The sequence below is a fragment of the Labrus bergylta genome, chromosome 22, assembly GCF_963930695.1.
Source record: "Labrus bergylta chromosome 22, fLabBer1.1, whole genome shotgun sequence".
NCBI lineage: Eukaryota > Metazoa > Chordata > Actinopteri > Labriformes > Labridae > Labrus > Labrus bergylta.
In genome coordinates this window covers 17,378,883-17,450,971 of record NC_089216.1, presented here as the reverse complement: position 1 = coordinate 17,450,971, position 72,089 = coordinate 17,378,883, and the positions used below count along the sequence as shown (strand labels likewise).

Below are 72,089 nucleotides of genomic sequence, written 5' to 3'. Positions count from 1 at the left end.
TCTCCCTCAGCTCAGTGTGGAGGAGAGGTCTCTTCTGGAAGGGGAGCTGTCTCTGGAGGAGCTCACTGCTGCTGTCACTCAGATGGCAACAGGAAGAGCACCTGGAATAGATGGGTTGTCCACAGACTTTTTTAAGAGGTTCTGGAATATCCTTGGGTCTGACCTGCATAGTGTTTTAATGGAGTGTTGCAGGACCGGGTCTCTTCCTGGTTCTTGTAAGAGAGCAGTTCTTTCCTTGCTCCCCAAGAAAGGTGACCTGGCATTGTTAAAAAACTGGAGGCCGGTTGCTTTGCTTTGTGCGGACTACAAGATCCTCTCCAGAGCTTTATCGAACAGACTAAAGGACGTTCTGGGAAGTGTGGTCCATAAAGACCAGAGTTACTGTGTTCCAGACCGGACAATCATGGATAATGTTTTTCTTATCAGAGATGTCATTGATGTGTGTAAAATCTATAATCTAAATGTTGGCATTGTGTCTCTGGATCAAGAGAAGGCGTTTGACAGGGTGGATCACTCGTATTTGTTTTCTGCACTGAGGTCTTTTGGTTTTGGGGATGGTTTTGTGTCATTAGTTGGTTTGTTGTATCAGGATGCACAGTGTTTGGTGAAGATGGGGGCGGGGTTGAGTCGGCCAATCCCTGTACGGCGAGGGATCAGACAAGGTTGTCCCATCTCCGGCCAGCTGTACAGCTTGGCTATTGAGCCCTTGCTGTGCAGGTTGAGGGGCCGGCTCAGCGGGCTTTCTTTGCCCGCGGCCTGTAGCATTGAATGTCCCCCTACAATTTCTGCCTATGCTGATGATGTAAACATCTTCATCTCCAATCAGGGGGACGTTCGGTGTCTGCGGGACACCCTGTCCCTGTATGAAAGGGCAACAGCTGCACGGGTGAACTGGGAAAAAAGTGGTGCCTTATTGGTGGGAGAGTGGAGGGACCAGGCAGTGCCCAGTCTGCCGGGTGGACTTGAGTGGGGGAGGGAGGGGTTGAAGGTGTTGGGGGTTTATTTGGGTACCGAGGGCTTTAAAAGTAAAAACTGGGAGGGAGTTAGGGAGAAAGTGTGCGCTCGGTTGTCTAAATGGAAATGGTTGCTACCCCAGTTGTCGTATAGGGGAAGAGTTCTGGTGGTCAATAACTTGGTTGCCTCGACTCTCTGGCACAGACTTGTGGCTTTGACACCTCCAAGAGGGCTGGTGGAGGACATTCAAAGGGCCATCCTGGACTTCTTCTGGTCAGGCAAACACTGGGTCCAGGCGGCAGTCCTCTACCTGCCGGTGGCTGAAGGGGGACATGGACTTATAGACATTCAGTCAAAAATTGCCTCATTCAGACTCCAGACTGCACAGAGACTCCTTTTCACTTGTGGTCCCAGCTGGATGGACATCGCTTGACTGCTGCTGAGGAGAGCTGGACGGCTGGGGTACACTAAGCAGCTCTTTCTGTTAAAGCTTGAGGAGGTGGATCTCACTGGATTAACATCCTTTTATATGTCTGTAATGCAGGCATGGAAAATGTACACATTCAAAAGGAAAAAAACTGAGAGTCCGGGAATGTGGATCTTTGAGGAACCGTTATTTTTTAATGATTTTATAAGGACTCCAACTTTGCAGTCAGCCAGTCTCCGGGCCAGTTTCAGAGAGGCAGGCTGCACAAAACTGGGTCACCTGGTAAGACTGACCCTGGATGCCCTCAAAGAAAGGACCAATATCACCTCCAGCCGGGTGGTTGAAAGAGTGGTGGAGGAAGTCTTTGCTGCACTTCCAGTAAAACTTGTGACATTTCTAAACATTGAGAATCTGTGTGAGCAGTGGAGTGAAGAGGGCGAATACAGCTTCCCATCTTTGTCTGTTACCCCAGATGTCGGGGAGTGGCAGGAAAGAGGAGGTGGACTGCTGTCCTTTAGTACTCCTGTTCTGGGAAAGTTCCAGGATGCAAGGAAAAAGGCACTCTATCAGTCCTGTGTTAAGGTCCTACATCTTCGTGGTCTGTCGGGAGTGAAAGAGTCGAGGTGGATCGAGTTTTTTGGCCCGGAGGTTTCCCCGAAAGGCAGCTGGCGGTCCCTGTACAAGCTGCCTGTTGAGAAGAGAACAGCAGATCTCCAGTGGAGAGTTGTGCATGGGGTTATAGCCACGAACAGATACAGAGCGCACATTGATCCAGGGGTGGGAGAGGAGTGTTTGTTTTGTTCACTAACTGAAACTTTGTCTCATCTGTTTGTTGAGTGTCCCAGGCTCTCACTCTTGTTTGTCCTGCTCTCGGGGAGGATTTCTCTTATGCAGTGTTTGTTTTTGGGCCAAAGTATTCTGCAAAGAAAAAGACTGTACATACACTGATGAACTTTTTATCTGGCTCGGCTAAGTTGGCCATTTGGCTTACACGCAAGAACCGAGCTCAGGGTACTGGCTGTGTGGAACCGGTGCTGGTTCTGGAGGGACTTTTGAAGGCCAGACTAAAGGTAGAATTTGCCTATTATCAAATGATGGACAATGTGCAAGACTTTAATAGTGTATGGGCTGTGGAAGAAGCTTTGTGCTCTGTGGGTGGGGATGGAGAGCTGATTATTCATTTTTGATGCAGTAAATGTTGTTTTTGTTGATGTTGTGATTTTTGTTGCACTTGTTTTGTTTTATTTTTTTATTTTTTTATTTATTTCCTTCTCTTGATCTGAGTGATGATGTGACAGTGTTATAATTTTCTCCTGCTAGTGGTAAAATAAAAGGTATTTTGAAAACCAAAACCTCTCTCTCTCTCTCCCCGCCTCTCTCTTGCCTTCTCTCTCCCCTCTCTCTCCCTCTCTCCATCTCTCTCTCTCTCTCCCTGTCTGTCCCCCCCCTCTCTCGCCCTCTCTCTCTCCCCCCTCTCTCTCTCCCCACTCTCTCTCTCTCTCCATCTCTCCCTCTATTCTCTCTCTCCATCTCTCCTCTCTCTCTCCCCCCTCTCTCTCACCCTCTCTCTATCCCACCTCTCACTCTCTCCCTCTTTCCTCTCTCTCTCTCTCCCCCTTCTCTCTCCCCCCTCTCTCTCTCCATCTCCCCCCTCTCTCAACCTCTCTCCTCTCTCTCTCTCTCCCCGCCTCTCTCTTGCCTTCTCTCTCCCCTCTCTCTCCCTCTCTCCCTCTCTCTCTCTCTCTCCCTGTCTGTCCCCCCCTCTCTCTCGCTCTCTCCCCCTCTCCTCTCTCTCCCCCCTCTCTATCTACCTCTCTCCTCTCTCCCCTCCCTCTCTCCACCTCTCTCTCCCCTCTCTCTCTCTATTCTCTCTCCCACTCTCCCCCCTCTCTCTCTCTCCCCCCCTCTTACTCTCTCCCTCTTTCCTCTTTCTCTCTCTCCCCTCCCTGTCCCTCTCTCCTCTCTCTCTCTCCTCTCTCTCCCTCTCTCCCCTCTCTCTCTCCCCCCTCTCTCTCTCTCCATCTCTCCTCTCTCCCCCCTCTCTCTCTCTCTCCCTCTCTCCCCTCCCTCTCCTTCTCTCCCCCCCTCTCTCTCTCCATCTCTCTCCCTCTCTCCCCTCCCTCTCCTTCTCTCCCCCTCTCTCTCCATCGCTCTCTCTCGCCATCTCTCCCCCCCTCTCTCTCTCTCTCTCCCCTCTATCCCTCTCTTTCTCCATCTCACCCCTCTCTCCCCATTCTCTCCTCTCTCTCTCCCCTTCTCTCTCTCTCTCCCTACCTCTCTCCTCTCTCCCCTCTCCCTCGCTCTCTCCCTCTCGGATTTGAATCAAATGGAGCAATCAATTCTGCGAGCTAAGATGCAGAAGGGATTGCCCCTACCAATGCGGAGCAAGCTGGCGGAGGTGGTTGGTCTTGGAAGCATGGCAAAAGGTGTGTATACAGATCACATAGCACATCAAGTTGATCTGTATCGGAAAAAAGAACATGACCAGAAGGAACAGGACCAGGAAACTCTTAGAAAGCTTAACCAACTACAGCTGGTGGATAATAAGAAGAAGGAGAAGAAACAAGCTGTGGTTATGCAGAGTCAGCCTCAATCAACTCAATTACCACCACAACCGCAGCATGACCAGATCCAGTATCAGCCACCCCAGCCGTTATCCATGATCCCCAATGCTCCTTTTCCGCAGCCAGGGTTTAGCCAACCACAGATATGGAGAGGAAGAGGTCAAGGAAGTTTAGGAAGAGGAAGAGGAGGAAATTTTCAACAATCTTGGGGAGCATGTCATAATTGTGGTCAGATAGGCCACTTTGCTCAAAACTGTGATAAAACAGGAGGAGGTTTCAGAAGAGGCTTCAGAGGAGGCTTCAGAGGAGGTTTCAGAGGGAAACCAACGGAACTCATGGGACCGGTGAACCCTTACAGGGGCCCGGAGCCAGGTTCTAGGGGTGCCCAGAAGACTCGAAAGGGGGGTGTCAGCTGGTAGTGTCAGGGCCGGAGCAAGATCCAACAATAGTGGTGAAAGTCAATGATCAACCATTGGAAGTAATGGCGGATTGCGGAGCAGCTTTTACCTGTGTTCGGCCTGAAGATGCTATACATCTCCCCATGTCTGACCAATTGGTACGGACGATCGGGTTTGAGGGTGTGAAACAGCTGATTCCTCTCACAAAACCAATTGAGCTCTGCTATAAACATCGGAAAATCACAATACCTATAGTGGTGTCAAAACATACGCCCATTGCACTCTTGGGAAGAGATGCTTTATGCAAACTGAATTGTACGGTGTACACCGGACGGCTGTCGGGTGGATGTGCCGAGTGATGTTTATCACCAACTATTTATGACACCGGAGACTGACACTTCTTCAGTGTACTGGATTGGAAATCTTAGTCCAGAGCTATTGGAGCCGGCCAAGCTGTGGGAGAAGTTCATTGTGGCAAATATGCCTAATGCTAAGCTCCCTGAGTATCCACACCACTGCACACTTAAATATTTTAAGAACGCTGGTCAAATAAATCCGGAGGAGTGGTTGAGTAGTCAACCTAAACAGGTTCACCTTAACTCATGTTGCATGATTTTGGGGCCACAAGGAGCAGCGATGAAGATAAACAGTGATGATTATCTTAACAAGGAGCACGACATCAAGGAAAGTGTTCCACATGTGACTTTGCTGGTTGCTGAAGGATTTGAACAGAAGCATATAGGAGCAATGATGGCAGGAGCTGAGAAAATACAGTTTGCACCAACAAAGGAGAATCCTGCTATCTGGATGAGTAAAGATCAGCAGTTCATGAAAATCATGATCTCAGCTCAAGGACAAGGACGACCACAAGTGGTGATAATGATTCATGAGTCAATTTTCAGTGCTAAATTAGACTCAGTTAGTATGACAGAGGGGATGCTGCAACAAGTTCCAGAATGTTTGTGGTCACGGCATAGTACTGATATTGGCCTTGTGAAGTCAGCCCAACTGGTGAGAGTTGAACTTCGACCAGGAAGCAAACCTCCTTGGAAGAACCAATACCCACTAAAAGAGGAGGCAATCCAAGGGATTGAACCACAAATCGAAGGTCTGTTGCAAGCAGGTGTGTTGGAGAAATGTTCAGATCCACAGAGTAACACACCTATATTGCAGGTTTGAATTGGGTGGAAGCACTTCCACTGGAGTTAATGGTGTGTCGTTCAAGTGGGCTCCGTGATTTGCGCATGACACCCCATGAGTTGGCAATGGGCAGACGGATGCCGACACCTTGTTTGCGTACAAGTGGCAAGGGTCCAAGTTTAGCCCTTTTAGAAGATGAAATGCGAGTGTATGTTAATTACATGGCTGCTTTACATAAGAGAATATACACATATGTCTCTGACAGGCAAAAACGAGAGGAGGTGCAAGAGAGACTCGATGAGCAAAAGACGAATGCAGTGCAACCTGGAGACAAGGTATTCGTGAAGGTGTTTAGGAGGAAGTGGTTTAATGAACGCCGCGAAGGACCATTTGAAGTAGTCCGCAGTACGGGAACTGCAGTCCAGGTTAAAGGGTCTCCTACCTGGTATCATTTATCACATTGTGTTAAAGCGCCAACAGAAGAGGTTCCACGATCACAGAACCGAGATGTTGAAAGCGCAAGAGAGCCAACAGAAGCTGCAGAAGCAGCAGAGGTTCGTGCAGACCCCCAAGGTCAAGATCCGGAAGAAGGGATTGACCATGTTGGGGCTATACATGATGATTTTGATTACACTTTTGATGATGTCAGGGATGACTTGTCAGTCCATGAGCAAGAAAGACGATTTGGTGACATTGATTTACAACATGTCCCAGAAACAACAGAGTCTATTTCTCAAGAGCATGAGTCGTCAAAGACTCTAGAGGGCTGTGATGCCTCTACAGGAAAATTCACAGACCCAGTTGGACCAAGGAGTCCAAGGCCAACCCGAAGAAAGGTTAGACCAAAACGTTACGAGGACTAGAGTAGAAGTGACTTTGGGAAAGTCAGTTCAGCTCCCATGTCAGTGTACAAAGGAAAATAATGGGAAAGGGAAATTCCGAGTCAAGTGGGAAGATAGCCATGGTAAGGTTATTGATTTATTGGGGACATCACCACTAGAAAAGTATGTGTTGCTTAATGATCGAAGAAGGTCAGAGATTGAGGGAGACTGTAGTCTTTATTTACGTAGATCTCAGATTGAAGATCAAGGTGACTATAAGTGTACATATTATGACCCAAAATGAGTAAATATGGGAGAGCATAGTGCCCAATCGGGGTTAGGTTACAGAAACAGTATTGTGACTTTCGTGGTACTAAATGAAACTAGAATTGCAAAACCCCTGGTTGTTGAAGTAGGAAAACTGTCAACTACCATATCAACTCTCCCGCTGATTGAGAAAATAAAGCAGACATCCACCTTTTCAAAACTGAAGGTTACTGACGTCACAGAGATATTGCGTCTAAATACAGCTGAGCCTCAGATGATTTCTACAACTCAAATTCCTGTAAACATTGTGATTAAAGCTACGTTAGGGAATTCAGCACGCCTTCCATGTAAATGTGGAAAATGGAATAATGATGGTAATAATCCCCCTAATTGGAAAAATGCTCGTGGTGAAGAAATAGTGCTAACAGGACCTGAAATTAATAGTGTGCCTCGTGATCAAAGAAAGTATATTTTGTATAATCACATAAGGTTGTTTAGGGTTGTAGACGACTGTACACTTGTCCTAATCAATGTAACAGGGGAAGATCAGGGAGAATATACATGCACTTATTTGGATCCAGAGTTTAAATTTGTACCATATCACAATTATTGGGTAAAAGGGTATAGAACTCGTAAGATAATGCTTGTGGTAGAAGGCCTAGATCCTATTGAAGTAGTTACGGTGGCTAAAGAGGTTCAAAAGCAACTAGTCACTCCAAGGGTGACTGATGAACAGATGACGTTACTACTCTAGCTGCGACTTTGGTAAAAAAGGATGTTACAACAGCGATGATGACAATTTCTACTTCTGTTACTCCTAGTAATTTTACAAGTGAGGTTGTAAAGATGGGATCTACTATCAACGAAACAATGATGAGTTCTTCGGTGTCTACAAAGTCTGTAGGTATGATGTTGACATCTGTTGCTACATCTACATTAGTTAAGGCAGCTGAAACAATTCAGATGACTATGTCGAATCTGATTGATGATTTTGTAAATGCTGACGGAACATCAGAAGGCATGACTAAACATCTTCATGCATTAGAGAAGCGTGAAACCCAATGGAAAGCTTATGGGTTTGATTCCTCGGTGTTGCAAATTGCAGACCCGTGGGCAAGTAGAAATATGTGGTATCAACAGTTGACTCACTCTGTTAGATTGGCTAGTAATTTGAGTGGTCCATGTGTCGTGAGAGTTCCAGCACCAGGCACATGGCCTTCAATTCTAGAGATGGTACCAGAACCTTTAACTTCTAAATGTCAAAATTATGCGCTATCGTGGTTGGTATTTAAGCAACAAGCACCATATGATTATTGGATGGCCTTGTCGGTGCATCTATTTACACCTCAACGGAATTGTGCTTGGTTGAAGAACTTATCATATATAAATCTCCTTGATCAGTATGAAGATATTACGACAGCAGTCCCTGATCCTATGGAAGTGACACCTGTGAAGGTTAAATCTTGTTTTTGTTCAAATGGTACTCATGGTGGAGATGGTATGTTTATGGGAATATCAGAATGTGATAACTATATGATGCAATTTGGACGACGTGATCAAAGGGCTATTGATGACATGTATACAGTGACCTTTCATGCACCACATCGCCGACTGAGTAAAACTCTAAGTGTAAAGAGTCAAACTTTACCGGGTAATTTTACCATAGGAACATTTAAAGATATCTGGTGGATTTGTGGTGATAAGGCATACTTATTTTTACCTTATGGTTGGATTGGATGTTGTTATATGGCACAGTTGAAACTTCCGTATGATGTTTTTGTTATTCAGAAGGGACAAGGGTCTGATGAGGATAACTCTACGACAATCTCTAGCAGTAGAAAGAAAAGAGATTTGGCACAATTTCACAACTTGGAGTCTTATCATTGGAGGATAAGTTTGGGAGAGAAATGGGGAATAGGATTGTTTCCATGGTATGGTGTTACATACTTAGCTGATCATATTGATAATATTACATATACCCTGCAAGGTTTTGCAAACGAGACCATAAAAGGGTTTGAATATTTGTCAAATACTCAGAGGAGTCATCGATTGACGTTGCTGAAACATGACATGGCTCTTGATTACATTTTGGCCAAACAAGGTGGCCTCTGTGTAGCTTTGAATCTAACTGGAGAAGCCTGTTACACTTTGATTCCTGATGCCACTGACAATATGACTAGTGTCATAGATGCTTTGAAACTAATTAGGGATTCATTTGGTCCATCAGAAAGAGCGGGATGGTCTGCGAATACCTGGTTACAAGACCAATTAGGACCAGTAGGAGCTATAGTGGTTCAGATTTTGGTGGCTACCCTTCTATCACTGTGTGTGATGTTTTGTTTTTGTACGCTGTTGTTGACCTTTGCTAAGGCTATGATATTGAGATGGGTAGGAGTTGTGATGCCAGGAGAAAACATTCAGATGCCGCTACTGAGTGGTAATGACCTAAGTGAAGGTGAGGAGGTCATAGAGATTGGAGAGAAATATCCATTTTTGAATATCTGAATTCAACATTGACTCACTATTATTTTGAACTGGAAGTGAATTGATAAAAGGGGGGAATTGAATATTTTAATCATGTATATTAATCATGTATATGTTAATCATGTAGTGGAATAATGCGAAAGTATGATGCAAAAATTAATATTTTTGATGTTTTGTATGTACAAAGATACTGGCTGTTGATTTTTCTTCCCAGGATGATATTTGGGAGACCAATGTGAGGGTGGCTGATTGTCCAGAGATCCTTCCAGATTAATGGAGTTGAAACAACCAAACTTAAGAAAATGGAGGATGGAAATGGACAACGGAAACCTGAATGAAGACATCATGATGAGGGGTTTCGATTGAAAAATCATTGAAGGTTTATTACAATGTAACTTGTATTGTTGATAAATATTTTTGTATGTTTTACTTTATAGTAGATATTTTTAGCAAGACATATTTTTCTGGAACTGTATAAGATGCATATATTGGGACCTCAGGTGTTTTCTTTCTTTATCGATCCTTAGGGAAAGTGGTGTTAGGTAGGGAGAGGTCCATTGGAAGGTGCGATGGGTCGACCAGCCTGACTTTGGACAATTTTTAGATTTTATTTCTGAGGTTTTAAATGTGTGCATTTATATATCATCCTAAAAAGTTTTCATAACCCTTTTCTTTTTAATTGGTTTGGAGTACTATAGGTGGTTGCCTGGGGCAGAGGGACCGTGAGAGAGTTTTCCTGTCTAGATTGTTTGATGGATAATAAAGAAAGATAGCTGCCTGATGGGTTTTTTGCTCTCACACTCCACAAAAAAAAATTTTACTATATTACTAAGGTTAAGCATGGACAGAAGTGATTCGTATGAGGCTAATTAACATCATAATTGTATAATTTATCTCGTTTGCGAGACTATAGTCTCGCTAGGGGGGACTATGAAGTGTCTGATGTAACCAGGACAGAGATAATATAGGTTTACAACGGGCGCGTCTGGAGATAGTATCTGAAGGAGATTTAGGAGTCCCCTCAGGTGGAATGTTTACATTGAGGTGTTGTATAGGAGTATTGCCATATATGGTTGTGTAACTTGATGTTTTTATGACCCATGACGAAAAGCAGATGTTTAGGTGCATATAAGCAATTGTCTCTGTGTGTTCGACAGAGATCATTATTGGCTTCTTGATCCTCCTGGTCAGACGTGACCAGTGACTCTGTTTCTTGCTTAAATAAAATTATACTCTTTGAAAGCAAGTCAGTCTCAACGGCGAATTTCTTCATCATCAAACATATCAACAACAAGGAAATCCACATCACTATACTATGGGGCGGGCCCAAGGTCATACATAGAACATCAAATAAATGAGTGACGATAAGGGGAATTTGCATTAACTTGTTATTATCGCGTTAAATTCGGCAGCCCTAATGCTAACACATTTTACTCTTGCTCAGACAGACTAAAAGTGCAAGTTATGTATGTTTCAGCTTCATGTGCATTTGAATTAATACAAGATACTTGATTTAATTCTTTAAAAACTTTATTCATCCTGAGGGAAGTTGCAGCATCCGATAGCTGCTTATCAGATCTAACACCTGTAACAGCTCTCACACTCATGGTTTAACAATGAAACTGATTTCATATTCTCTATCACAGTGGAACATTAAACATGCACAATTACCAATGATTACAACCTTGTTACTGAACACTGACTTTAACGTCATTAACACACTTTTCTTAACTGGACACTGAACTTCCCATGAGCCTTTGCTCCACAATCAGATCTCAGAGCGACTGTCCATTTGGGGTCTCTACAGTATAAAACCTTTACACAGATTCAAATGACACCTGTCCAATGTCAGACCTCTGTTACAGCTGCACAGCATCAAGGTACAGCAGTGTGTGAATGGAGGTGGTGCACATTGAGTCTGTGCATAGCCTGCTTTAAGGTAACTGTTGTAATATATTATTATTTAGTATGCACAAGAGACTGTCTCTTTAAAACAGATGTGCAGCTGAAAAAATAAGTCCTTACCTACATAGGCGTAGATTTCGGGGGGGACGCAGGGGATGTCCCCCCCCCACCCCCCAATATTTAGAAAAGGTAGATTTGTCCCCCTCAAAAAATATATAGTTTTTTTAAAAAGTCGAAAAAAGAGTTAATGAAAAACATTTTGGGGGGCTCAAAACATTTATATATCCTTCTGACCTGTAAATACGTTTCCAAATCATTTCAGACACCCCTATAGTGGACTATACCATCTTAACCTTGCCGCACAGTCACACGCCCGTGCGCAGGCACGTTACTCTCGCTCACGCTTGGTCAATGGATCAGGTCCGGTCAGGTTAGGAGTCGTGGTCTTTATACAGTCTATGGTCGCGGGCGCAGACAGTGACAAGACAAAGCAAGAGCAACAGGTTGGTGTTTGCATTAGTGTCCCATTAACTGTATAGAGGTGACACCACTTTTCAGAAGTACACACATACAGTCACAACAATCTACTTTCAAAGGCATATTATGGGACCTATAAGAGCAGCGTAATCAGTTATGTGGAAAATAAAGATGTGATTTCTTGTGATTTTTGAATTTCATGGCTGTAAGAGCCAATTTTAACTTATGTCCCTAATATTTTCATTAATATGTATTATTTATAGTTTGTCATTAGTCAGTTAACGCAAATGTATTCTTGTTACTTTTGGACATTAACTCGGTATTGGACTGGAGATTTAAGTTTGGACCACCTGTTGTTTTTGCCTTTTTTGGTTAATAAATCCTGCCTCCTCCTAATTACATTGGGTTTTTATAAAATAATGGATCTTCAGTGAGTGAAAGATTAGTCAGCCATAACAACGGCTTTCATGTAGTTTTACATTTTGGATACTAAGGCTATAACAAGGTGTCATTCTCTAATAGATTTGATTTGAGATGTACATGATTCCTAAAAAAACATCCTAAAACTAGTTCATGCATTTGTTACCTCCAGGTTGGATTATTGTAACTCTCTTTTGTCAGGGTGCTCTGGCAAGTCTCTAAAGACTCTTCAACTGGTCCCGGAGTGCAGGCCTGCTGGTGGTACCTACAGTCTCTAAGTGTACTATGGGGGGTAAAGCCTTCAGTTATCAGGCTCCTCTCCTCTGGAATCGCCTTCCAGCCGGGGTCCGGGAGGCAGACACAGTCTGTATTTTTAAGAATAGACTTAAAACTTTCCTTTTTGATAAATCTTATAGTTAGTGCTGGTGTAGACCAGCTCTTAGTTATGCTGCTATAGGCTTAGACTACGGGGGGAACTGGCACCTTGAGCTCCTCTCTCCCTCTCTCCCTCTCTCTCTCTCTCTCTCTCTCTCTCTATCTCTCTCTCTCTCTCTCTCTCTCTCTCTCTCTCTCTCTCTCTCTCTCTCTCTGTGCATATACAGTACATCATATTACTGCATGTATCTATCTGTAAATCTCAGTCACTAACCACCTACTTTCCTGAGAGCTCTTGAGCTCTCTTAGGCTCCTCAAGATCGTTGGTTGACGGCCTGCCAGAATAATAATTAACAATTAATTAAAAATGATTAATAATTTCCTATACATAGTAAAGAAATTTCCGCCATATATTTTATGCAAATATATAAAAAGAAGACATGAAAGGGTAATAAATCCTCCTAAATAAAGACATGTCATTATCTCCACAAGGTTCAGTCCAGTATATCTATGTATTGAGGTTTCTATCAGAGAAAACTCATTCCTCCTCTTCATCATCTGACAGATCAAAACTTTTCACAAAGGCAGTAAAGGGTCCCCATATCTTTTCAAACATGTCACCTTTTCCTTTTTAATATATATGTCACTCTTTCCAAAGGAAGTGTTATAAGTATTTGTTTAACCCAGTGTGTTGTACTTGGTTTTCCCAAACATTTAAATTGATTTTTTGGCATGTAAAAGACACATATCTATCATTATCTGATCATTTTTGGTAAACTTGTGATTGTTTGGGTAAAGTCCTAGGATAAAAAGCTTGGGATCCATTGGAACATCTTTTAAAACAATTTCTTCTATCACCTTTTTAACCTCTTCCCAGAGTTTCTTAATGCTAATACACTGCCAAACACAATGAAACAGTGTTCCCTTCTCCTCAGTGCATTTTGTTAATCTGGAATATTCTTATTATATAGAATATATATAGGTTTAATTTATCTGCTGTGATGTATGTTCTCATTGTCCATTTGTACTGCAGTAGTCTTAACCGAGTATTAATTGATTGAGAGTGGACCTTAGTACAGACTGACTCCCAGTCCTCAGATGTTACAAACACGATACCTGGGCCCATGTATATATCCCACCTGTTTTCATTTAATTTTTCATTTATTCATAAAATTGCTGCGTGCCTGAGAGAGTGAGAGGGAGCGGGGGGAGAGAGAGAGAGCGGGTGGAGAAAGAGAGAGCGGGGGGAGAGAGCGCACGAGAGCGTGCAGGCGCGCGCTCTGCAGGCTCCGTGCAACCAGAGCCGCTGTGTTATAAGTCTCTGCGTTCAACATAGCAAAACTGCCTTTTAAAAAAAAAATCCCTCTCGACTCCTGAGGAGTGTTAACACTAGAACCGCCAAGACCGTGTGACGGACGGTTTGGGTTTTTATAATACAAATAACTCTTTTGAAATAAAAACGTACAAGCCTCTCAGCCAATGACTTTTCTTAAATATGTGTCCTGTATGTTTTCTGAAGCCTATGTGTAACTAAAATAAAACACACAAGATTTCTGAGCATTTATACCTCTAACCGCCGGCGCCTTCATATTGACGGCAGTTGAAAATGATACATTTCCCTGGATTGTTTTCGCACGTCGTTTTAATTTTTATTAGTTATTGTTTCTATTTATAGACTTCATATATATGCGCAGGAATTTAACAAAGAGCGACAGGGAGATAGGATATACAAATAGATAGATAGAGACCATAAACAGATAGATACATGCTCATTCTTGAGCCGGCAAAGGAACAGAGAGAGGAACACCTGCGCGTCAAGGCCAGTCTGACGTCGGTGCCCACTGACCCACAGCATCCACAAGAGCTGAGAAGAAGGCAGTGCAAGGAAAATATGACCATTGTCTCCTGCAAGGGGTTCAAGCGCCCTGTGAGTGGGAAGTGCACCGTAAAGGTTGAACACTTTTGCCGCAGGTATGTGCATCACGTGCCGCGGCGCTGTCCAAGGTGCTGATCGTTCATTTGTTCATCTGTTTGTTTGTTCGCTGCTGCATCTGTTATGGATTTCTGCAGTTCTTTTTCTAGGCTATATAGTTTGTCATGCCCATAGATAGCCGTGTTTTTGTTGTTGTTTTTGTTGTTTTTGGTGTGCGTGTGTTGGTCAATGATTTCCTCTATGTCGGGGAAACAAACCCAGTTGCAGAGAGGAGGAGGAGCATCGGTGTTTAGCTCTTTTTTTTGCAGTGTTTTTATTAAAATGCATAGCCTAATATATCCAACAATATAAAAGACTAAAAGTTATGTGTGTTTCATTATTGTACAATGTGTTTTAACAACGGGAGACGTGGAGCAGCAGAAAAAAACGGCGCTCTAAAAAAGCCGACAGATATTTTAAATTAACATGCAACATTTAAAAGGTTACCAATCCTGCCTTATGCTGATAGTCTATTTGGTTTGTAGATAAAAGTAAGTTGTATTTAACTTCATCAAAAAAATGCATTATTTGTGTGCTTCTGAGCACAAACAAGCACATATGCTATCTGAAAGACGGCTGCGGCGCTTGGAGGTCTAGAATGATGGTGGTCCTAGTGTTAAGACAGCAAAATAGAGCAGAATCACATCAGCTTCAGAGCAAGAGAGAGAGAGAGAGAGAGAGAGAGAGAGAGAGAGAGAGCGACTCTCCTCTCATGCATCAAAAAGTGAAGCTTCTCCTGGCTCCGTTATATACAGCTGCTTGCTGCCGATTTTACTGAACTCCAATAAATAACAGATATCTGTTAATGTAGACCTACAGCTGCTTGCTGTTGTTTCAGGACTGAAATATAACGGAATATCGAGTGGAACTTTTCAAAACGTGAGGCGTACTCCTGTTGTTGTTTATGTCTGCACGCGAGCATAAATTGAGCAGATTAAAGTTGTTTGTTGCAAAAACTAGATTAATTTAGAGGGGAAAACACATTTGATATTAATACAACCCAATAGATACAAGACAGATAAGAGTATGTCAAAAATAAAAAATGTCGTTTTATGCTGAACAGGATTTTTTTTCATTTTGTGGAGATTTCTTTGCGTACCACCACAGGGAGCCCGCGTACCACCGGTGGTACGGGTACCATAGTTTGATAACCATTGCTTTAGAGCATCTGAAGCAATCTGAGCTGTGAAACCTGAAGACGGCACACTACAGTTTTTCAATGTCTCAGATATCCTTTTCTAAACTCTGAGAAAAGCAACCTACCTACCTACATTACTCGACAAAACAAAAAGCTTATTTTTGGCTTCAAACCGAAGTTGTTCATTGAATGCACACTCCACATCTAACCTCAGACACACATTTCAAAATACTCCGGCGTAGGAATAGGCTTGAGAAGATGTCTGATCAGAGGCTTACTATAAATATATTTACTAGGGATACTTTTCATTGTCATCCCTGAGCCAATGAGTTTCATTCTTTATTTTAATCGTCTGTCATTCATTTTTCAAAATAGGCTACACTGGGATTTTCAGGATGAATGATTCTCATGTATAGAGAAAATGGTCTGTTGTTATAAGGTGTAAAACAAAAACACAAGCTTACTGTCTCATATAGAAGAGTAGAGGTCTATGAATAACCAAAAGAGGGGCGCCGGTAGCACAGTGGTACACACGCCCCATGTACAGAGTCTACAGTCCTCCAAGCGATAACCCTATCTCCCACTGCCCTGTCTCTCAAATAAAGACATAAAGAAATAAACCTTTGTAAAAAAGAAAGTATAACCCAAAAGGCAAGGATGTTGTGTATAGGTACGTTCAGGAACATTAGCTTTAGCTTTAGAGACCGGAAGGTTTAATTAATTTTTGATCAAAATGTTAATCAGTCATATCTGTTGAGCTGCTGCTGCAGGAGCACACTATTTTACATGTAGAGAACATTCAGATTCTTTGTGTTTAGTATATTCAGTAACAACACGAACAGCTGTTCTAATTGTGTTTAGAGATCTACAAACTAACTGGGTAAAATCATAACTGTAAAATACAGGTTTCTGGAGACTTTTTACATCTGTACATGTAATGGATCGCAGCCTATCTGGATGACTCGGGAGCAGGTGCAGGCCACCATGCCTGACAAGTTCCAGCAATGGCGCGGACTGCTGAACGGCAGGAAGTTGTAGTACATTTTATTTGTAATGCACTTTATATTTTTGGAAAAATTCTCAAAGTGTTACAGAGATTAAAAATAAAATAATAAATCATCAGAATAAACCATTGGAATAAAAACAAGAAAGATTAGACAAATACACTTCCTGATATTTATGTTGTTACAGGAATTTCTAAATACTGATGTCATGAGGTGAAGCCGCAACATTTATATTTTGAATTGACATAGAGAAAATACATCTTTTAAAGGTTGTAAAATATTTATTGTTCTTTTTGAAGGATTTATTCATTGATTTAAACGGCTATTTAACTGTAAACGAGTTCAACTTATTAGTGTAAAAACCTTGGACTAGTCACTGATTTGCTCTTCACAGCTGTGTCTGGATAAACTGATGGAGAAGTGCAGCCCGTGCCTTGACACAATCAAGATGCAGGTGTATTTTGAGTTGAATTACACCTCCAGACGTAAGTGTGTTTGAAATGAAAACCAATATCCTGTGTGTCTTAACCCAGGAGTAAACATCGTTCTCTTCAGTGTATCATAGAAACTGGTATTATTTTGTCGTCATTAATAAAGTTTTCACTGCATCGTTGTAATGATGCCTGACCCGTGTCTAAGGATGCATCATATCATATCTTTATATTATTTTTACGATCATCCAGTCAACTCGCCTGAATCAGTAAGATTATTCTGCAGGAAAGATTTTAGAATAATTGAGAAGCAAATCCAACATGTTTTTGACTAAAAACCTGAAAAGTTGTTTATGGAAACCTTCTTTTAAATTGTGGCCTTTTTAAGGATTGCATATGAGCGTTGTAAGATGAACATCTTAACAGAGACCTGAATGTGTTTGTGCAGGAGAGTTCCTGGAGGATATCCACCAGGTGATGGAGTCCAAGCTGAGCTCAGTGAGCAGAGAGATCACAGACAGCAGGGTGAAAACACGGGAAGAGTCAGAAGCATTGTACCGCAAAGTCGTAATGTACATCCTGGTTGTCCTCCCAGCTATTCCAGACGATGATAACCATCCTACCAATCCAGTTGTCTGCATCTGTGTTTTAACAGACACGCCTGGAGCGAAGTCTGAAATACGACTCAGCCAGTTATCCAGTTCATACAGTCCTTTTAAACCTCCACAACAGTCTGTGAGTGCAACAGCCACCTTATGACCACCTGTCATAAAAATGAGAAATCAGAATATTTTAAAAATCGTTAAAAAAACTTGTTGAAAACTAAAAATGTTATTGTTATTTATAACCAAAAAAGTTAATATTTTGTATTTCCTCCTTGATAGCAGTTTGCATTCTTGCTGGCTTTGTTTTGATGTACCTTTCAACAGTCTCTCTTGAGTTACAAATAGTTTCTAGCTGTTCCCACAGACTTGCTTTAGATTAAAGTTTTCATCAATCTTTGAATCTACTAAATCCCAAATTTGTTCAATGGGATTCAGATCCAGACTTTGACTTGGCCAGTCCATCAGGTCCAGTACTCCAGATTCCTTTTCTTGGTCAAATAGTCTCTGCACAGCTTTCAAGTATGCTTGGGCTTATTGTCTTGTTGGTATATAAACCCAATTTCAAACTGAATTCCCCTTTGTATACCCAAAAATGAGCCGGCTCACTGGGCTTCTCTGAGAAGTCAGAAATGAATCAAGCATAACTTTCAACCACTAAAACACCTTTTTCTGTTCAGGAATACAAGTAAATAACTATAATTTGACATCTTAATCAAGAAATAATAATCTGCTTTACTATTTTTTGCTAAAACAGTAAATTTGAATGGATAGCAATAATAATGATATTTTAGCATTAAAAATATCATTTCAGTTAAAGAGCTTCTACATACTGATGTATTAACCATTACAGAAACATAAAAAAATATTTTTCTAATAACCAATGGTGTTACCGAATTCCCCCCTGGGATTATTTAAGTATTTCTGATTCTGATAATTTAGGGCAGCCTTACATTGGGTGGTGGTCTAATACATTTATTAAGCACTGTACATACAAAGTACACTCCAACGCTTCTATCAGTGTGTAGTTAGACATTTTGTTCACTTTGTTCAATTCCAACATTACAGAAAGTGATATTTTCTCCACGTATAGTTATCTTAATGTTGCCGGGTTGTTGTTATGGTAGAGTTTCACAACATTGTCAGTGATGGTTGCGCGGCTCGAAATCGTGAACTTTGAGTTCATGGATGAACTCCTTAAATCCACACCCCTGTGAGATGTGAAAAGGTGTTCTAGTGAATGATGGGTGATGAAGGGTCAGATTCAGGAACGGTAGCAAACACATTTACAAAACTAAAAACACACACTCGAATACTGAAGTTTTGAAAGTCTTTGAATTATATTTGAATGCTGAATTTCTTTCCAACAGCCCTAATACCGAGGGTTTGAAGAAGAGCTAACTGGCTGCTTTGAAGCTGAAGGCTGTGGTGTTAGCTAGTACCTTAAAGCCGAACCACTTCTCGTCAGATGACTGCAGTCCGCTGCCAAAGTTACATATAGCATACTGACGCAATTCTCCTTGTTGAAAATTATCGTACAATTAGACCGACCTTTGAAACGACTGTTTTAAGGTGGAAAAGTTCCATAATGTTGCTTTAACTGATGCTAAAAGAAACCCTGCCCTGATCACGTAGTAGATTGTGAGTTGGCCTGGCTGGACATTTTTCTGCGCATCTTCTTGAATTTTTGCCGGATGACTATTTGACAAGTAGCTTCTCATATTACTTGTATTTCCCAACGTGTAGGTCACAGCAGTCTGGCAGTGTCTGTATATTGTTTTTTTTATTCATCAACTTTTCTCCTTTCTCATTTCTTGTCCTGTTAAAATTAAAAGGCTTCCACACATCGTATTTAAAAGCCGCTGTGGCATCCACAAGTTCAAAATCTTTTCTATGTTCTCCCTCGATGTACTAGATCTTAGGCAGTAAGCGGTCATGCATGGAGATGGTCTCTGTAGTTCCCACTTCCCTCCGCTCTGCTCCACAGTGTCTGAAACAAAACTACACTTTTTGCCCAGAAGACTTATCGATTCATACCGTCACAGCAAGTCCACGACCATATTGAGACACTTTTAATCTTGTGATATCGTCAAGTTGATGATAGTCTTTGACCCCAGTTTACAGAAAAGTAGAAAAATGTATCTAATGTTTGAATTTTTACATAACAAATATTAGTTTTCAGCACCACCCTGTTGATTTACGCCTTTAAATATTTTTCTAGAAAGGGGAAACATCAGGTGAAGGGGTCTGGGGATCTTCTCAGATTTTTTAGCAACAAAGATTTCATTCACTGCATTGTGCTCGATTTTATGCACAAATTTATGTTCTTGTGATTTTGTCTTGTGTACTCTTTTGTGTCCCTTCTGTAATCTCATTTGGTGTTAGGACACATTATCACATGTTAAATACATTTATTTTGATACTTTTATTTTGTATGTACATTGTTTGTTGGATGTATGATTTTACTGCTGCCTGAAAAACAAATTACCCTCTCACAGCGACAAGAAAGACAACCTTGTACCGTGAACCAGAGGTAAGCCATGATTTGACTGTCTGAGATTTGCATATTCATTTGCATAATTCTTTTTGCATTTTATCAAAAATAAAAACAGCGATGGTTTGAGAATAACATGCAGAACTTCCAGGTTATACCGGTTTTGAGGATAATATGTATTTAGGATTATTCCAAGAAATGACTTAAAAAAGCAACATGTGTCCTTGGGCAAGACCCAATTTTCTCCCGCTGCTTCAAAGGCATCGTATGAAAGGGATTAGTTACTTCTGATGGTCTCACTACATAGAAACCTCTGCCATCAGTGTGAATGGGTGTGATTGAATCTACTTACTTGGTCCATTACATTTCTCCTGACACAATGAAAGTAATAATACTCTGTCAACAAGTTCAATCAAAGGGAAATTCATGCAAACATCGAAGTCAGATGCAAACTATAGGCTCTGTTTTTCTTTGTAAGCAGAGCAGAACAACCGCACATAAACAACCCCTTACATCAGACTTTCTTTTATTTATTTAATGTTTTTTATACACTTATGTATGAGTGAGAGAGGACGACACATGTCAAGTTTGTTAATAAAGCACATTTACAAAATTCTAAACTTGACCAAAGTGCTATAAAACCAAGATAGAGAAATAAATAAAATTAAAATCCATATTAAAGAAGAAGAGTACCCACAAAGAAATATGAAACCCCAACAAAATGAAATGTGAGAATAAAACAAATAAGAGCAAAGATTAAATCCATAAACAGAATAATTGGTCAGGCCATTGCTTCATTTGTGTATCACGTTTACAGTTCCAGGTCTAAAAGAACGGATGAACTTGGTTAATTAACTTTAAGATTATCAAAAGTGTATTTGAAGATAATCTGGATTGTTGACTGTGTCCACAGCTGGGATGAGCAGCTGGTGTTGAATTTCTTTAGATTTGCAAATCAGTGTCAGTGATATAAGTAGAGACTGTTGTCGTATTCAGTTCACAGAGCACCACGATGGAGAAGTTCTGGCTGGGTCTCTTGTGTCTCTCAGGTCAGTAAACTCTGTTTAATTATGACTGCTTGTTTTCTTACAATCCACAATGTCTTCAGTAATTAAGTGTTTTAAGGGGTTGTCTTTATGATTATGTTGGTTGGTCTGAAAAAAATGTTAACCTTAAAAATTCAATAAAAAGCAATATATAAAATAGAATAATATAATAAAAGGCAGTGTACATATTATTTTTAATTTTGTTCGACAGGTGCATCTCCACATAAACAGAGAGACTTTGCACATTAATAGTTTGGTAAAGCAGCTTTATATAAATCATTTTGTAGGTGCAGCTAGGCCTGGGCGATATGACAAATAATTTTATAACGATAAAAAATGTCATATCAGTCGATATCGATAATTATCACGATAATTGTCAATCATTATTTCTTTCAAATTTAAAATCTGATTTGAAAGTTGAAGAAACCAGATGGTTAATTATGGTTTAATTATTCTTTATTGTTGGGGAGCTGGAAATACTGATACGACAGTTTGCTGCTGGGGAGTGGCACTTACTGGCCCGCTGCTTACTGAGGGTCCACACCATAGACTGTTTATTTTATTTACAATACGGTCCATACTAACACTCGTTTGGGATGTTTGGTCATTTCTTTCCTTCGGTGTGTTATAGCGGGTCAGGTTTGTGGTGTCGCTGTTTTAGCTGCACTTGTCTTCGGCACAGTTAACAGAGCACTTTACTCTGTTTTTTGTCGGTCTGTAAACTATCCAAACTGTCTCTAAACTCCGGAAGTTGAGCGGCCTTTCTTGTCGACGATGTTTTCTCCTGCTCTGAGCCGCTACACTCAGCGTTTTCTTCAGGGTCTCTATCGCTTATTTCAGCTGTGTTTTCATTCCACTCCTAACATCTGTAAGCCCGCCTACGTCCCTATCCCTACAACATGATTGGCTGTTCATCGTTTTTTTCTTCTTCTCTTTAATATCGGGAAATTTTATCTTGCATTTTTCATATTTATATTGACAAAAATTATATCGCAATAATTATCATTATCGTTTTATCGCCTAGGTGCAGCAAAGCACCTGTTTATTTACTCTTTACTGTATGTGTGTTCTCCTCACAGGCTGGAACATCTCCTCATGCCTTCCCTCTCAGTACCACTATGTAGCTGAGCCTATGACTTGGACTGAAGCTCAGACCTACTGCAGAGAGACGTACACAGACCTTGCCACTGTTGAAAACATTGAAGAAATGAAACAACTTCTCTCCACAGTTCCATCTCTGCTTGATGAACATTTTGTCTGGATCGGCCTGTACAGTAAAATCGAGTGGAAATGGTCAGACGGCTACACAGGGAGTGGGGCTGATTATAGGAACTGTCACCCTGCACAACCCGACTTTTACAGAGGTCAATTCTGGTGAATGCGGCCGGTTCGGGTAATGTAAATGACGCCACTTCCATACTGAATGAATCAGATGAAGTAGGAACAAATATCTGCCTACTGTGTGTGCCTCCTGAATAGTAGGTACTAACAGTATACAGCACGGATAGTAGGTACTGCCTACTGCCAGATTGAGTAGGTACTTGGCAATTCGGATGCAGCCTCTGTCTCAGGAGCTGAAGCAGGTTTTAAGCCTCATTTCAATCATCTACGCCTGTCAATCAGGTCAGCTACACGCCTTATTGTGAATAACTCTTATCTACCTTCAAATCAAAACAGACGAGTCATCAAAACATTCACCCCCCGTACAGTGTGTGTCGATCGAGACATGAGCTAATGAGACCTATTTGGTTTTATGAACCAGGCTGTAAACATGTTAATTTCTGCTTTTTTGAATGTAGTGTGTGTGACTTCCTGTGCTTCTGCAGCCAGCCTCTAGTGGACACTTGAGGAGCTGCAGGATTTTACACTTCAGCTTCATTGTTAAGTTTTGTTTTGACAAGATGATAATAATAATTATTATTATTAGTGAAGACCTCCGGTGGAAGTGTTGTGGTTGTGATGGAATTAAAATTTCAATTTTGTGGCATTTGAGCAAGTGTGCGGGCAGATCTTCTTCCTCAGGCTGCTGTTTTGCTTTGCCCTGCACCTACCTGATGTGCATATAACTACATGCTCCTTTCTCTACATGTCTCTCCACACATTAGCTTCAATTATGATATTCACTCATGTCCCCACAGAGGTGACGTTTGACCCGAGGTCACGTGAGAGCGCAACAACTTTTTAATATCTCATTTGCACTCGAACTTGACACCTGTCGGCCTGATTGAGAAACCTCTCTAAGTGGATACCTGAACTCATCAAACACCTGGACACCTGAACTCATCAAACACCTGAACACCTGAACTCATCAAACACCTGGTCACCTGAACTCATCAAACACCTGAACACCTAAACTCATCAAACACCTGAAGGAGAAACCTCGATGGAGAGATACCTGCAGGGAAACCCGTCTGCTACCGGAGCCCCCGTGATGGACCGCCTGCTGACTGGGGTCAGTTGATGGCTCAGCAGCTTTGCTGGTCAGACATCTTTTTATTTTCATGCTAAATGTGTTCGTTTATCTTTCTTTAAACATTTAAATGAGGTTTATGAAACAAAGTATGTTCAATGGATGAATGTACGTAAATCGAAAGTTAAAAGAGTTTTCATTGGGTTGTTAAGAAAACAATAATTGTTGGAGTTACTCAACGTTTTCTTGATTTTAAAACGATGATTTCATGATTAAAATGTGTCTGGCTGTTGCGGGTGGAAAAGTGGAATTTGTAAGCAGGTGCGAACTGATTTGAAAACAACTTTATTTTGGTTTGAGGGTCAATTTGACTCAATTAATCGTCTCAATTTGAGGAGAAAAAGATGGCGACCAGGCCATTTTTCAAATAATGCCAAAAACGTATTTTTCTTGTTTGCCATGGAGCAAATTTAAAAAGCCTGGTTGTTGAAGTTTCGTCACAGATGTATTAATAAGTCATTTAAAAATATATTCAGAGATGATTGAGGAATGTTTTCTCCTCGGTCATGTTGTGTTCTGATGTTAAGAGAAGAGATGATGCAGATAGTCTGAAACGCTCCGTGTGTCTGCTCCTCTCTCCTCCACGCGCGTTGTCTGTAACTCATGTGACAGTAACTAAATATAAGAGAACACGTTTATCCTGACAGGAAGTTCACACCTGTGTATTTAGTGGTTCTTTCTCGTGCTAGAGTTTATAAAGGCACTCATAGTTCCGATCTGTGTCTGATTTATGAGACTGTTACTGTGATTGGATGATAATCATCCTCCTTCAAATACAAACCATCGCTGTGTTGTGAACTTAATTTAACTTTTTCAACTGACTCTTAAGAGGCTGTTGACTCACCTTTATGTCAAACTCAGCCTCTTCACTTCACAGCTCGAGGACGAAGAAGGAAGAAGACGAAGGTGAATGTGACCTGCTGACTGTTCTGCTCCTGTTTGATTCATTATTATCACATTTTTAATCACATTAATCTGTCTTCATCCTCGTGGTATTATTATTCATCTTACTAACCATCTTGTGTCTCTCCTCTTGTCCTACTCGGCTGCCTGAGGTCGAGTAGGATCAGAGGACCAGTGGAGGTGAGTGTCAGCTTCTCATCGAGTGTTTTTATAAAGACAGGGACACAAATTCATTATCCAATCATATTAAAGATACATGTTATACTGACTATTCTTTTGTTCTCTTCTCTGACTCCATCTCCCCAGCAGCTGCCCTTCCCTGCAGGTGACGACCAATAGGATCCGAGGACAGCAGGTGCAGAACATTCGGAGTTTCCATGAAGAAGTGGTGTTGAGATCCGACCTGCAGGAGGAGCAGACAGAGGTAACGACAATGACAATATAACTTCAGGAATAATCCAGAGACCATCCATCTCACTCTCTCTGTTGGACTCTGTGTTTGTTTTACAGACTCATCGTTGCTGCAGGACATCCAGGGTTACTGCAACGACGACGAAACAAAACGCCAACTGCAGAGCGGATCATTTTTAGAGCGACGACCACAAGACGAGCTGCAGAGAGAAACTGAGCTGTGTTTTCATCGTTAAGGTAAGTCCCAGTTTATAAAAGTAACACAAAGAGCAACGTTAACATGTGATGCAGATATGTCTCATTGTAGACCATCAACTTTTTCTTGTTGCATAATCAAAGTATTTTTTCTGTTTCATAGGGAAGGACTGCCGATTCATTTGTGACCAAACCTGAGACCCTTCAGAGAGACGATATCAACCAATCAGCATCCAGCTTCTATTTCAACCAACCTTCTGAAAACATCTGGTTTGGTGTTACATTCAATAAAACCTGCAGACCTGCAAAGAAAGATTATGAATTTGGAGTTTTGTTAGACTTTGAGTAATTTTGTGTTGAAGCATTCAGTTTATTATAAAAGCTTCAATGTTTATTTGGTTTATGATCACGTTACACACATTGTGTTGGATCTGAACTCATCTTTAAAATTATCAAAGACAAATAATCAAACTCTCTAAAACTTTATTCTTTAAAGAAAGTTCAAATAAATATCTGTTAGAACTTAAATAGTCTGAGATGATTTATATTAAGTTTATTAAACTCAATTAGAGTGAAGGTGTCATCTTGATGTTGGATGTCTGGATGCAGTTAACTAAAACAGCCAGTAGGTGGAGCTGCTGCTGCAGAGATAACAGCTGACTCTAAGGAGCTGCGGAGGTTTGACCTTTGACCAGATGGTGCTGCAGAGAGGTGACCCAGAGGGGGGAGAGCACGTGTCGGGTATCGCTTCAATCTCTGTTAAATAACAGCATAAGAGTGATGCAGTGATTTCTTCTCTCCTGACATCTTTCCCCAGAGTCAGAGTAAGTCATATCATACTCTGTATACATATTGATCAAATATTTTTGGCCGATCTATTCCACAACCTTTCCATTTTTCCCCTCATTATTACTGGACAAATGGAGCCCTCGTGTACAGCGCCCCCTGCAGGACAAACCATTTTAGATCAATGTGCGTGGTCATATGTGCACTGCATACATGCAAACCTTTTCTGGCTTCAGAATTCCCTGTTTTGTAGTTATTGTAGCGAGTTGTCTCGACGTATTAAACAACTAATCGAACAAAGCAGTCAGATGTTCTGCTAAGATCCTCTGTTGGAGGAGTTTGGTTCAACGTGTGATTGTCTGTGACCTGTCTCTGATGTGTTTCAAACCAGCTTATAGTCCCTCTGACTGCACGTAAAAAAATAATCTGCACCTTCATTTATGTTATATTCCTGCATGGCGCCTGTGTATGTCTGTACTGCAAACTCATTGTCCTCTGTGTCAATGTCAGAGCAGGCAGGAAGGTCACAGAGTGATTGACAGTTCCGTCTGTTCCTTTGACTGAGACATTTTTCCATCGAGCCGCACAGTCTGCACCGACAATGAACACACACACACACACACACACACTGTTCATGACGTCAGAGGAGGCTTGTTTCAGACAACAGGCTGTGATTGGCCGTCTGGAGGTTGTAGGTGTGGTCAAAGGATCATGAATGGATTCTGGGCAAAGATGTTTAGTCATAGCATGGAGACCAGACACAAAGATGGTGACCATTAAGTCCGATAAGACCCGATCACCTGAGACATGTCACAGCATGATAAACACCTGCAGCCTGATTTATTCTTTGTGAACGTGTCTCAACTCTCTGACTTTAATGATGTTGTTGAAATAGTGTTTCTCCTCCCCTGATGTTATAGAGAAATCTCTTCACCTTTTGGATTCTATTAAAACTAAATCTTAATCATTATACTTTAGACTAAACAGAAAATTAAATTAACTGCTAATAATAATACAATTTATTTAAAGGAAGAATGTGCAACATGTTACGCAAATGTATGATAAATCCAGTCTCTCCTGTGTAAATGTGTTTCTGAGTCATGACTGTCTACAATGAGGGAGAAGCTCGAGTCTCGCTAGCTGTGTTGTTGTCAGAGCCGTGTTTACATGGACGGGCCGGCCGGCTCCTCCCCTTGTGTATAAAAGCTGTTTTATGGCCCTGACACACCAAGGAGACCATCAGCGTTGGTCTGTCTGTGAGCGGTCGCCCCCCTACTTTTTGAGGTGTATCCAGCTACGTCGCTACCCGTCTGCCCCCGTTGGCCTTTTTTTGGCGATTACAGACTACCGCCGCCTGCTGGCATGGAGAGTTATTTCCGCAGAACGTACGTAGTGTGGTTGGCCGTTGCCTGTAGTCTTTGCGGTGTGTTCAAGTGCAACTTTTTGGCCAAGACGTGGGGCGGCCTTCGTCGCCACTAGTTCTTTGCCGTCTGCTTGGTGTGTCAGGGCCTTAAGTCAAGGACTAGAGAAAAGAAGAAGAACATAATCACTGCTTATTTTGATGTCACATAATCATCTTTTGATCATGGTCATTCCGTGTCAATGTATGTGAAAAGGGAAGCTACGAGCTAACTAAAGAGCGCTAACATTAGTATGCTAACAAAATAATTCAGGACACAGGTGATTGCAGCTCAAGCAAAGGACAACTTTATCCACTGCTTACTATTAATGGTGCTTAATTACGGTGCGTTCTTATTCATAACTCCTTTATGTGAATGTGAGTGGAGAGGGGTTGGAGGTGTGTCTCTGCAGGAGAGTGGAGGCTTCAGGATGGAGGAGGTGTGGCCAAACAGCAGTTTGTTTTGGTTTCATGCTGGTGCTCAAGGGCGACATCTACTGGATTAAAAAGTCACACGTTCTTCCTTTTAAAGGCATCTTTCATCAAGCAGCACCTTATTAATGTATTACTTTAAATAATTTAATTCTTCAAGACAAAATGTTTCCTCGTCTTTTTTGTTGATGGAGGGTTAAGTTTGTAACTCATTTAAGACAAGCTAAAGTGAGCCCTCCGTCTGACACGCACACACACGCACGCAGTAAAACACACAAACAGAGCAGTGAGTTGTTGCTGTTTCTACCTCGGAGGCTACTGCCGTCCTAATGCAGAAGGTTTTCACCGAGCTGTGATTGTCTCTGACAGGTGAACTGAGTCATTCCTGCCCAACGCTAAAATAACCTCCGTGCACGCTCACACAAATAACCACACACAAACATCCTCGACTGGACTTAACCTTTGGATTCTGGTCGGTCTGAACTGATCCATCAGTCTCTCATTAACAAGGTTTGAGACCTTTAAACCCCAGATCCTACTCCACTCAGAAATATTACATCATCCATCTGTCTTTCAATTACCAACACTGGCTCGCTTTGCTTCCTGAATCCCTGATTGAATCAAAAACCCCACCTGCCGACCGCTGGGTGTGTGTGTGCGTGTGTGTGTGTGTGTGTGTGTGTGTGTGTGTGTGTGTGTGTGTGTGTGTATGTGTGTGCGTGCGTGCGTGCGTGCGTGCGTGCGTGTGTTAAAGCTCAGGAACAAAAGGACGTCTTGTCTGCTGGATTTTTCTGACCTTTTTCTGATTTTTGGTGCCATTAAAGGTCAACAGGATCATGATCTATTTTCTACATTTCAATATTTAAGCTAATTCTGACATGCCTTCAACCTGCAATTTATAAAATGTCCAACAGGTGGCAACTCCATCTGTAATTATATTGAAGTCTATAGCCATTTTTATAGTGGCTGATCTGGTTGTTCACACATGCACCTCACAGCGGGAGAGTCACCACCACTGATTATATCCTGCTGCTTCCTCACAACAGCTCACTCTAACTTTGTGCGGAAAAAATACTCTGAGAAACTCCGGATAAAGTCTGAATGAAAAATGTGGCTGTTTGCGTTCACACATGGAGCTCACACCGAAAACTTCAGTTTTTAAGGAGTTTTGTGTGAGTGTGAATGGACTATAAGAGAAAATGGTCCTAATTGATTTATTCCCTTACAAATTCCCTGAAACTTAAACAATAGATATTCATAGTTAAGGACAATTTGGCCCTGAAATCTTCTTGAGTTGCTCTTTCACACATGTCGACTCACAGCGGAAGATTCTCCCCGTTGGACAGGAGGGTGGGGGGTGGGGGGGGACTTGAGAGGGAAGAAGCGACATTAAAAAGGACGCTGTGGAACTTACAGCGTAATGTTTTACAACAGTGAGGTAATAGACGGAGCAGAGTTACTACGTGCTATTGGACGTATTCATACAGTGAATTTTGTCTGAATATTTCCTGCCTCATATTGACTCAACCTGACTTCACTTGGAAACTAAACTAGAGTACATGCAGGAAAATTCCTGATAAAGTGAGGATGAAAAATCCAGCTGTTTGTGTTCATACATTTGCATGACTTACAGAGTGTAGAAAAACAGAATTTCCCCTTGTGTGATCAATAAAGTTAATCTTAATCTTAACATGCTGACCAATCCAAAAAATGTGGGACATTTTCAATGCACATGCACATTAAGACAATTACTGACTAGATGTTCTACCATTATCTATCGTTTCAAAGTGCAATTTACTCTCTGATGCTGACGAGGAAAAATCAATCCAAGATTTCATCCTCTTAAGGTTCTTGTTCAGTCACTCTGTCCATCGTTTTTGTTGTCTTCACCTCTGCCAAGGTCATACATACTTGGCCAAGACCGATAAATTGTCCCGTTTTCCAAAAGGACTTTCTGCCTGAAAGCTGAACGTATTTCTCACAGTGAATTGTAGACACATAACCAAAGTAAAATTCTAGATAAAAGGCGAGAATGAAATATGTATTTTTCTTGTTCTTCATTCGTAGGTAGTGTGATGTTGAAGCGGTTATTTTGAGGCAAAATGGGAACATAATGTTGCTTTAATTGGTTTTGATAACTTAATTTGAAGCTGACTGATTGCTTAATTGACCTTCAACAAACACCTTCCAATTATCTTCTTCTAATCCTTCAGATCTCATTTACAGAGAGACGACATGATTCAGGGTCTTTTCTTTTTAAACACAAACACGTCTCCTGTCTTTACTTTGGGGGGTACAGGAAAGCCCCCTCTCCTTCTCGTCTGTTCTGGGGTCACTCAGAGGGGCAGTCAGTGTCACCTCCCTTAACCAGTTTAACCAATCATCTAGAACCAGCTGGGACCAGCTGGGACCATCAGACAAGCATGCGTCAGCGTGCAGAAGTGTAAACCGTCATGTTGTCATAGTTTTATAAGTGGGCGTTCAAACAGAAGCAGGGGGCCGAGGATGCTGCGGGGAGTTTGACTGTGGACGTGCACATTTTCACACATTTTCTCTGCAACAAATCTGTGAGACCTGACATGATGAGGACAACAAGTGCAACATATTCCAAAAGTATTTACTCCCCCTGATGACTACAAACACATAATAACATGCAGTGAACCACCAATGAGGTAACTGCCCCTTTAAAAAATCAGGTATCCCTTAAAAACCCAACATTTTGGTGCAGTTAATCTCCATTCAAGGGGGGTCTGGATTTTAATCTGAGGAGTGTTTTGGTTTCTGTTTGGTGTATGTTTCTAGTCTAAGCTTTAAGGTGTATGCAGGTAAAAACAGTCTGCATGGAGAGGAAGAAAGCAGGCAGAACACAATCCGCCGTGATGACAGCCAGGCTCCAATCAGCAGTAATCTGACAATCGTTTATTTATCTCAATACACAGATATCTGCATCCAAGTAGAGCTAACAATCCTGTCCCTTATACTTTGATTGTATATGTTTCAAAATGCATAAAAAGGCATCATTCTTCTCAATAAGGTCTACATGTTGGTATGTTAATTTACAGTGCAGTTTGTGTTTTATGTTTGGAAGCTGTTGTAATTGGTTATCATCACAACATGAGACCAACAGTATATCAAAGTTGACTTTCACTGCATGTTCAGTTAATACTGGCATTAGACATGTCCCGGCCTGAGGTCATCTTAACATCTAACCACATTGGTGGACAGCTGGGTCTACAGTGAACATGTTGTGGTGACAACATGGGATTATGTTCTGTCATGCCAGTGAAATGTCGCACTGAGCTGGAAGAAAAGAGGCATGCTGTATGAGAGAGTGTGATGGAGGAAGAAGAGCAGCAACCCAGATTCATGAAGACACAGAAACACACACACTGAAGAAGGAGAGAGGAGAGAGATGTCAGGGAATATGAGACTCTTCTTCTGCAGCTCCAGAGCTCAGTGAAGAGGGACGAAGTCAAAGCCAGAGAGGACAGTGTGATACAGAAGGAGAGAGAGAGAGAGTGTGTGTGTGTGTGTGTGTGTGTGTGTGTGTGTGTGTGTGTGTGTGTGTGTGTGTGTGTGTGTGGAAAAGTGAGTGAGAGACCCGGGGAAAACGTCATCTGCCCAGACTGGACTACCGGACTGCGAGCATACGAGCACCGTCCGGAGGAGGAGGAAGGACAGTGGCTCCACTGTGTAGCCGGACAGAGAGTCACTGTGCTCGGACAGCAAAGCGTTGCTGTAACCGGTCCTCTCTCGCAGCGGCAGCGGGGCTGAATGCTGGAGGACACCGCGGAAAGTGACACGAAGAGCAGGCTGTTAATGAGTGATTGACGGCGGGGGGAGAACATGGATACTTCTCCGGTCTCCCCAGTGTCGCTAGAAGGAGGGACACCTTCACCCATGCAGAATGAGGGGCCCGCTACAACCCGACAGGTAAACACATACACACACACACACACACACACACACACACACACACACACACACACACACACACACACACACACACACACATACACACACACACACACACACGTCTGTGCCCCGATTGCATGCCCGATAACGTCCCTTTCACGCATGTCGAAAAAAAACATCACCGAACCTCATTTGAAAATGTACTAATTTAAGACTTACTCGGGCTTCCGCGAAGTAACATGCGTGCAACGTCATGATATCACACATAGATAGATTCAGCGAAACCTGCCCTTTAATTCGGTAGTAATTTAATAGTTTTTTGAACTCTCAATTTTAAATAAAATACAAATTGGGTATCGTCTTTTCGAGTAGCCGCGCGCCACAAAGTAAACAGTGACCGTGTTTATCGAGCCGTATGACGGACCATAAAAGTTAAGATTTTATTAAAATGAGAGAAAATCTGTTAATACAGTACACGCCGAATTGTACATAACCCCTAAAGACACATGCTAGCCTATAAGTCAGGAATGGCGATTACGTACGTTCGCTACTGACTGAGGAAAGGTGAATCTATGAGAAGTTTGAATGGAGTTTGGTTTGACCTACTCTCGCTGCTGTCACTCGTGTTTCTACGTCGTATTTGATGTTTAAGAGCTGGAGGATAGTTTGTCCCATAAAGGGACTACATGCTGTAGGCTTCTGTAGCTGGGAAGGCGTTTCCCTGAATTTGACACTTGCATGGCTGACCAAATCTCAGCTGGAAAGTCATGAAGTTGTCCTTGGTAATCCTGTCACTGCTTTTCATCCACAGCCAGAGATGGTCTGTGTATGAAGATGATTTCGCCTGTGTACTGTTAAATAACCCCTGCCTTGTAGTTACAGCATGTTTTCCCTTCAGTGCTTGTAAAGTCCTTATTTTTGCATATTTGAATCATAGTTCTGCACACGTTGAGCTAAAAATGAGATCCATTTCCCTTTCTGCAGCCTGCCAAGCTGCAGGTTATTGTGCTTGTGAATGAGTCATACTCGGCACAGCCAACATGTGCGTCTGTCAGATAGTCTTGAACGCTCTGACACTCATATTTAGACAGTGGGCAGCATGTTGTCTCTGCAAAGGTGATTGTGTTTACAGCCTGCTTCACACACGGAGGCCTTCACAACAGGTGTAGGGCGGTATCAGTGTCACCAGTCTGGCAGCTCTGAGGTCCTAATGTGTACTCATGGCTGGAGTGACAGGAATGCAAAGTCAATGCCAGGTTAGACTGCTTGTTCTCAGACCCACTTACAGGGAGCAGGAGAGAAAGAGAGAAATGATCTGCAGCTGCATTTTCAATTCGGAGGATTTTAATACCCAGAAAGTCAGTCGCATGTTAATGAGTGTCCTGTCTCTCCTGTTATGTGTTAACAACCCTTTGCTTAGGGAATAAAGAATTACGGCCGGCCACTTTAAGCGCAATTTTTATGAGGAGCCTTTTATCAGGTCAGGCAGGATGTACTATCACCCCAAGTAACCCACTACAAGGTCACCTTACACGCTCTGTAAATGTGCAATTTTAATTAACTTGACAGATTTGAAACTGTATTCCTGGGCAAAATCAAAGTGATTGGATTTGCAGTCCGACCGATATATCTGACAACTGAGATATCGAGATATGAAACGGATATGGGCCTGTAACGGATTGATCTGTGTCGGCATTATGTTTTTTAAGATATGCAAAACTATCAGAACAGAACAGAGGCAGAGTGATTTAGAAATGGTGTCACCATGCAGAATGTCTTGCAGACGGTGCTCATGTCTCCTAAGCTCTTTTCAGACTTTGTTCGAGGTGCATTGTTTACACCCCTGTGACGTCTCAGAGGCATAATTGGGGGAATTGAAGTGATTCCATATCTGTGCCGTCATGGGAGGTATAGTACCAGTAGGTGAGTCTGGATACACGGAGCCAGCAGTGCTGTGTCTGAATGTGTGTGAATGTGGAACTCCCGCTGTGTCTTCCACAACGATGTAATGCAATGTGAATTCACAGACTGGGACACCAAAAGTACGCCATGACAGAATAAATGAATGATTGAAGACATAGTGATGGTGGAGCTTCATTACGCTGCTGTTTCAGAATCACAATCTGAAAACGTCTATAGATTATAATCCTCTCTGTCTGCAGCACTTGTTGTAGCAAACACCAGAGTTTTATACTGTTTAATAAAGTTATATAACTTAGAGCGTAGCCTATTGAAAACATTTGCATATCGATATTGTTGGAGAAATAGGTGTACAAAAGTGAAAAAAAATATCAGCGCTAAGACTCTGACTTTTGCACCAGTCAAGCTCCCTTATAAACTCGCTGTCGCTGTTTTTTTTCAGTGTAAATAATTTGTGTTGGATGCATTGGTTCAACATTGGTATCGGCCTAAATCGGCCTTGTTGACAGACATTTGCAAATAATGTGGCATGAAGCGATGTCAGTAGCCGATGTTTATTTATTATACCAAATCAATTTCATGCTGACATCTAGTACACCTCACTACGGATTAAGAGAAGAGGTTTTTTATCGGGTTGAGGAAGTCACCTGTGGGACAACCTCTGACTTGTCTTCATGGTCAAAGACGAGGTGGCATTGTTGGAGTCTGACACCTAAAGAAGTCATGAAACGAACATCGGTATCGGTGCATCTCTAGTTGGATGTTTATCCTGACATTTCATTGGATTGATCGGTGCAATGATGGAGACTAAGAGAAACGCTGTAGCTGCAGCCCTTTGCAATTAGCCCAGTAAACTCATGGATAGAAAATGTGGCCAATCTTTCGATTCATGTGCTGAAGATTAAATTCTTTGTTCTGTGAGTAGTCACACTCCATCAGAACGCTTCAGGCACCAACTATTTCACAAAGACACCTGGATGAACTCTGCTTTTCTCCCCTTTGTTCCTCTGTGCTTCCTCACAGTATAACAGCTGAATATCTGCAGGTCACTATCGGACTCTGACAGAGTGGAGGTTTGCACACAATGTAAATGTTGTGTAGAGCAGTGGTTCTCAACTGGTGGGTCGGAACCAAAAATGGGTCGCGGAGCCTTTTTCAGTGTGTCGCAAACGTGTGCTAGGAAATAATAGTTGTGTCCAAAAGTTTATGGAGAGCTTTTTAAACATGCTGGTTGTTTTCTGTATCTTTGTCTATCATGTTTGGTTCCATCGTGGTCCAAACCTCCACTTTTTAAAAAATTAAGTACATCTAATTGTTTGAAAAATATCCGAAATTTTGGGTCGAGATTTATCAGTAAGGGGTCTAGCCTCAGGACCCACCACCAAATCCTTAATAAGCAACCCACGACCCAAATTTTGGATATTTTTCAACCTATATTTGTTTTATAAAAGAAATGGTGCAGTTTGTACCTCAGACTGTACGAAACATTTAACTGAACAAAGAAATGAAACAAAACTATATATATATAAATATAGATTTTTAGACTTTTGACACTTTTTTTTCTTCCTAGGCACACTTTTGCTCACACTTGAGCACGGATAAGCACCTCCACTACTGTGGGTCTACCTGCTGAATGTGTTTATAAACTGATGTCTCATTGTCTTAAGTCCAAGATGATTCAAATAAGTCGGCTGTGGTTCTTACTCTTGGACAAAGAAGAAGCTGAGGATACTCCTTCTCACTACAGCCTTCGCGACTACAATCGCCGCTGCAGCTCTGAGCGACAAACACATTTAGTTCCGGAAAGTTTTTCACAATAAAAGTCTGTTATTACCATCGCTGTGATGTGCTTTTATTTTGAAGCAGATGTATGAGGAAGTTGGGTGTTGTAAGCTGGTGCAACTTAACACATCTCAGATGTGTTAAAATAAATACTACAAACCAAACAGATTCAGTTGGAAGCTTCAGTAGCTAAGAGGTAAACAAACAGTGACTTAAACATCTAATATAATCTCATACAGGCTCATTTTAAAAACAATAAATGGATTATATTTCATCTCAGGTTTAGTTGCAGCTACATCAGCCTTTGAGGCTGCATTTGAGACTAAGAATAACAAAACTAAAAACACTAAAATACTCTTTATGATTGAGACAAAGACCCCTTTAGTATTTTCTTAAATAGTTTAAACATTTCCTTTCATAAAACAGCTGATCACTTGAACATATAATCCTTGATTATTTATTCGTCATTATTTATATTTTGTTTTTGTCAATGGGGTAGAAAAGAAAATGTTTGTCTGAAAAGATAAACTTTGTAAAGATTTGCCTTTAATTAAAAAAACTTTGAGATTAATATCCTCTCGTCCTTTTTCACGTCTATGCGTTGTTAGAAAAAAGTAACTAAGTAACTTTTACTCAAATTACATTTTAAACAAGTTATTTTTACTTTTACTTGAGTACATTTTTAAACTAGTACTTTTACTTGTACTTAAGTAAAATTTCATTAAAGTAACAGTGCTTTTACTGGAGTAGAATATATTAGTACTCTTTACACCTCTGCCCCTGGTGTATGTAGAGGGTTTCAGAGGTTTCCTTAAAGTCGTGTTTTGGACGTCACAGTGAAGATGGAAAAGCCTGAGTAACAGAGATGAGGACCATCTCTGTCATGTTGAACCTTTTTATCTGTTGACCTGTGTTTTCTTTCCAACCATCATGAAGAACTGCATCGTTATCAACCTGTGGTTATGAAGGTTTGAATCCGTCTTTGCACTTTTTCTTCTGGTCCAAGAATAACCTGAGCATCTAAACAGTGTACACGAGTCTGATTATAAAACAGGACAGTCTACCTGTTTACTCGTCATGGCTGTTTGCTCGAAGATAACAACCTGAAAGACTTAAATAATCGACATTTGATCGATGAAGTCATCAGAGTCAGCTCCTTGAAGGTCTATCAGGGTGAAGCCACTAATCATGAGAAGAAAATTGGTTCTTTGAAAGCCGGCCGTTCAAAGGACTCTGCTTGAAAGGTTTCCCCTTCCAGTCTGTGTTTATACAGATTTTACATAAACTGAGAGCGGAACCTTTTACTGCAAAAGCCATATAATAAAATATTGAAGGTTTGTCCGACTTTGCAACGTCTGGTTCATGCTGTTGTTACTTCTGTTTTGTTCTTGGATTTCACTGCGTCATAACTTGAGATCTGATCGAGTTTTTTGCTTTCATGTCTCAAATCAAGTGAAGTTTTCAGGATTTAGATTCTTCATAAATTACTCTGTGTTTGTGTTTGCAGCAGCAAATATCAGAAAAATCAACAACTACTCCCGAGCAAACAAGGGTGTAGACAATGCAGTTTCAGTTTGAGAAAACAGGTTTTATGTGAAATAAAATGCTTCCTCCAAATGTGTTTAGACCTCAGTGGACATCCCGATGTCCCTTTAAATATGATACAGGTTTTAAGAAGCAAGTCTTTACTAGCTCTGCCATCTATCACTCTAAAAATCTTTGATTTTAAATAATTCTGTTAATCCTAACAGAAGGAAAGTAATGCCAGTTGATGGTCAAAACAAAGGTAGTAGAAAACCATCTATCACCGTTGTTTTTCTCTCCTCTCGTCCTTCATGAAAATGAGGGAGTAGGTGGAGGTAGAGCGATAGCCTAGAGACCGGCAGGGGTAAGTGCTAGACCCAATCAGTGCATCTCATCTTAGCTCTCGTTCTAAGATATCTCGACAGACTTTTCTGTGGTCTGTGTTTAAACCAGGAATGGTGGCATTTTGGTTGTTGGGGCCATTGGGCGCCATGTGGTAGTATACCCAGTAACTACCTGGAGCTTGCGTGTATGGAGCCTGGGTCTTTGGAAAGTGGCGATGCTGTTTTGGCTGTGTGTGTGTGTGTGTGTGTGTGTGTGTGTGTGTGTGTGTGTGTGTGTGTGTGTGTGTGTGTGTGTGTGTGTGTGTGTGTGTGTCAGTCCCTGTGACTCATCACCTGGAGTGTTATCACAAAGATCTCAATCTGTGAGAGCTGAGCAGAGTCTCTTCCTTATCACAGTTTCTCCATCAAACCTCTCGTTGCCACGAAAACAAATTACCTTGTTGAGAAAAGCAATTATAACTCTGCAGGAAATAAAAAATGTGATGCCTATTTATTTTTGCTCTTGGCTTTATATTTGCACTGCAGCACAGAAACTGGTGGTTGGTTTAGCTCGTCTCTGGAGGACCGGTAGTGAATGGGTCACAGTGGGTATACGTGGCATCATCCTCTGCACTCACTCCACCCAGCATCCCTCTCTCTCTCTGCCTCCACCTTGCAGGACATGACTGAGCACTTTCCCAGCAGAGCAGACACTTAAGATTATGTAAGGTGCAGCATGCTGTTCATGGCATTATATATGGGAATAATCGGATTAAGCATTCATGGCGTATTCTTAAAAAGGTATTCTTTCAGTTTTTAGTCATCGTGTTCAAAGCAGAATAACCAGAGTGGTATGTTTCTTTATGTTTCTTATATTTTCTTTGTTACAAACGTACAAAGTATTCTCTCATGAACAAAGTAAGCATGTACTGTAATACATTACTGAAGCAATAAATGAATCCTGCTTGAAAGGTCATAGTGCATCAATTATAAAAGAATAAGGTGGGCTGTACAGATTTTTAGTCAATAGTATGAAAACTGAGGGCGTTTTCACACCTATAGATCGTTTGCTTTGGTCTGAATCATGGACTAATTTGTTTCATTTTTCGTTTACATTTACACGTGGACCAAAGTCTGTAATAATTGAGGAAATGCTCTTTGATTGGTCGGAATTTTGTGCAGGAAAAACCCCTGAAGTAAACAAATACCGTTTTCACACTTGCAGAAATCTCCTGAAAAACTCAGGATAGTAACCAGAGGAGCTGTATGTGAACGCAAACAGCCAAATGTTTTGTTCATACTTCAACTGGAGTTTCTCCTGCCAGACTCCATTTCCATTCTGTAACATCTGCATCGATACATGTATTTTCAAGGAGCACATGACGATATATTGCCATATTGATTTCTTGCGCACAGCCCTATTATCATGACAGTTCAGGAGAAGGTGCACATTAATCCTCATCCACGATTGATGCTGCTGTTTTGGTAGTGAAAGGCTAACAATCCTACCCATAATGCACTGTGCAACCGGCTCCAGTTTAAGCCAAAAAAGCACAGTGCTTCCTGATGTTAGGTCAGACCCAGGTCCATTCATGTTCTACAAATGAACTGCATCAGAGTCCGATAATAAGCAGATCAAGACCCACTTTTTAAGAGGTCTCAGTACGGTTGTTTGGTCTGCACCAGGGTTTGATTGACAGCTTTCATACCAGCACAAACAAATCACAAAGACTTGGCAAACGGACTCGAGCTCTTTTGAACTGAACCAAACAGGTCAGGTGTGAAAACGCCCTTAGTATAACCGTTTAGTACAGAACAGAACTTTGTATAAAATCAGACTCCAGATAGTAAGCTTGTGAGATTGTTGTTCAAAGTCTAGACGGTTCACTGACATGATCTACACATGTATCTATTAGGCTTGATATAGAAAGAAGAAATCTGTTTTTTAACATAAGAAATTAGCCAACAGTATAATTACAATTACATAACTTACTAAACATCCAAAGAACACAGCCACGCTTAAGAAGGAAGCTCATAGACATGTCTGCAGGTTTTAAGGTGAAAAGTTTAAAATCATGCAGCGGGATTAGATTTCTTAAACTCTAAATCCTCAGTAATTCTTTCCATTGAAGGTGCAGAGCGGCCTGAAGGCAGCCTGCCAAAGTTCAGATTTGACCTGAGAGAGACAGAGTCAAAAAGAGCTGAGATCTGCTCTGTGGTTATTTCTCATGGTATCAAGAGCAAAGCACAGTAATAAAATGTTTCACATTTTGGATCCACCTACAAATGTTGGCTGACAGAATTCATCAGATGTCAGTAAAATCTCATTCATCACCGTGCCCACCAGCTGCAACAAACAAACACGTCTTTTATTCAGACAACTCGGTCAATAACCCACACATCAGTGCAACAGAGGGGAGGGGGGGGGGGCTTTTTCACTTCAGGATCAAGCTGCATTTGTGAGGCAGTTTAAAAGGTTTAAGTTCACCTAAATTAAATAAAATGTTAAAATAGTGGTGGTTCTATGAGCTCTATCAAATATCTTTAAAGCTGCATGAAAGCATCAGTCACTGCTGAGTAGCAGCAGAAAAAAACCTCCTTATTTATTTGATATACTGGAGTCAGTAAAAACCCTCATTTCAGCCTCTGCTGTCTCTTTAAGGCCCCCCTCCCCTCGTGCCCACTTTCTTCTGATTGGCTAGTTCTCTGGAAGCCTTCCGGGGGGCAGAACGCTGCAGGGCTGCCAGGGGAGGGCTGCTCTCCAGAGCTGGGAGAAGAGAGTCTATGTAAGAGGTTTCAGCGGTTTACGTAGAGGCTTGAAGCCGTCTGGTGAAATTCTTGGTTTCATCTCGGGGAACGATGGCGTGATTTACGAAACAAGCCGTTTAACGCCCTCTGCGGTGTCATCCTGGGGTTACTCCAGCATAAGTATACCTCGTGATCTGAAACTTTGTCCACATTTAGTTTGGACATCCAGCATTGTAACACTAAATGTGAGTTTGAAAATGGAGATCAGCAGAATAGGTCAATTTTAAATGTCCTTCATAGAGATGAGATTGACACCATGAAAATGAACACAGAGAATAAATCAACTGAGAAGAGAACTTTTTTCAAATTAAACTTCTTTTTGCGAATCAGAACGAGTGGAGTCGCCCCCTGCTGGTCAGGCACCTCTGTATTGGCCCTGGTCCATGTCTTATGCAGTCAATGAAAAATATGTTGCTTGACTCAATGTTATGAAAAAGATTTCATATTTGCATTGAAGCCTAAATTATAATCTGTGTGTTTGCTTTCTGGCCTGTTCAGTAATCACTCAGTAATCAGATGTTATTCAGTTGCTCTGGTGTGTGTGTGTGTGTGTGTGTGTGTGTGTGTGTGTGTGTGTGTGTGTATTATTGTGATGCGTCGCTCATCTGGCAGTAGACAGCTCACTGTGTCATGCTGCTGTTTGGACAGCACTCATAAATCTGTCTCTTTCAGTTATGTCGTTACATTTTTTAAATGATAGTTAATCTCCTCCCCCTTTTCCTTCGCACATATTCTCTTTGTTGTTTCTCCTGATTTGAACTCTCGCTCTCTTTCGCTGCAGTTAATGGAGTTCTTTAATAAGCAAACATAATGTCTCTTTCTCTTCTTTCCATCACAAAATCCCATTACATGCTCCTTCTGCAGACTCATGGACTAATGACAAATCAACCGTGAGTGTGGTGGTGGCTTCAGGACAGCAGAATGAAGATCATTAGCCGGACAAAAAGCATCTTTACATTTGTTCACTCACTTCTCAATTTGAAAAATGAGATCAGGTTACTGTAACACCTTTTACGAAACACCTACAGTACACTGCCTGTAAAATACTCCGCTCTGACTGAATGTCTCCTCACGTGTTACATCTGCATTTGTATTTTAAGATTCATACGACATCACAGCCGCAACCAGAAGAAACAAAGATGTTTTGATTTCTGGGACATGTCAGAGTCAGTCTTCTATTTTTTGCCTCATTAGTGGAGAAGCCTAAAGCCTTGTTGAACTCAAATTCTTACTTGTGTGAGTTTGATTTAGGGAAAATCTGTGTTTATTCGTGTTGGTTAAACATGACCTGCAAATATGACCCCCTCCCAGATACATCAGAAAACAAGACCACCATCATGTCAGGGTTCTTCACATCATCCTGAGTCGATCACAGCTCAGAGAATGTCACCTCTTTCTGTAGGAACTGTGACGGGATGTACTTCACCGCCCCTTACCCCTATGCCATCTGCCACCCACAATTTTAAGCGGTCTCACAAGAATCACTGATGAAACAAATTACAGGAAAACAATGAGAAGTTATGAACTATGGGTCCCTGTTGTGATAAGGCAGAATTTTAACTTGTCCAAGCAGGTCAGCGGAATTTATACTTAGCTGGCCCAGAGTCTTTTAATCCTGTGTTCTGGCCAGCGAGCCGGTGATGATGAGCCCTGGTATGTTTTTTTTATTTGGCATCATTATATTTGCAGCCAGTTTGCTGTTCATGAAGTTGTTCCGCCTTATCACAACACATTCTTTCAGCATGTTTCCATTGCTTCATTTGTTTTGGACATTTGCATGTTTTTGAATTTACAGATCGTTTCTAATGCAAATGGTTTTGGCAATTGAAGAGTGATTTCCCTTTTGGTCTAGTGTACAGTAGATTTGCATGCAAGTGCAACTAATAATCATCTCCATAATGTTTTTTTCTCTTAAACAACTATAAACAAATGAAGCCACAGAAAAGGAAGTGTGGGCTTGAGGTCCTTTATCGCTGACTGCTGGCTGTGCTGGAAAGTTGCCCATCACTCCCAAAGCCATGTGTCACAGTCAGGCAAACGCTGACAGGTTCCAAAAGTAGTCTTGTGGATACAAGCTACAACTAGAGTGAGGAAAAAGGGTTGCTTTAATGATGGTTAAAGTGTTCTTGAGCTCACACTGTGCTTGTTCTGTCCTTGGAGTTATGCACAAGCCCAACAGTTCAGTGGATTATAACAAATCCTGGTTAACACCCTGGATCTGGAGTGATAAGGACAGGGGCATTCATGTTCACGTGTCTCATCTTACCTCAACCTTGTTTTCCAACATTGGTGAAATGTGCTTTTAGCTTTGTTCTCCTTAGACGCTCTCTGACTCCTTTTGATGTGAATCTGAAGGCGCTGACAGCACTTTTGTGCTGATGTGGGCTCATAGAGACTTTTCAGACCCGCCTGCAGTCACTGGGTGGTGGGCATGTGTCACATTGGTCGCATGCCTTCACTCGACCTCCTGCAGAGCTTCATGAAGTCACTGTGTGTGTGTGTGTGTGTGTGTGTGTGTGTGTGTGTGTGTGTGTGTGTGTGTGTGTGTGTGTGTGTGTGTGTGTGTGTGTGTGTGTGTGTGTGTGTGTGTGTGTGTGTGTGTGTGTGTGTGTGTGTGTGTGTGTGTGTGTGTGTGTGTGTGTGTGATGACTTTACATGAACAAGCAGGACATTTAAAGTGCAAAGAGGCACACAGCAAGGACAGAAGAAGGTGCAAACTTGAGGCTCCTTTTGATATGTGTCTGTGTGTATCTGAGTGTGTGTGTTGGCAGGGTGAATAGCAGGCAGTGTGTGCAGAGACGGTCAGCAGCCTCCAGAGGACAAAGCACCACTTGTGTTCAGACAGAAGGAGGCAGATTTTAAGGAGCCTTTTCCCAAAAAAGCACAATTGTCCACTTTACCAGACACCTCGTCTTCACTTCTTTCAGGGTCTTTTGAGTCTCCGGCCTTTAAAGAAAAATCTATTAGACCCTTTGGTGCAGTTGAAAACAGGCTTCGTCGACTTTGTCTAGAGCCAGGCCTGGGGTCTCATTTATAAAACAGTGCGCACAAAATGATTCAGATTTATGAAACCGTTCGTACGCACACCTGCACGCAATGTTCCCTTTATAAATCACGATCCACCTGGAAATGTGTGCACGTAGATTAGTCCCATGTTCCGCCCTCTACACGCCCACAATCAACCATAAACGGTCAATGCAAAGCAGCTCGTGAATGAAAATGCATTCAAACGAGGGGGGCGGATCAAAGGTTTCCAGCGCTGGATCCCGGAAGTTTAGACAAAGAAACAAAACTTTCTGACCCAGAATGGAGGAGTTTGTGAATGAAGTGGAGGATAAAATGGACATATGGATAGTTTGCTGCAGCAGGAGGATCACAAACTTTAGAAAAATCAGAGAATGACACCACGTCAGTGCTGCATTCACCCTGTCCTATGTGCCAAAACATCCACTGTTCATCATTACGCACGAGTATATCTGCAATGTTTACATGTTAACGAGACCCACACTGACTTCTTCATATTGTCAGAGTGCTCACGTCAGTCAGCAGTCTGCCTCACTCTATCATATTATTAATCAAAAGTTTGATCAACGAAGAAAAACATTTGATTGCTGGCCACATTTTCTCGTGGGAAACTCCGTCTGCTCTGTGACTCATTATGAAGATATATAGACCTAATGATCGTGTCAGAGATGACCTGACTTAATGTCCACACTTGATTTATTTACAGAATAAATACTTACAGCTGATGAAGACGTGCTGAGTATGGAAGAGGCGAAATGTGTGAAGCTACCGCCGTGTCTCTGTGTGTCTTGACGCAGGCATCTTTATTAAAACTAAAAATCACACTTGATGATAAATGCACGATATTGAAAGATATTAATGAAAACTGGAGGCTCTATGGTCTTTGTCTAATGTTTAACTCTACATCAGTGATTACATTAGTGTACAAGTCCGGTCCTCTGAGGTCCGTCCAGGATAATGAAGGCGAGACGGTGCTGATGCAATATGTATGGGGCGGACTTTTATTTTTTACTTTATGTTTATATATTGTCATAATGAAACGGCTCACTACATGTGCGATTATAGCCTAAATAAAACCATCGGTTTGAATGATTATGATGACGTGGATCTGTCAGTAAAGTTTTATATTTAGTGAAATAAAATGTGGAAGAGGCATCAATATGTATCTGCAGGCTTCAATTCACCACTTCACCGTCTGTGTCGCCAATTTCCGATGCCTCCAAAATGTACGTACGCCTGAGTCAGAGTTTGCTTACCGGTGCGCACATTTTACCGTCAGGTTTGTTTTTATAGAATACAATAGAATAATAATAATAACCCAGTTTCAGACCCCGTTTTGTGCGTATGCAACGGTTCTAAATGAAACCCCTGAAACTGTATATTGTCAATTTAAATGCCACTATTCCTGCCTTCTGATTGGCTAGGGGGCGGGGCTAATTAATTCAGAGGTCAGTTAACCTGCTCGAGCGGTCAGCAACGAATGAAAACCAAAGAAAAAGAAGTTGAAATTCAACCAAAAAATGTAGTTTTAAGGAGAAAAGTGAGTTTAAAAGTGCTTTAACCTGTAAAATCTAAATTTTAAACGAGCTGTTGGTCTACCACGGCTTTTCTTGTTGGTCTACCACGGCCAGGCATCTATGTAAGTGAACCACGATTACATTTGTTTCACTTTAAGTGAAGTCGCTCTGACTGTTTCGGTCACCATGTTCCTCACTATTGATTTAAAAAAAACACCAGACTCCATTTACAAAACCTGTGATTTTTGCCTCGCAGATCACAGGTGTGGCTGGTCTACCGCTGCTGCCATCCACGAGTCAGTTTGTGTTATTGTGTTTCACAAATACTTAGTTTATTCTGAACTAGCTTTTCAATACAAGAGACCAACAATAACTCAGACAAACTGACCAATGAGACAGCTGAGCTAGAGATGTTAAATTAAGGTTTTTGTCAATGGAGTCTGGTGGCTGAAGAAAGAGCAATCTAACAGCGGTTCCTGGTTATAAAGATAATCTTCCTCTTTTACTAAAAAGCTAATTCATTGATTAAATGTTGTCAGACATTTTCAATTACAATATTAGCCTGTCAATAGCAAAAATACAATTTCCAGAATCAACCAAATTTGGGAATAAGCTGTTCTTTTTGTCACCCTTAGCGTATCACCCTTACATTTCCGAAGTATTCTTTATTTTATTTTCTTGTTGTGGCTTTTTGGAGCAAACTTTCTAACTGAAGCAGACAGATAGATATTATAACAAAACCATGAAACACTGACAGCTCCAAGAGGACCACTCAGGATCTGATGCATTCATATTGAGCTGCAACTAACTTCAAATTTAATTCTGATGCTTTATAAGCCTCTGATGCATTTGGTGTGGGGGTAAATGAAACTTCCCTTAGAATCCATCGCAGTGTTTCAGTGTTTACCACAGAATGACACTGTACCTGGGCGGCGGAGTTGGAGAGGGAGGATATTAGTTCTGGTTAGATCTTAATACTTCATATATTTATTGTGCTTGTTTTAGTTTGTGTTACACACACACTTGCATGTCTCTTTTGTGGATGTATTTATTGTGTGTTTCTGCTCCTTTGACAGTGTTCCTCAGCTCCATGTTTCTTAAGCATTACTCCAGTTTTTCACTGATATGCCGTTATTTCATCAGGTGATCCGCATGTGGAGGTTTTTTAATGATGAGCAGGACAGAATCGATAGCAAGCAGCTGAAGAAAATATTTCAGAGAGACTAAAGTGAGAGTTTACAATTACAGTTTAGGAAAAGATAAATATGCAATGTCTTTGGCGATTAGACTGTCATGCAATCAGAGGGGTAGTGAGGCCGAAAGCAGAATAGGATACCCCCCTGATGGAATCCAGACCCTGGTGGTGGTGATGGGGATGGACGAATCCAGGATGTGATGAAAAGTGGGTTTCTGAGCCTGTAGCTGTCCTCCGCTGAGCTGGCGATCGCACTGAAATGACAACCTGACTGCTGAAGAGAGAGAACAGATTTTAAAGTTTGACGGCAGCAGGATGATTTGTTGAATCAGGGTTGGATTATTACTTAAAGAGTAAACACCCAAAATCAGCTGATCACCAGAGAAGGGAGATGGAGGAAGTGGTAGAGAGGGAGGGACCAAAAATGGAGGGACTTAGTTGAATGAAGAAAATTGAATGAATGTGTGAGAGAATAAAACCAGTCTTCCTGCTTGAATTTACACTGAACTCCATTAAAACAACAGCATAATGAGACGTAGCACCTCAGTCAGTGAGGGTGTTTACGGGAGGGACATACCTGCCGCTCTCTCTCTCTCTCTCTCTCTCTCTCTCTCTCTCTGTCTCTCTCTCTCTCTCTCTCTCTCTCTCTCTCTCTCTGTCTCTCTCTCTCTCTGTCTCTCTCTCTCTCTCTCCAGCTTGCTATAGCTCGCTTGCTATAGCCTATTTACCGGCTTACGGTAAATAGGCTGTGGATAAAAGAGAGGTTCAAAACTATACTTGGGCGGCCATAATTATACCTGGTGGGACCGCGTATCGTCTGTGCTTAAGACACTGCATCATACAGGACTCTTTTAAACTAACATAACAGTTAAGAGTGGAGTGTCAGCCCCTCTCTTTTAGCCCCTTTCTTCAAAAGCTCAGCCCTCGATGCTCTTACTCGAGCCTGAAGCTTAATCTGAAAGTGTAAGCCTCTTGAGTTTTCATTTGTCTGTGAGATTTCTTTTATGGCATGCGATAAACAAATATCAGGGATGAACACTAGGAGTTGCAGCTCATATTTTCTAATTGACAGTGAAAATTAAAGTGAAGCTTTAAAGCAGTAAAACCTCTTTTTATTCAGTCTAGATTAAAGTTTCTGGTTTGGATCCTGATTATAGTCTTTAATAAGGTCTCTCTCTCTCTCTCTCTCTCTCTCTCTCTCTCTCTCTCTCTCTCTCCAGAAAAACAGGTCTATTCAAAACAGAATCTAAATAAAGTTTTTTTTATCATCTGACCTGCAGCTATCTGAGAGGTCAGTGGAAGTGCCTCCCTGTCAGACACAGAGGCTCAGGAAACAGCAGACGTGATATATGTACAAAAGAAGCTATATTTGAATACAAGTTTAGTTTGGTTTGTTTTTCTTCCTGGAATGAGAAATGAGAAACACCAAAAGAGGAGCAATGCAGTATGTTGCTTTCATAGTTTTAGTATTCTATATGGTTCAATCACAGTCACAAGACTCATCCTCTGATTGTAAAGATGTGAGGTGCATTGAAACTGAAAGCTGCATGGCTATATTTAGATTTGAGCCTGGAGACAGTTTAAGCTGCAGTGTATAAATGTTTTATGTAAAAACCACAACATTTACCATATTTAAAGCCCCCAACTCCAGCCAGTTATTAAAATAATTTTAGTAATGTAGACACAAACACTCCCATAGTGCTTCGAGCTCCCACAGGTAACCAATCTGTCTGACAAGAAACTCTGTAAATAACAGAGAATTCAGGCAAGAAAGCCTAACCAGAAAATCTGTGATTCATAAGAATTGATCGAGTTTATACACAATCAGAAAATTAAGTTGTGTTTATTTATTGTAGTCAGGGAGTTTGGGGATCCAGAAACACTCTAATGAAGTCCGTCAACTTAAACCTCAGAGGATAAGTGACATTAGGTCATAGTGAAATAATATTTTTTCAGCTCTATCAGTTTGAAATTCCTCTGAAAACAAGTGTCATTTTAGGCTGTTGTTAGTCTTTGAGTCCTCATTGTGGATGAACGGCTGTACCGTAGATGCTGGAGGGTTGATGTGATCGACAGAGACGCTTTGAAGCTGTTTGTTTTGAAAATTAAATGAATTAATGTCACTCAGGACATGGCACGTCTTCTAAATTTGTAGTCTGATATGTCTATTCCTGTTAGTGTGAATACAAAGTGACACTTTCTCTCCCTTATGTCGACACTCTCTAAAGGTCAAACAGTGTCATCTCGCACACTCTGCTGTGTTTTGACTGATAGGGTGGCTGCTGGCTCGCAGTAGAGGAATTGAGATGGTGCTGTTGATTTTCTCCATGGCCTCCTGATCCACTACACTAAATATGAGAGAGGTGTTTTGATACCTGAAGGAGGCTGAAGGAGGATAAAATGTAATCCTTTACCTTGTTCTTCTGCATTGTATGCCCCAACCATTGTACCATAATTTGATGTCCCATAAACTGGATGGCTGGAGCTGTTGGTCTGTGTATAAATCCAAATGAGCTCAAGATTATAGGGGCCATTTCCAAGTTAGCAAACATTACCTTTCTTTCTTGTAAGTATGAACACTGAAGGGGAGCAACCTGGCTTTCATTGTTGGTGTTCTGTAAATTAGAACCATTTAGTGTGGCCAGCAATTTGGAGGACAATTCTGCACATACACAGCTGCAATACTATCCATTGTCCCCTCTCATCCATCTCTGTCACATCAATCAGAGCTATTAACCTCCCTCCCACTCTGAGCTGTCAGTGAAGGGGGATTGACGCTCCACAGACCTTGAGGTGAAGGTTGTTGTGGGTTTGAACCCCCATTACGGCTGCTACTCTGTATACCGTACACCACACAGAGGATCAATAGCACTGATGAGGGGCCTGTCCTGTCGGCAGGATGCTTACATTAATATTTTTAATGAAATTCTGGGACTTTGGTTGCAGGATGTTGAATATGATGCATCTGCCAAAATGTGTGATCAGCTTACTCCTGACAGGGTTTAGCCTATGCTGACTGTGTATGTTGTAAAGCTGTCATCAATTACAATTTAGCAGGTTTTACATAAAATGTTACCTTTGTGTGAGATGCCAAAGATGTCTGTGTTTTGTTTACCTTAAGCCTTTTATCTTTTGTCTTCCTCTGAATGAATTTCAGCCCTTTATTGTTTACTGCCCTTTACTCTGTATGTCTTACAAAGGTTAAAGCATCACTCCAGTGTTGTTGAAGTTGTATAAAGTTACTTTTCCACCATTTACAGGAATAATCTGGGCTCTCAGAGAGAACCCTCTCGGCCCAAAATGACTACTGAATATCAAGATCGGTACAGCCCCCCCTCAATGCTACAAGGCCACAGTCACAACCAGCACACCAAAACACCCGTACCATGCCTTGAAGGGGACTGCTGCGGATGTGAGCACCTGTAGGTAAGATCCAAAGTGTTTATCTCACCTGACGCATTAATGACAAACTCTGAAGATGTTCCTGTCTGAAGATGTTCCTGTCTGGTGCCAGTGCTCCAGGCAGTTCTTCAAGCTTTGTTTCTGCCTTTAAGAACAATAAAAGCCATAAATGAAGCTAAGATTAGTGGCACTAATTCAGTTGGAAATTAAGAATGCGATACTTCAAGACACCATTTATAATATCAAAATATGACAGAAGTAAGACAAATTTATGCTGGAGGAACTGTAAACAGGTGGGAGATCATACTCACATCTTTTGGGACTGTCCCAAACTGAAATCATTTTGGCAAGGGATTCAAGCAGAAATACGAACCACCAGGAGTAGATTTACCGCTTACAGCGTCATATTTCATCATAGGTTTAATACCGGAGGGATCGATGGATAAAGGAAAGGCCCGGTTACTACACATCTTTCTTCTGGTGGCGAGGAAAATGATAACCATATCCTGGCTTAGACCTCTACCTCCCACCCTTCTCCAATGGAGAGAAAGGCTAGAGAGGGTTTATTTGATGGAGAAAATAACAGCGAAACTCCATCTGAGAATGGATTTGTTTGTGGTTCTATGGGCTCCTGTCATTGCTTACTTTAATTTACCGATAGAGTAAGAGACCAGTTTACATCATCTCAATTTATTTAAAAGAAAACATGTATATTTCGTTTGGTTTATTTTGGACTTGTCAGTAGACATATTCATAGAGATATATATGAAAGGTTAACAATTGCTTGTGCGTGTATGGACAGTTATATCTGATGCCTGCTGTGAAGAAGCAATTTTTTCCCTCTACTTGTCAAGAGTCTCCTCTTTGTGCGGATGAAGTTGTTGCCATGAGTTTTATTTGTGTTTTATTTTATTTTATTTTTTTTGTTTTATATGTTTGCCGAACTGTAAATAATTCTTGTAAAATTATTACCATGTTTCACCAACTGAGATATGTAAATATAAATATGTAAAATATTGAATACAATAGCTGCTTGAATAAAGAATGTTCAAAAAAAAAAAAACTTGAGGATTTTCAGACCTGTGAAAATGAAGAGACCACAGATGCTCTCTCTTGTGATTGCTTTTGGTTAAAAAATGACAATCTTTAGATTTAATTAAATTTCGCTATTGACTATTTAAAAAAAAAAAAACAGATGGGGCGCCGGTGCCTAGCGGTTAGTTCATGTGCCCATGTACAGAGACTGTGGTCCACACGCCGCCCAGGTTAGAATCTGACCTGTGGCTCCTTTCCGTCCTGCACACCCCACTCTCTCTCTCTCTCTCTCTCTCTCTCTCTCTCTCTCTCTCTCTCTCTCTCTCTCTCTCTCTACCATATTTCTGACTATCCACTGTCTTATTTCTCCAATAAAAGCATTAAATCCCCCAAAACAAACCTTTATTAAATAAAATAAAAGATTACATTGTTTTAAACAAGTGGTCTTAAAGTCACATCTTTTTTTTTCTTTTTACTCTTATCTTATCTGTCTTGTATCCATTGAGTTGTATTTATATCAAATGTGTTTTCCCCTCTAAATTAATGTAGTTTTTGCAAGAAACAACTTTAATCTGCCCAAAATTGTTTGTGCTCAGAAGCACACAAATAATGCATTTTTTTGATGAAGTTAAATACAACTTACTTTTATCTACAAACCAAATAGACTATCAGCATAAGGCAGGATTGGTAACCTTTTAAATGTGGCATGTTAATTTAAAATATCTGTCGGCTTTTTTAGAGCGCCGTTTTTTTCTGCTGCTCCACGTCTCCCGTTGTTAAAACACATTGTACAATAATGAAACACACATAACTTTTAGTCTTTTATATTGTTGGATATATTAGGCTATGCATTTTAATAAAAACACTGCAAAAAAAAGAGCTAAACACCGATGCTCCTCCTCCTCTCTGCAACTGGGTTTGTTTCCCTGACATAGAGGAAATCATTGACCAACACACGCACACCAAAAACAACAAAAACAACAACAAAAACACGGCTATCTATGGGCATGACAAACTATATAGCCTAGAAAAAGAACTGCAGAAATCCATAACAGATGCAGCAGCGAACAAACAAACAGATGAACAAATGAACGATCAGCACCTTGGACAGCTCCGCGGCACGTGATGCACATACCTGCGGCAAAAGTGTTCAACCTTTACGGTGCACTTCCCACTCACAGGGCGCTTGAACCCCTTGCAGGAGACAATGGTCATATTTTTCTTGCACTGCCTTCTTCTCAGCGCTTGTGGATGCTGTGGGTCAGTGGGCACCGACGTCAGACTGGCCTTGACACGCAGGTGTTCCTCTCTCTGTTCCTTTGCCGGCTCAAGAATGAGCATGTATCTATCTGTTTATGGTCTCTATCTATCTATTTGTATATCCTATCTCCCTGTCGCTCTTTGTTAAATTCCTGCGCATATATATGAAGTCTATAAATAGAAACAATAACTAATAAAAATTAAAACGACGTGCGAAAACAATCCAGGGAAATGTATCATTTTCAACTGCCGTCAATATGAAGGCGCCGGCGGTTCGAGGTATAAATGCTCAGAAATCTTGTGTGTTTTATTTTAGTTACACATAGGCTTCAGAAAACATACAGGACACATATTTAAGAAAAGTCATTGGATGAGAGGCTTGTACGTTTTTATTTAAAAAGAGTTATTTGTATTATAAAAACCCAAACCGTCCGTCACACGGTCTTGACGGTTCTAGTGTTAACACTCCTCAGGAGTCGAGAGGGATTTTTTTTTAAAAGGCAGTTTTGCTATGTTGAACGCAGAGACTTATAACACAGCGGCTCTGGTTGCACGGAGCCTGCAGAGCGCGCGCCTGCACGCTCTCGTGCGCTCTCTCTCCCCCCGCTCCCTCTCTCTCCCCCCGCTCCCTAAGAACAGGTGGGATATATACTTGGGCCCAGGTATCGTGTTTGTGTGGGAAACACTGGAGATTAAATATTCTCAAACAGGTTGTTGGTATAAAGTTTTTATTTTTATTGTGCTGCACTTTTTTTTGGATTTGGGTAAATGTCAGAGTTGTGTTCTGAACTAGTGTTCACTATATAGTCCTATAGTGTGGCTGCCAACAGTCAATAATAAATAGCCTCCTGCGTAAAATGTGTGTAGAAATAGGCCTACAGTGTATTTTAACATCTACCATAATGGTGGTACTTGGAGAGCCAAATATTTTCGGAGGTGGTACACAGTCTAAAAGGTTTGAGAACCACTGGTGTAATGCATCTCTCTGCAGGACGACCTCCCCCGGCTCAGCTCAGACTCGTAGTTCAGAGCGACACAGCAGCACTTCTCCTTCATCTCCCGCACGATCTCCATCTCTGCTGAGGTGCACATGCACACGCTTTGTTCCTGCAGGAGCTTCGAGCACAACAACAGGGGAATCATTTAGCAATCAAAACAGGACCCCAGACTGATTCAAACAGCTCATTAAACAAACTTTCTTTTTACCAGACTGACCCCACCATCAAAATAAAAGATGATTATACCTTTTTAAGATGCATTGTAACGTCGACACCAGTGTAGGTGTATGTACCTGCTTTGAAGATTTAGAACATTTGCTATTTATTTTAGCAGTTAGAGGAAAGCATGTAAGGTAGAATGATTAACCGTTAGCTTCATGAGGTGCCCCTTCAGTAACTCTGTTTGTTTAGTTCCATCATGTGAAGAACCCAGAGAACCTGCTATGAGGAGAGTACCTATAAAAATAAAAAAAAGTCACAGTACACCAAAATACAAAAATGAAAATGATGGTTTATAGCAGTGAGTACACGCCCTTTTTGTAGCACTGCTTTGGTCATGTTTTGAGTTTCCTTTCTATCTGCTCCTGTAGGAGGGAACACCCTGCTGGACGGCCTGCCTGAGCGGCTCCAGACTGAAATCAAAGGACTGGTTCCCCCCCGACACGGGGGAGAGTGTTCATGTTACCAGCCCGAAGGACAGAGACTTTTCAGTGTGGAGGGGAGGAGCAGTGCTTGCCAACCTGCCCACCTTCAGCTCCGCATGGATCAGTCAGGAAGAATACGAGGAGTACGGACCGCAGATCATCATCTGAGTAATGTACCGATTAACTTTTTACTACACAAAGTGCAATATACAAACATAGCCCGAAAACAGTGCCATGGACCGGTCCTCCTTTAATATTTATCTGTCTTGTATGTATTTACGGCTTTAAACCTGCAGTCGGTGTGGATCCTGACTAGTGTACTCTTACCTATCACCTGAGCTGCTACTGACCCGCTGCACACTCTTAAGCTATTTGCTCGAGGTTCCAGGCTCTTTGCTCTAAGCCCTGTTGCTAAGAGCAGCAAACATGGCATGGATGAAAATTATATTTATGCCCTTAAAATGTTGTCCGTCAATGTTACTGTTCATTAAGCGCCTTAAACTGTGTCTAAACTTTCCCAAGTTGTGTTCTATTTTGTGTCCCATCAAATAATAAGCAAGAGTTTAAAGTATAGAAATGTTTATGCTTAAGAGACAAGAATTGAAGCTGGCCTTTAATTGATGTCTGCCAATTATTTTTTCCAAAATAAGCAATTGAGGGACAAAGATAAATCACTCAACGTGCTGACTATATAATCAAATATCAAATATATCTTTATACAAAAATGTAAACACAGTTGGTGTAACAGTTTGATCTTAATGTGTGCGACATGGTGCAAGTTGGATTTTGAATGATTAAGATCAGTGCAGCTGTGCAGTGTTCACAATCTAAAATATTGGATAGAAACACCATTAAATGATCTTAAGATGGATTATTAAGACCACTTTTCTCAAACTTTTTTTCTGGATTTTATGTTCCATTTTTTCCCCCTTAAATATCAAGAAAATGTTTGCTTGTAATGTTATGTCTTTTTTCCCCTCACACATATCATAACATTACAGCTTTAGAAGATGTTAACACATTATCTAGGAACATTTTTAATTTCTTGCAGATGAGATAAAGTGGTTCCCTCTTTTGGTTAAAGCTCATTGTACATGCAAGTTTGCTGTTTCTGCAGGAGTGTGAACCGGTGGGGAGAGACGTGTGGATTTGTGGGATATGAAGTTTACTAGTAAACATGTAGCTGAGTCATTGTAAATTAATGGTTATTTTCCAGCTGAAGAGCCCTTTGGTCAGCATGTCTTTTGTTGTGTTCATGGTGTAAGATTTGAAGTGCGGTATTTGAGTGCTAATACCTCTCATGTCTGTAGAATAAGCAGATGAAGTTGATGCTACTGCTGCAGGAACAGTTTGTGTTTGATGTGTCATTTTTTCTATTTGAGTGATGTGTCTTATAAATGATTTCCTGAGTTTTGTTTAGAATTGTTAAAAGTTGTGTGCATGTTTTTTTTTTCTCTTTCACAGTAGTGGTCATTACTTGTGAAGGGTGTTGCCAAATCTGCTGTATTTATCTCTTTACCATGAAACCTTGAAGACCCCTTAAGCCAACCTGTATATAAATATTAAGTTTACTTTTTGGATGTGGAGTTTTTGCATTGAATTATTTTGTTTTGCATGTAATTAAGTTGCTCTTTTTCTGCATGTTTTCCTCTGTGTGCTTGCTTGTCTTAGTATTTTGCTCTTTAAAAGGCAAAGGGGGGTTGTCATGTGACCTAAAGCTCAGCTCTGACGCGGGAATCACCATTAAATGTGACTGTAGGAGCCAATTTAGTGTGTGTGTATTTATGTGTTTTATTTCTATGGCTTTAGTTTATATGTTTATTTATGTACTCAGATTGGACACTAGGTGGTGATAATTGATCATTTGGGTTAATTGGTCAGGTGGTTGGTTGAGTGTTTATATGTCACAGGTTACAGGAAACGGGGGCATAGGTGGTGGGAACATACGGTTCTTACCATAACAGAACGTAACACAGGATAACGCAAGTAGGATATTTAACATAACAAAAGAACGACAACAGTATAATCTCGGAAATAACAACTCATCATATCATCATCACAGTTTGTCTCTGCTTCATATGTGACAATAAACTGGAACATCAGAAAGTACTTTTTGGACATTTGTTTATTTTTTATGCGTCAAGAACTTTCCATACACCTATGCAAGTGACTAAAGGCAAGATAAGAAATTTGGACATTAGATAGTCACTATAGTGACTGTAGTGTTTTCAGTCAGAGCCTCGTGTAAAGGCCAGGATGAACAGCTCAGTCTGCCTCGTTTACTGGCTTCATTTGAAAGAAACCGTCTTCTTTGTCCCCTAACTGTACTGCAACAGTCTGGACTGAGTCTTGCAAACTTTTCACCCAAACCATGCTATGTATGTGATGTATATATATTATAGCACTTAATTAAAAGCAAAGTTATAAGTAGGATACATAAAAACTATAAAATCGTCATGAATCAAAAAAAGTTATCACAGTCAAGTCAAAGTGAAAAATTAATTAATACAGTTTAAGATATAAAGATATATTTTCACTATAGATGCACATTTTTTATTTAATAAATGGTTCTGTTCTTTTTAGCTGTTAAATATTTTTTAGTATCTAGTAGACCAACAGTGTATTTTTCTTTTAAATATTTAAAATTGACTCGACGTTTTATAACTAGATACAGGCAAAATAGTTTATTAAGATTAGCTGATCGATGAGTTTTATTTTCTTTTAAAACGCTTGCATGCGGCTGTGAAATGAATTAAATCTGTTGTCGGTGTCGCATTTGTTTTCTGCCATCATGAGGGACGTAAGCCAAGGTCATGGCCAACGTCGACAGATTAACGGTAGTCATACGTTTGACACGAATGTGGTTGACAGACACACTGGACCAATAGTGGAGAAGACAGGGATTTCATTGGTCTAAATCTGTTCGTGTGCATCAAGCGTAAAGAAATGAGCCAACCAACGTTCGAGCTGAGGGGTAGAGGGCGGGGCTCAGCTGTAGTATAAAACAGATGGTTGTGCCGTTGGTGCGCGCTAACAGACACAAAACAAACAAAAAAAAAATGAGGGAAATTGTGCTTCTCCAGGTCGGTCAATGCGGAAACTAGATTGGTACCAAGGTTAGTACAGCTTTTTATGTGTTTTGTGCGGTTGAAATCGATGTATTTTAGAAAAGATACGCCGCGTCCTCTGTGCTTTTGTGAACGTGTAATCCAAACCTTGAATCTCAAAAGCTGCCCTTATGGGTTGTGATGCGTCGAATTGTAACGAATATAAATCGATTTTACCTAATTTACAAATCCGATAAATTGTGTTAATTTATACGCCGGTTGTTTGAAGAACTCAACCGTTAGATATCAGTTAACCACCGCGGATGGGATTGACCGTTGAGTGGTTAAAATCATTATTTAAATCTTATTCGGTGGACGTAATCGTTCCCGCAATGCAAAATATAGGAAGTTTAAAAAAAAATTTTTAAAAAAAAAATGTCCGCAGTTTATACATTGACATCCAGAAGTGACGTTCAACTGCTCATTTTGCATTTAAATACTGTTAAGCTTGATTTTATTTCCTTTCCTCTTCTGGAAAAGCCAGGGTGGTGCTGGCAACAACTGGGCCAAAGGTCACTACACGGAGGGTGCAGAGCTGGTGGACTCTGTCCAGGATGTAGTGAGGAAGGAGGCAGAGAACTGTGACTGCCTGCAGGGCTTCCAGCTCACACACTCTCTTGGTGGTGGTACTGGCTCTGGGATGGGCACACTGCTCATCAGCAAAATCCGTGAAGAGAACCCCAACCGTATGAAAACCTACAGCGTGGTGCCCTCACCCAAAGTATCAGACACAGTCGTTGAGCCCTACAACGCCACACTGTCATTCCAACAGCTTGTAGAAAACACAGACGAAACCTTCTGTATTGACAACGAGGCTCTGTGTAACATCAGTTTCCGCACCCTTAAATTGCCAACCCCAAAAACAGCAGCCACTTTGTTGAGTTCATGTTGCTGAGCTCGGACAGCAACATGAACGACCTGGTGTCCGAGTACCAGCAGTACCAGGATGCCACCGTCGAGGAGGATGGAGAGTTTGAGGAGGAGGAGGAGGAGGAGGAGCTTGCCTAAACCTTTGCTGCCATTAAATGCAATGTTCAGTGTTCTTGTTTTTAATTAAAGTTTTTAATTCATTTTTGAAGTCTTAATGTGTTTAAAAGTATTCACAGGCTACTTTCAAATTAATGAGATATAACTATGAAGTCAAAGCATTTATTAGAGTAGATGCACTACACTGTAGATAAGGTGTAGTTGCATGTCTGGTGTTTTGCCAGAAATACAGAAGTAAACAAACATTTAAAATCTGTTATCATGTGACTTAAATGAAAAGTAGTAAGATCATGATGGAGATTCTGGATATAAATGGATCATTCAATGTTTTGTTCTTATTTTTATTCATTGTAGATAAAGGTGCTGCTAAAATTTAGACAAAGAGCACATATATATATATATACATAATTAAATAAAATTAATTAAAATGATTAAATTACAAGCTGAAAGGAAAGTGTTCATCAGATAGCACATGCAGTGTTTGGCGTTTGAATTCTACTGATAGTTTGAAGGTAAGATACTGATTACTAATAACAATTTGGCAACATGTCTAAGCTGGATGCTTTAGGGACTCGACATAATTTATAATAATTTACTTTGAACTCAAACTCTTGTGAGCTGTCTAACTTGCAGAAATACATTTATTAGTGATTAAGTCTGTCACAAGTTAAACCGCGTACACACATTTTTCCTTGGAAATTTGCATGTGAAGAGAAAAATATTCATTTACAACTGAAAGCACAGAAACAGAAACAAAATTAACTTGTAAAGAAAACTATCAACAGCCTGTTGAAAACAGCCAGAGTTGATGATTTCATCTGAAGTCCCGCCTCTGTCTAGACTAACAGCCAATTAGGCTGGATTCTGGGTTGGCAGATCAGATGTCAAAGGGGGGCCCATGCCGCCCCTCTGGACACACCCCTGCATGTGAACAAGATACTTTTTGGTGCTCCCTTGCAAAATGTTCACCGCAGTGATAGAAGATCACGTTAGGCCAGAGGGCAGAGAGAGACACATGAACCAAGTCATTTTCATATCAATCTAAAACACCATTTATTAAAACATCAAACCAGGTAATGTACATCAAATATTTCCTGATGTTGTCTTAACCCGTTACAGTCATCAAAGGTGCTGCAGCTGCATCTCGTTAGATTCACTGCTCTGTGCTTCATCCTGTGATTGAAAACAGATGATAAAGAAAGTAAGGTGACATTAACAAACAGCCCAAATAAAACTAAAACATCTTTCTTCCCAGATCTCAAACTATGAAGTAACTTTGACTTTATTATAACAATGAACAGTTATTTTGCAGTAAAAGATTTTTATACAACTATCCGTTTCATAAACTAGACATGTTCAAGTTTTGAAAAAATATGGTTATGCTTTGTTCTACCTCAGGTAGGGGTATCTGAACTTTTAGGGGCCCAAGTTCCTCTACTATACGGTAGTGAGCCTATTGGAATGACAGAGAAGGACAATTATTATACCGTATTGGTCCGAATATAAGACGACCCCCGTTTTTCAACACTCACATTTAGAAATAAAGATTTGCAGACCAGATCTTGTTTTTATAAAAAAACTTTTTTTGAAGAACTTCATTTTATTTGAAAATAACAATATCAAAAACACATTGAATTAAACACCTGTTGTATTAATAATTATAATAATAATTAACATACCGTATTTATCGGTATAGGCCTACGGCACTTTTCAAAACAAAGTGTTTCACAAGGGCGAACTATGTACAGTATGATTCAAAGTTAAAATCAATTAAACAATCAAGCAATATTATCAACATGTTTTTAACATTTTGAAATAACAGAGGAAACACAGGCAACATTTTTAACTAAACTACCGCTAAACTAAAACTCGCCAAACCTCTCCTCCGATGTCTCCTCTCTATTTCTCACACACACACACACACACACACACACACATACTCTGCCCCGCTGTGTTCACTCTCGCTCTCATCACTCCCCAATATTAAAAATACATTGAATTAAACACCTGTTGTTGTAATAATAATAACAATAATAAACATAGGCCTATTTATCGTTATATGCTACGGCACTTTTCAAAACAAGGTTTTTCACAAGGTCAAAACATGTACAGTATGATTCAAAATTAAAATCAAGCAATATTATCAACATTTTTAAATAACAGAGAAAATACAGGCCACATCTTTAACTAAACTAAACTAAAGCTCGCCAAACTTCTCCTCCGATGTCTCCTATTCCTCACACACGTCCTCCGCCCCGCTGTGTTCGCTCTCACGGGCCCTTTCCGAATTGTCACAGTTCAGTAGGCAGTACGTACTATTCAGTTGAGAGTTTCAGTATACTGAACTTTCGTGGTCATTCAGTATGCATTTTTTGGGTCCACCTCAGTATACTTAACTATATACTCTATATGTTACTTTTTACATGTATAAATCGTTTTTTACCGCTAATTAAATGGGCAAAAAGCAAGGGGCAACCTCCGGTCTCGAAAAATGAAGCCAATGCGGAAGTACAAAAAACTGCAGTTCCTCGAGGTTCCGCTTGAGGCTGGCTGCAGAAGCACCGGAAGTGCAATAAGCCCCCAGCCAAAAGGGGGGGGCGGGATTTTTAACATATTTAAGTGAACAGTAAATCAATTGTTTTTTGTATTTTCATTTAGGCAAAGAAGAGATAAAAGCAGCTGGTCTGACATCTTCCACAGAGGTGAAGTGTAAGTTAAAATCGTCTGTTAAAAGTTATCTTTTGTCAAAACAAGCTATTGTTAACAGTACAGTCTTCTAAAAATAAAAATCACACTGAGTCATACACCAGCCAAATGTTAAATAGAAGGTGATGTTTTCTTTTCCATTTTACAATCAAAAGAATCTAAAAATTACTCATTTCAACCTTCATCTGCACACCTGTTACAGAGGTCAGGCTGGGGTCACATAGTTTGAAGGAACCTCCTCCTTTTTTCACCTGTGCCAGATGCCCTGCTCATCCACTGTGGTAGAAATGACCTTATACCAGCAGCTCTCCCAGATGAAGAGTCCTCTCTGCCATCACCCAGAGGAGCTGATCGACGTCTGAAGAAGGTGGACAGAGTCTTTGTGACAGTGAACAGTGAGAAGGCTACCATAGTCATCCTCAGATAAAACACAGATCCAGGTCAATATTCAATTTATTTTTCTTTACATGATGTTGCCCTGTGTTTGAAAGGCCAGATGCTGGAGGGTTGTGTTGGATTTGCTTTTCCATCATATTTTAACAGTCAAACAATCATCCAGGATCTCTAAACTTTATTTCATTTTTGTTGGGATTTCTTTGTTAAATTATTTTTTATACTTTCTCCTATGTCCCAGCAATTGGGCCTGATGGTCTCCCTTACTTATTTTCCACATGGTTAATGAAGCCAGGAGTTGTTTATTGAAGATTTCTTTTCATAAAATGTTTAAATAAACTTTTTAAAAATCTAATATGACTGTCTCTGATTAACTGGAGTAAAACATGTTGGTCACAGTAAAATAATTTAGCAGTTAAGTTTATAGTTCACATTTGAAAAGGCCTTGAACTGACATTAATTTCTTCTTGACAGCTAAGACAACAGCAAAGCTAACAGACAAGCTCAGCTTGTCACAGCCGGGCTCAAACTTATTTAATATTAAACATTTAAAGCCAATAAGCATAGCAAGATACGCATGAGATTTCATTTCAATTTATTCAATCACAGACTTGTCAAACAGTCTGGCATTTTGTGCTGCTGTTTTCAAGAGTTAATAACTGAAGAGAAGAAGACCATCGAGAGAGGACAGGAAACGCTCAGGGGACGAGTCCTCCATGTTGTCAGTGGTTGTTGATGGATCTGAATCTGAGGGCATCTTCTGTAATAAAGAAAAACAATCATGGAGTTAAATGTAAAGTATAATGAATTTTACTGTGATGTTTCTGCCTCAGACCTGAAATCAGATCTGTCCTCAGGTTCTGCTAAACTTCAGGTTCTAAAGTTTGTTTTTAAGACAGGAGAACTATTTATGAGGAAAAACAAAATATATAATAAGACAAGATTCAATAATATTATCAGCTTTATGAATTCATGTTTTAAGACAAAAGTGTTCCTGCCACTTTCTATTGAAGATTATTGTAAACTGTCATCACATGGGCCAGCCTGATAAATTAAACTAATGTTAAATATTCTCAGATAATCAGACAGCCAATTTGTGTGCTGAACCTCACCGGAGCTGGAATCAGAGTCTGGACTGCTGTTTCCTTTGGGCATTGATTTCCTTGAAGACAGAAAGAAGAACAATTTAATCATGAACTAGACTTCTTGCAGAACCATAAATGCTGTTAAAATCTTCTGCTAGTCTTCCTTACATTTTAAGAAGGATTATAAATTGTTACCAAAATGACTTTGATGCTGAAAGCGGTTACAATAAAACGGTCCAATCATATGAGAGATAATTTTACCTTTGAGTCCAATGTGAAGGCGTTCTCTTCAGAATCAGCACTGCAAAGACAAGATGATGGCGCCCACCTTCACAACCTGCTGCTTCAGTCTGGCTGCATCATGGTCACCTACAGGAACAGCACAGAAATGCAATCAAAGTACTTCACTTTATTTATCAGAGGATGTACTGTATGCAAAGTAAAATAATTTAGCTGTAATTCCTCAAAAAGATTTGAGACTGCTTTGTTATTTGAGAGCACAGATTGTTTCTTTTCCCTTCTCTCTGTTTGCCTGTACATGACCTTTTAGTGCTGTAAAAGATGCTACAGTAAATCCTGGATCAGCTGTGTGGATGGTGTGACTGTGTGGTAAAGCTTTGTTAAAGTTGTCACGCACATACTCATATGCCTTTGGAGAGTAAAAGTGCAGTGTGGTGGCAAACTGCTTATAAAATATAAAATAGTATTTTATTGGTGAGGTGCCCCAATCCAAGCGTCCTACAGAGTAGCAGCAGCTTTAGAGGGAGGAGACGAGCGCATTATGGAGAGGAGCGCACCGGAGGGGGCGAGCTGGGGGAGAGACGCACAACCTGAGAAAAAAGAAATCCCAGTTTAAAATATAATGTTGACGAAAAGAGGGAAATAGGAAGACATAAATGTCCATGTTGAAATTCTTTTGAATGCAGAGGCTGTGGATGTTCAGTTTTCTTTGACTATAAAAAGGCAACAATAGCCTGTAGTTTAATCCTGGTGTTTCTCTTCGTTAACGATTATCGAAGCGAAATTAAAAAATAAATGCATGACATTTAAAACATATTAACATGTGTGGGGGAAAACGCGATCTTTATGTCTTCTTTTATTGTCTCCTCCTAACTACCATAACAGCAGCATGTTGTGTGTAACACTGGTCTCCTGGGTTAACACCTTCCTTTCAAAGGTGTTAAATACAGATACAGTCACAATCACTGCAATGTTTGTCAGGTTTTGTCAATTTTTAATTTCTCAATGAGCGTCATTAAATTTACAATATGATCAACTTGTGACTGTTGAATTGGTCGTGTGTGGAAGACAATGCAGAACATTTAGCACATTTAAGCAGCATGATGCTCAGTTAATATTACATTACACCGCCGCAGTAACAATTATATTAAATTAGATCTTACCTTTAGTTTTATCTGGATACATAGAGAACTACTCTACCCTCGTATATAGTACTATGAATTTCAGCCTGCACGGTTAAAGTAAAACCTGTTCCTCTCGGTATAGTCCACTTATCACTCAGACTGTAAACATGTACACATTAGTAATGATGCAGGCCAGATTTAAATTATGTGACTTTGTTTTTGTCCTAGATACTTTTGAGACTTTACCAGACGTTTTTATTTTTACTGTAAAATAACTGTACAGTCAATGAACCACATCTATGAGCAGATTTTATATTACGATTCTTGGTTTTGAATACAATTTCAATCACAATAGACATATGACAATATCAAGAAACATAGCATGTTAGTTATTAGGTTTGCTCATGTTAAAAAATAAAATAAAAAGATAAGTCATGCTGGATAAGTAACCTAGCTTTACAACATTTCTAACCTTAGACTGCTTATGTGTTAGCTAGCTAGATAACGACTTTAACCAAACAATGACACATAAATCACACTTTTTTACTTACCGAAAAAACTGCAAAAATCCCTTAGCTCCCTCAGGTCGGTTAGAACAGTTTCCTGTAGAACAACTCATTCTTCCAGCTCAAAAAAGACGAAAAAACTGAACGGAAAAATTCAATGGCGTCTCGGCTTTCTTTCACTACATAACTTTTGCTATTCACAAAGAGAGCTACGCAAGATCGGCGGCTGTCAATCATCGTGAAATATGACGTAAAATCCCGTTTTTCAACCTCAAATAACTTTTTTAATTTAAAACAAACTTAACAGAAAAATGAGCACTTGAACACGATGTAGGGTGATAATAACTAATGATCACAGCAGAGTTTAGGTTTGGAAAAAAATTATGTGACGAGTATTTTAGCTTTACAGTTTGACCCACATCCAGTCTGTTATCATTGAGGAGGCGGGGTGACCTATACTGCAGCCAGTCAGTAGGGGGAGCTCTAAAAATAAAAGCTTCAGACCGGGGACCTTGTCCCATCCATTATTTTTACAGTCTATGGGCTCGATGAGGGTCAATAAACCACATAGGTCTGATTCCAACCCTCACCTCGGGTCATGAGCTCGAGACTTAAAGAATAAGATACAAGCGGCTGAAATGAGTTTCTTCTGGAGGGGCGCTGGGCTCGACTTAGAGAGAGGGGGAGGAGCTCCGAGTAGAGCCGCTACTCCTTCACATCTAAAGGAGTCAGCTGAGGTGGTTCAGGGATCTGATTAGGATCCTCCTCGACCCCCCTTTGGAGGTTTTCCTGGAATGCCAAACTGGGAGGAGACCCCGGGGCAGACCCTGAGTTCTCTGGAGGGAGGCTGTCACTCTGATGAACGCTAAACAGTCACAGAGTGTCAGACCTGTCACTGTGAAATACCAGTAACCCTGCTATCAAGCACCCACAGTGAGTGTACATAAGACTATTCTAAATATTTTTATTTTCAATAACTTAATCTTGTATATACTGTAATATTATCCTCTCACCAATCTATGCACACTACATATGTAAACACTGTTAAAACTCTACCTCATATATTAACCATCTGTTACAGAACTTCATATTTATTATCATGTTCTACTCACCACTGCACTATTCTCTCATTTAGCCTTGTATATTTGAGTGTTTTGCTTATATTCTTTTTAATGTACATTGTACATTGAGAGCACAGTTACTGAAGACACATTCCTTGTGTGTGTAAGCATACATGGCCAATAAAACTGATTCTGATGTGTATCATGTTGTTCCTAGGTGAAAAAAGAAATTCCTTTTTAAATTCTCATTATGACTATAAGAATAAATGATCATTATTAAGCTCACCTTCAGGTTAAAATGATTCTTCTTATAAATCCTCCTGCAGCGCCTCTACTGTCTCTCATGTAGCTGAGGCCTTCTGCCTGTACGAGACAAGCCGTTGCAGTTTGTGTCTGTGGGTCAAAATAATGTGCTGTGACCCCGAGGTAACTGTGATTACTGAGAGAAGTCCAGTAGTCTCCGATGAGCGCAACCGTGTGTTTGTTTGTCCCAACGCTCCTCCTCCACTTTAGCTTTCTCGTCTTCATACAAGTTGCCTATCTTGGTTACAGTAGTGGCTCTCGAAGGCAATTCATATGTGCAGTCGTTGGATGCGATGCGAATTATTTCAAGCAGACCCTCGACCTCCACAATGTTAATCGGCCTACAAGTTGTAGCCACCCATTTAGCTATCGCTATTGAAAGTTAGTTGTTTGTAGAGTTGTCCAAGCGTCTCCGTTGCATACTATCCAGCGTGGCCTGCCTTTGACGAGGGGGGAGGGCTCTCTGCATCAGCGGTATGCTTGGCCAGCAAGTAAATGGTAAATGGTAAATGGACTTGAGCTTATATAGCGCTTTTCTAGTCTTCCGACTACTCAAAGTGCTTTTCCACCGCAGGTCGCACCCACCCATTCACACACTGATGGTAGTGATCGCTGTAAGATAAGATAATCCTTTATTTATCCCACAATGGGGAAATTTACAATGTAGATACATATGTAGTATCATCCATCAGAAGTAACTCACACCACCACTGAAGCAGTGGTATTTGAGACTTGACGTGCTCTGGTGGTAACTTAATTCACATCGACAGTAAATGCAGATAACTTTGGGCTCCCACTGTGGGCAGCTCCATCACTCTGACATCTCTCCCTTAGTGCATGTCCATATGATCCTGTTTGTGTGTGCATGTGTGTATATACATCAGCCTATGTGTGTGTTGAATGAGTACAGAGTGTAAAAACTGAAATTTCCCCTCACGGGGATCAATAAAGTAAATCTTCAATCTTCATCTTCTTCACGCCCGTGCGCAGGCACGTTACTCTCGCTCACGCTTGGTCAATGGATCAGGTCCAGTCAGGTTAGAAGTCGTGGTCTTTATACAGTCTATGGTCGCGGGCGCAGACAGTGACAAGACAAAGCAAGAGCAACAGGTTGGTGTTTGCATTAGTGTCCCATTTACTTAATGGTTAATAAATCCTTGTGCAAGTTTTCCTTCCTCATCGTAATTACATTGGGTTTTTACAAAATAATGGATCTTCAGTGAGTGAAAGATTAGTCAGCCATAACAACGGCTTTCATGTAGTTTTACATTTTGGATACTAAGGCTATAACAAGGTGTCATTCTCTAATAGATTTGATTTGAGATGTACATGATTCCTAAAAAAACATCCCAAAACACCTGTAATGTTTTGAATATGCGGAAAGTTATGAACAATACAGTTGAATAATTAATAGTAATTCAAAAATAAGTATAATTTCCTATCCATAGTAAAGAAATTTCCGCCATGAATTAATTCAGAAAAGGCACAAATTGTTGCATAAAAATTCACCAGAATGCAGGAAATGAAGTGTTTGACGCTCAAAATTTGTCACCCCAATGTTGAATCCAAACCTGCGCCCTTGCTTACCTACGTGAGTTTTTATGTCAAATAAAATGTTAAATTCCAATATTTATCAAAATAATAAATAAAAGTAGATGCCATTTATACGTGGGGTCCTTGTGGGATGTGAATTATTTATTAATCTTTTTATTTTTTTCAAAATCATCTATTTTATCAAGCGATGCCTTTGCAGTCATCTTTACTGATCGTGTTGTCACAGTCTCCTCTCTGCACGAGAGTGTCAGCGGGCACTCCCTCTATGTCAGAGTTACAAGCTGCACGTGAATCAATCTCTGACTTGATTGACTTTTTTTTTTTCAATCAATGTATTTATTGAGTTTTATACATATCTTATTAACAAAACAACAAGAAATAGATGTATGCCACTTAACAAAAGCACCCACGGACATTTAACATTTAAACAAACTTCTTCTCAGATCAAAAGCCATCTTTTATACAAATATATAAAAAGAAGACATGAAAGGGTAATAAATCCTCCTAAATAAAGACATGTCATTATCTCCACAAGGTTCAGTCCAGTATATCTATGTATTGAGGTTTCTATCAGAGAAAACTCATTCCTCCTCTTCATCATCTGACAGATCAAAACTTTTCACAAAGGCAGTAAAGGGTCCCCATATCTTTTCAAACATGTCACCTTTTCCTTTTTAATATATATGTCACTCTTTCCAAAGGAAGTGTTATAAGTATTTGTTTAACCCAGTGTGTTGTACTTGGTTTTCCCAAACATTTAAATTGATTTTTTGGCATGTAAAAGACACATATCTATCATTATCTGATCATTTTTGGTAAACTTGTGATTTTTTGGGTAAAGTCCTAGGATAAAAAGCTTGGGATCCATTGGAACATCTTTTAAAACAATTTCTTCTATCACCTTTTTAACCTCTTCCCAGAGTTTCTTAATGCTAATACACTGCCAAACACAATGAAACAGTGTTCCCTTCTCCTCAGTGCATTTTGTTAATCTGGAATATTCTTATCATATAGAATATATATAGGTTTAATTTATCTGCTGTGATGTATGTTCTCATTGTCCATTTGTACTGCAGTAGTCTTAACCGAGTATTAATTGATTGAGAGTGGACCTTAGTACAGACTGACTCCCAGTCCTCAGATGTTATATCCATATCTAGGTCCTTCCAGGGCCGGCCCGTGGCAGAGGCAGTATAGGCAAATGCTAGGGGCGCCAGCATCCATAGGGGGCACCAAAGGAGTGTGGCAGAAAAGTTGAAGATAAGAAGAAATAGAAGGAAAAATGCGTTTAAATATCATTAAATATTATTAATCTATGTAAATTTCATGCTTTTTTTTAGTTATGATCCAAAAGAAGCCATGAAAACACAACTATCACATATTTAAAAAGGCTGTATTTTCTTGCCTCCTGCTTGACGCGGCTCATCACACCACAGCTGCTCGTTACCTGCTCGTTGTGGAGGAGGAGGGCAGGCGACTTATTAGAAGTGAGGGACACTGACCGTACCGATTAATATCACGTTTATAAATGACCGTAATGTAAACAACAACAAAGCCCTCGGGAGCCCAGGGACGAAAAAGAAGTAGAGGAGAAAAAATATGAAAAAGACACAGAGGTAACGTGCTGCACAGATCAATTATCTGTTGTAGTTATACTAGCTTGTTATGGATGGATGATAGTAACGTCAGTGTTTCCTATCTCGAGTTAACATCAGTTATTTCCACTGCACTTTTATTAGGTTAAGATTATTCATGTTAAGAAAATAACCAGTGTAAGAAATATACTTCTTCTTTTCTTCTTATGTTGCTTGGGACCCAAAACCTACTTTTATATTTATTGACATCTTTGTATACTTAGTTAGCTTTCACCCTAGTCGATTAAAATATTTATTTTCCACCTCCTGTTGTCATTAATAGTTTTAATCTCTTGCCTTTAGAGTATTGATGTCTAAGAGCATGAATGCATTTTGTGATAGAAGTCCTCACTGAATAGATAGTTGTGCATGCTGTAGGTCTGGTTGTAAGGAAAACGTTTGGGCTCACCTGAAAAACTATGCTGAGTTGTCTGTACTGCCCTGAAGACAAAATAATATTTTGTGTTCACACTTTATTATAAAATACAGATTGTTTAACAAATGCTCATCTCTCTCCAGATGCAATCAAACATTTAAATCCATCCCCTGCCATCCCAGGCCTGTGTGAACACTTCTGCTTCCTGCACTGTTTGATATTGTTTGTTCTATTACACTAGTTATTTGTATTTATTTATAAGAAATATTAGAGTTATAACCATTTTAGTCATGTTTATTTATAAGTATTTTTTATTTTAAAATAAATAAATTATGTTAAATATAAAACTGTATGCCAGTTTTCTTTAAGTGGATGAATATAATATATTAGTGCTCAAACTGTCTGCAATTTAAGGGGCCCGACTCTGGGTCCTTCCTCCAGGCTTTCCACTTGTAATCAGAATTCTCTGTTGAGCTGGACATCCGCAGGTTATAAAGTTCTGATATTGCACCTTTGCTTAAACTGTCTTTCGACACTATTTTCTCCAAGTTTGATTTCAAGGGTTTGGTAAGCACATTATATTGTTTTGTTCTAATAAAGCTTCTAAATTGAAGATACTTAAAGGCTTTGTATGTGATTTTTCACACTTACATGTAGAAATCAAGTATATCCTCTGAAAATAACTCTGTGAGTCATGACTGTCTACAATGACTGTAACACCCGAGTCCCACTGTCTGTGATGCTTTCAGAGATTTCTGAGTCATCTCTTCAGTTTCAAGGTCCTTATCGTGAGAAGTTTATGGTCAAGTGTCTTCAACATGTTGACAAGCTAAAAGGATTAAATCCTCCACTAGAGGATTAATGGACCACCCTCAGCACCCCCTGAGACCCAGATGTAATTAAATCACTCTGTTATAGTAAACATCTGCTGTGTGTGTGTGTGTGACCTACTGGTAAAGGTGTGCCTCTCTCTGAGGGGGGAAACATGTCAGCAGAAAGGGTTGCTGACTTTCTGCTGGATGAGATACATGGCGAAGGCAAACTGCTCTCTGGTCAGCTTGCCTATCTGCCTCGTGTCTGACAGCGCCCTGCAGAGAAACATTCAGTTAATCACACCGAGCAGACTGACCGAGACCATGAGCACATATTATACAGAATCCACTTCTCCATGTTCCTCTAACTCTAAGATGTGTCTCTAGTCTGTCTACAAACCCCCCAATGATGAGAAAAGTCCATCCTCTCAGTCTTTCGCCTGCTCCACTTTTCAGAAAATGTGTGCTCAAACAGGTCGTTTGGAGATTTTCCCTTCATGTACAAAGGGCAGTAACCCCTCCCCCAGGTGGGTGACACTCCCACATCTAGGTGTTTGTTCTGCCCTCTGAGTCTGCCTTCCAGAGAGGGGGCGTGGTCAGACACAGCTCATTTATCAGACCCCAGTATGTTAGGTCAGGACACACCTGCTCCACCACCATCATATTCAACACAGGCGTACCACAGGGCTGTGTGCTGAGCCCATTCCTCTACTCCCTCTTCACCCACGACTGCAGACTGCGGTGATTGGCCTCATCAGCAACAACGATGACACAGCCTACAGGGAGGAGGTACAGCATCTGGCCGCCTGGTGTGCTGACAACAACCTGCTCCTCAACACCAGCAAGACGAAGGAGCTCATCGTGGACTTCAAGAGAGAAAGAGGAAGCACGCACAACCCCATTCACATCAACGGGATGGCTATTGAACGTGTCTCCAGCTTCAAGTTCCTGGGGACTCACATCACAGAGGACCTCTCCTGGTCCACTAACACCTCCAGTCTGGTTAAGAAGGCTCATCAACGCATCTTTTTCCTGAGGACACTGAAGAGACACCACCTGTCTTCAGCTGTACTGATGAACTTCTACCGCTGTGTAATCGAGAGCATCCTGACCAGCAGTGTCACAGTCTGGTACGGAAACTGCTGTGTTTCCGGAGACTGTAAGGTGCTACAGCGGGTGGTAAAAACTGCCCAGCGTATCACAAGGTGCCCACTTCCTGCCATTGAGGACGTCCAAAGAAAACGCTGTCTGCGGCGAGCTCACGGCATTCTTAAAGACTCCTCCCACCCTGCCCACAGACTGTTTACCCTCCTGCCCTCTGGTAGGTGCTTCAGAAGCCTCCGGACCAGAACCAGCAGACTGAGGAACAGCTTTTTCCCCAGAGCAGTCTCTCTACTGAACTCTGCCCCCGAACTCTGAACTCTGTCTCCCTCCTGAACTCCGCCCCCCGCTGACCCCCCTTCCCCTGCACATCACCTCACACCCATCATCCCCCCACCACTCTTCCTGGTCACACACACACATCTCTCATCCACCTGTATTATTGTATTATAGTATGTTCATATCCCCTCAATAAGTTATCGACCTGTACAATATGTCCATATTCTGTATATTATCTGTAATCTAGTATAGCATGCTCACTGCACCTTAATCTGTATATTATAATCTGAAGAATATATTTATATTTATAGCATTTATTTATATTTATAGCATCCCATTAATCCAGCCATATATACCCAATAATTCACTTTTTTTTTGTCTACATCTGTACATTTTGTAATTACTGTACATAGCACAGATTATTGCACTTTCTTCTTATTGCACTTCTGGTGAAATGCCAAACCTCATTTCCTTACTCTATACTTGTATATGTGTAATGACAATAAAGTTGAATCTCATCTCATCTCATCTCAACTCTCTCATTTACATATTTAAAGGTACAGACACAGAAACAGCCTGTTCTGAGCAGGGCTGAAATAGAGGGGTTTATAGACATGATCAAATACAGGATCAGAGTGGATTTAGAACAAGAAACTTCACACACGTTTTGAGGAGCTCTGAGACTTATTTAAACTGAAGAAGAGGAGGATATGTGACCTTTAACGCTGACGTTTTCTATATTTAAACACCAGACTGGAAAAATGACAACCCTTCCATTGAAATGTGTTTTAAAAACTGAACTCAGCTGAAAAAACAAATGTTTTGCTTCAGTCACATGATGAACTTTATATTTTGTTCCCATAGAATACATTTCTGTGGAGATGAAACCCTAATACTGTATTTATTAGCTCTTAGGAATCATTCACACAAACAAGAAGTTATTCATCAGTTCTTTGAATAATAGATTTAAAATGCATTTCAACATCAGACCACAGTGCACACTATAAGCTGTGAGGGTCAGGAGAAAGAGTGTGTTGTCCACTGATCACAGGGTTGGCATTAAATCCCCAACAAAGGATTCTGTCAGTGTTGATGGTCCGTCTTCTTACTTTGACATTGAACCCCACAGAGGCATGAGACTGGTTTCCCAGTGAATGATTCTCACTGCATGACAGCATTACAGAAGCCCGAGAGCTTCACACACACACCAACACACACACATCACTGTTCTGTCCTCCTGGCTCCGCCCTTTACAGTGACGCTGTTTCACCTCTGTTAGTAACTCACACTTCAGCCAGCCTTTACTGCTCTGTGACATCACGGCCCTGTGTCCATCTGGGGTGTTTTCACATTGCAGTCTCTTTCTTTAAATAGTCTTCACTGAGTAGAGAGCGTTTTCAGCAGCAAGCGGCTGCCCGGAGAGACAGTGCAGCACCTAGTGAGCTCTGCCTTTTTTTTTGGAGCGCCTGCTCCGACTGCTTCTCAGAAGGGTGCTGATGAAGTCATCAGTGCTCTTTTGAAAATGTACGATATTCCCCGTATTTGAAAAATGGAGAGAGGTTAGAATGCAGAAAGGTTTACAGACCCATGCAGAGCTGGCTAAACACTGAAGCTTCAGTGTCCACCACATGGCAACCTGCGTGAGCATGGACTCTAGATGAGGGGGGGGGGGGAGCTGTTCTTTGCCTTAACGCTTCCTCAGGAAATGCAGAGTGTCCATAGGATCCTGTTTGTGCATGTGTGTGTATTTCGGCTTGTGTAGCATGTTTACTAGACAGAGTGTAAAAAACGAATTTCCCCTCGCAGGATCAATAAAGTATAAATTATTATTATAGATCAGGGGTGCCCAAACAGTCGATCGCGATCAACAGGTAGATCGCTGACTGATTCTCAGTCGATCGAGATGTTTAGTCAATATAAAATACAATTGTAAAACAGAAAAGTGATTTCAATTTCATC

At 40.8% G+C, this 72,089-nt stretch overlaps 1 protein-coding gene and 2 long non-coding RNA genes across 7 annotated transcripts; 2 read left to right on the top strand and 1 right to left on the bottom strand.

Moving 5' to 3' along the window:
• Positions 1-24,596: 24,596 nt before the first annotated feature.
• LOC136177342 (uncharacterized) lies at positions 24,597-25,197 on the top strand. The gene is made up of 3 exons (XR_010664975.1): positions 24,597-24,716; positions 24,803-24,940; positions 25,062-25,197. It is a non-coding gene; the product is annotated as an uncharacterized lncRNA (long non-coding RNA).
• Positions 25,198-30,794: 5,597 nt separating this feature from the next.
• Positions 30,795-60,410, top strand: LOC136177455 (actin, cytoskeletal 3-like). Of its 5 annotated transcripts, XR_010665072.1 has the most exons (5): positions 30,838-31,448; positions 48,784-48,949; positions 52,809-53,030; positions 59,615-59,665; positions 59,865-60,410. XR_010665072.1 is itself a non-coding variant. In XM_065950736.1 (2 exons), exons 1-2 carry the CDS (start codon positions 31,362-31,364, stop codon positions 53,028-53,030), a joined length of 309 nt encoding a protein of 102 aa, XP_065806808.1. In that variant the 5' UTR covers positions 30,849-31,361; the 3' UTR covers positions 53,031-54,971. The 5 variants fall into 5 exon arrangements, 1 of the variants encoding a protein (XP_065806808.1); XR_010665070.1 differs by lacking the exon at positions 48,784-48,949 and having other exon boundaries at positions 30,847-31,448; XR_010665071.1 differs by lacking the exon at positions 48,784-48,949 and having other exon boundaries at positions 30,848-31,448; positions 59,923-60,410.
• Positions 60,411-60,543: 133 nt separating this feature from the next.
• LOC136177456 (uncharacterized) lies at positions 60,544-63,076 on the bottom strand. Its single transcript, XR_010665074.1, has 3 exons — positions 61,402-63,076; positions 61,168-61,217; positions 60,544-60,815 (listed from the first exon to the last, which is right to left on the bottom strand). It is a non-coding gene; the product is annotated as an uncharacterized lncRNA (long non-coding RNA).
• Positions 63,077-72,089: the final 9,013 nt, after the last annotated feature.

What these genes read in the sequence shown, in the direction of transcription:
- LOC136177455 (XM_065950736.1), top strand. Translation starts at nt 31,362, where the DNA reads ATGGATACTTCTCCGGTCTCCCCAGTGTCGCTAGAAGGAGGGACACCT. An exon ending in GGCCCGCTACAACCCGACAG is followed by an intron (nt 31,449 to 52,808) that starts GTAAACACATAC and finishes CTGCTCCTGTAG; the next exon opens with GAGGGAACACCCTGCTGGAC.